This window comes from Lutjanus erythropterus, chromosome 9 (assembly GCF_056507025.1).
Source record: "Lutjanus erythropterus isolate fLutEry1 chromosome 9, fLutEry1.hap2, whole genome shotgun sequence".
Classification (NCBI taxonomy): domain Eukaryota; kingdom Metazoa; phylum Chordata; class Actinopteri; order Lutjaniformes; family Lutjanidae; genus Lutjanus; species Lutjanus erythropterus.
The window spans coordinates 40,192,809-40,256,443 of record NC_139325.1 but is presented as its reverse complement, the minus strand read 5'-3'; the positions used below and the strand labels follow the sequence as shown (position 1 = coordinate 40,256,443).

The 63,635-nt window shown below is 39.1% G+C and overlaps 4 protein-coding genes across 5 annotated transcripts; 3 read left to right on the top strand and 1 right to left on the bottom strand.

Annotated features, from left to right (window-relative positions):
• Positions 1 to 4,490: 4,490 nt before the first annotated feature.
• Positions 4,491 to 8,324, top strand: seraf (Schwann cell-specific EGF-like repeat autocrine factor). The gene is made up of 5 exons (XM_084727596.1): positions 4,491 to 4,864; positions 5,459 to 5,554; positions 6,488 to 6,592; positions 7,520 to 7,615; positions 7,988 to 8,324. The coding sequence occupies exons 1-5, from the start codon at positions 4,645 to 4,647 to the stop codon at positions 8,098 to 8,100; spliced, it is 630 nt and encodes a 209-aa protein (XP_084583722.1). The 5' UTR covers positions 4,491 to 4,644; the 3' UTR covers positions 8,101 to 8,324.
• A 31-nt stretch (positions 8,325 to 8,355) lies between these two features.
• vwde (von Willebrand factor D and EGF domains) lies at positions 8,356 to 43,600 on the bottom strand. The gene is made up of 31 exons (XM_084727597.1): positions 43,126 to 43,600; positions 38,453 to 38,643; positions 35,135 to 35,366; positions 33,813 to 33,887; positions 32,963 to 33,192; positions 32,289 to 32,378; positions 31,195 to 31,342; positions 30,805 to 31,019; positions 30,563 to 30,636; positions 30,086 to 30,359; positions 29,337 to 29,533; positions 28,114 to 29,000; positions 26,202 to 26,338; positions 24,476 to 24,640; positions 23,647 to 23,751; positions 21,235 to 21,349; positions 19,627 to 19,883; positions 18,014 to 18,233; positions 17,297 to 17,434; positions 16,349 to 16,564; positions 15,453 to 15,899; positions 14,064 to 14,159; positions 13,743 to 13,838; positions 13,540 to 13,635; positions 12,427 to 12,522; positions 12,026 to 12,121; positions 11,084 to 11,179; positions 10,879 to 10,974; positions 10,452 to 10,547; positions 10,102 to 10,199; positions 8,356 to 9,150 (listed from the first exon to the last, which is right to left on the bottom strand). The coding sequence occupies exons 1-31, from the start codon at positions 43,199 to 43,201 to the stop codon at positions 9,136 to 9,138; spliced, it is 5,370 nt and encodes a 1,789-aa protein (XP_084583723.1). The 5' UTR covers positions 43,202 to 43,600; the 3' UTR covers positions 8,356 to 9,135.
• A 10,973-nt stretch (positions 43,601 to 54,573) lies between these two features.
• Positions 54,574 to 56,436, top strand: c9h7orf78 (chromosome 9 C7orf78 homolog). The gene is made up of 4 exons (XM_084725788.1): positions 54,574 to 55,130; positions 55,371 to 55,455; positions 55,736 to 55,878; positions 56,204 to 56,436. Exons 1-4 carry the CDS (start codon positions 54,699 to 54,701, stop codon positions 56,306 to 56,308), a joined length of 765 nt encoding a protein of 254 aa, XP_084581914.1. The 5' UTR covers positions 54,574 to 54,698; the 3' UTR covers positions 56,309 to 56,436.
• Positions 56,437 to 58,587: 2,151 nt separating this feature from the next.
• Positions 58,588 to 62,423, top strand: arl4aa (ADP-ribosylation factor-like 4aa). 2 transcript variants are annotated; one of them, XM_084727595.1, is made up of 2 exons: positions 58,588 to 58,721; positions 60,965 to 62,423. In XM_084727595.1, exon 2 carries the CDS (start codon positions 61,063 to 61,065, stop codon positions 61,663 to 61,665), a length of 603 nt encoding a protein of 200 aa, XP_084583721.1. In that variant the 5' UTR covers positions 58,588 to 58,721; positions 60,965 to 61,062; the 3' UTR covers positions 61,666 to 62,423. The 2 variants fall into 2 exon arrangements, with proteins under 2 accessions (XP_084583721.1, XP_084583720.1); XM_084727594.1 differs by lacking the exon at positions 58,588 to 58,721 and adding an exon at positions 58,820 to 59,528.
• Positions 62,424 to 63,635: the final 1,212 nt, after the last annotated feature.

Sequence of the window (63,635 nt, the reverse complement as noted above, 5' to 3'; positions counted from 1 at the left end):
AAAGCCCAAGAAGTCTCCAGTGTATCATGGTATGTTCACATCTGTTGCACTCATTTAAACACCAGTTCACTTCCTCTCTCAGATCCAGGTCAGTGGTTTGGACCAGAGCTTCACTGGAATATATGTAGCCCCCCAAAAAAGCCCCTACATATACACAGACAGTAAGGACTATCAGTTTTCCCTTTGTCTAAGCTTACGCTATGAGATGACAGTGTTCTTTTAATTTGATCAAGGATATATTGTACAGGCTATGTGTTAAGAAATATGCAAAACGAAATTATATTGCAGTGATTATTTCAAGTGATGTTTGTTTTTTATATTTCGTAGTTATCTTTTACTGTAATCTTTAAATATAGGGCTGATAAAAAAAATGTGATTATTAAATGTTGAAATCATCAAGTGACATTTGTTAGACACATTTTTCCTTTATCAAAAATAAATAAATAAATAAAATTAATAATAAAAAAATAAAAATTTTAAAATAAAATAAATAAATTCTACACAGATAAACAGTGAATGTATTTTGTGACCATATACTAAACTAATTAAACTCCACCACTCAATCTAAGGTTCACAATTTGTTCAGATCTATGACAAGTTGCAAAGTAGGACTATCTCAGGAGGCCAGGCAGTCTGGGAAATGATTATCACAGGGAGTTTCAAATCTTTGGCCCTCAGCCAAGACTGGATTCAACAATATTAAACAAACCAGCTCTTGAATCAGTAATGACTGTAGCTCAGTTCACAAACTGAATTGTCTGATTTTATAGCTACTTATCCAGAGTGACTGCATCTTTCTTATGGACAGGCAATAGTAGACACCAACTATATTAATGTCTGCACTCTCCGCAATATAATGGAACTAGATGGCACTCAGCTTGTGGTGCTCAAAGCCCCAAAAATACATTTGACAAACTCAAAAGCAATGTCTCTTTCCAGAGAGATAATCCACAGACCTTGTTGTGAGCAGTTTCACATAACTACTTTCTTTGTAGTAGACAGAATTTAGTTCTGTGGATTTTACAGCAGGGCGAAAGTAGTTCCAGTAGATCTATCATAGAGGGAAAATAATTCCTACAGGTAACTGCTCGCAACAAGGTCTGTGGATTATCTTGAATAAATGGGTCATGATTTGTTTGCAGCTTTAAGCACCACAAACCTCTGGAACACCACAACTATCTAAATGGAAAATTGGACTACAGGTAAGAGAAAAAGTATTTTGATTCTGGGATAAACTGTCCCTTTAAATTTAACCAGCGACTTTATAAATGGACAGTCTGTCTAACTACTTTACAAACCGCAAGCATACAGAACTTTGAATCAACTATCATTGTGGGTTATGACATGCTAACAGTTTAAGACTTATGGGTTTTTATCACATTTTAGAGCAGAAGCTATTTGAATCATACGGAAAGCTACTTTCCTGTTAGCTCTCAGTCAACAGGTTTCACTGTACAGAGGCCCAGTGGAGACAAGAGCCACATTTGATTTAGTTGTGTTATTGCCATTACAGCAGACTTTCCCCTCACCCCACAGTTCATTTAGGCCGAGCACTTCCTCTCACCAGGTAAAAGGAAATGGCTTTTCCACATGTGTTCTACATGAACTCAGCTTAAAACAGGGTCTGGCTTTCTGATAATTGAACACTGAACCTTTTTTTCTCCCTGTGACACTCAACTGGCTGTAGTCTGGGAGTGAACAACTTCATGATTACATTCAGGGTGGAAAATTAAGTTTTTAGAATCTACTATCTACTATGCATTGACATTAATGTTCCAATTCACGAGCCACTTGTTAGTCATTCTTTATTTTGTGTCTGATATCTACCAGCTGTTTTCATATTTTACCATCATTTGGCTGGTGCAAACTTGCCACGCTGTTTACATTATGAACAATAAAAACATTTCAATCAGATAAGTAAAAGACTCAGTGATTATTTGAGGGTCAGTTCAACCAAATTCCAAAACTAATTTGACATCTATTAAAACTTTGGGCTCTTCATTAGAGATTCTACAGGGATTCATTGGCAGCATATGGCAGAAACATAACATAATATTTAGTGATGCACAATGATATCAGTACTTCATCAGTATCTGCCGATTAAGACTTTAAAATGAAATATCATTTTGGCCTGTAATGAACATTTCTACCTATATGACAGGCTGAAGATATGAGTATGTGTGTGGCAGAGGATAATAAAATTGCTATTTGAAATGATTGCTCAGTGTCTGTCATGCAAGGAGGAGCCAAATCACATTCCCTCCAACACAACAGTTTTAATTGGACATCTTGAGAGCCACCATCCGCATCATTATGGCAAATTTGTGAAGAACAAAGAGAAACAGGCACTGGTGGAAAAAAAAAAAAACTCTTAGCAGCAGTTCTTCTTCCCTCTGTCAGAGGTGGGTGATTTTATTTATTTTTCATATAGTTTCCTTATTATGCCCAGTGAATGTGTACATTCTGAAAAGCATTGTATTTATGTCTGCATCTGCCAGTGTGCCATCACAATGAGACTAGGCCTAATAATATGCTAATTCCACTACAGGAGAGACTTAATGTTTCCTGGAAATAAGTAAAAATATGTGCCTATATCTTGGCACTCTGCCAAAAAGAGTTGGGAGGATTTGGCATCTGCATGAGTCAAATATCATGCATCCCTATTAAAATCATCTTGTCTTACTGCCAGTGTCTGATATACATTTAACATGTTGTTCCAGCTCTTCATAGACGTTTTTTACATTAAATAGTAGGATAAACACAGGTTTTACAAATGATACTGAGTAAGGTTACGCTCCATTCAGATCAAACACAGTGAGAGTGCTGCTGGTGTACATGTTGGCTCACTGACCTTAAGTAGCATCATTGGTATGACCTGTGTCTTCATGTCAGTGTGGCTACTGGAGGTCTACTGGAGTTATATGGTGAGAAGTACAATATAATATCAATAAACCCAAGACTCCATGATTTTATGGCTGCACCCTTAACGTTACATTCCTTATGCCTGATATTTGACAGCATTACATCTAATGTTGAAAAAACTTTGAGGAGATCTCCATTACAGTTTATTAAGTCTGACTTCAAAAAGTGAGTTTGTAATGACTGACCAGCAGTGTGGTTGGCTCTGAACAATCCCACTTGATGTTCAGGTAGGGTCAAGTTTAACGTTAGTTAGCTAATGTTACTTTAACATACACCAGATTAACAAGAGCTCGTCATTTACAGGAATAGTCAACCCAAAATTGACAATTCAGTCATTATCTATCGATGGTCGGCTTTAGTTTTTTAGATGACAAAACACTGCTTTCACAGGAAAAGAGCGCTGCAGAATTACCCATACAATTAAAGTGAATTGTGACCTGTTTTTAAACATAAAAAAACATTTTTAAAAAAACAACAACAACAAAAAAAACACAAAATGCCTTCATACTGCTTCTCTTGTATAAACCAAGTCTCCTAAAGCCCCAACATGCCAAGTTGACTTGAAAGATCCACATTCACATGCACACCGTCAGAAGTGGGTATGTGGTGTGACGGTGCAGACAAATGGCATGTCAGGGCTTTGAAAGAGATTACACCAGACAAGCAGTATGGAGGGATTTCATGTTTCTTGTTTTTGGCTGCTTTTACCAGTTAAAAACTAGTTGCTATTTGCTTAAAGTGTTTGGGAGATTCTGCAACACTGTTTTCCTGTGAAACTCCAGCACTGTTTTGTGGACTTGAAAAAAACTAAACCTGCCCATCAATCAGCATGAGAGTGGACAGATAATGACTGAATTTTCATTTTTGGGTGAACTATCCCAGTAATATAAATATGGCTGTCGCAGAAAACAGTGTATTGATAAGAAATATTCAAACTCAAGGTGGCATTTTTATAACTGCACCAATTTACACTCCTTCCATATTTTGAGGCATTACATCTAGCAATACCGGAGAAAAACTTTATCACTTTATTTACTATGGCAATTTTTAAAAAAGTTGAGCGACTTTAACAAGGTTTGACCACAAAGAGTGAGTTTGTACTTTCATTTCCTAGTTGGACAATCCCGCTTCTTGTTCAGGCAAAGTCGATGAAGATAACCGCTAACGCTGACGATAAAAATGACACAGTTTAAAATTACACAATGGTGTTTAACCTCGGATTAACAACTCTATTGTGGCTTTGCGTCATGTTTTGTCTAACTAGCTAACTATGCCTTACGTTAGCTAGCGTAGCTAGTTAGGTTAACACTCCGAACCAAGAAAAAACTGTCGGTATCGTTAGCTAACGTTAACTAAGTGAACGTTGCTAGCTAATGTTAGCTAACGCTGGCTAGCCGTTGAACCGTTGAGCTGAGAAAATAGCTTTGATAAAAGTTGTTTAACTAACTAATAAGTCTAGCTAGGTTAATTCACGTCCAGTTAATGTTTCTGTGTGAATGTGTGCCCACTTTTAAAACTTACCACACACGACCCGACTCTCTATCATCATCCAGCCCCCACACCAGGACACTCCCCCCCGGCACTAACCTGCTGTTTTTTCCTCGAGCGCAGCAGCGGGGGCGACGTGGAGAAGTCTCGCTGCTTGTTGGGACTTTCTCCTCCAACTCCGTCCACCGCCTGTCTGCTCTTTCCTCCCTTCTCCAGTTGACAGACAACACAAACATGGGTTTAGCTGGTCTCGGTTCAGCGGTGCTCCTGACCTGCATGGTGGCTCTAGTCGGTGTTTGCTCCGCGGGTTCGGACGCGCCTCGGGGAGTCGCGGTCGGGTTCGTTTTCGACCCCAAAGCGAAGTGCGAGCCGCCGTGCGAACACGCAGGAATCTGCATCCGCAACAACACATGCTTCTGCTCCAGGGGCTACGAGGGAGAGACCTGCCAGTATGGTGATGTTACAATCCTTTTTGTTTTCTACGTTTCATTTAATGCATTTAAAAATGGGAAAAGTTTTCCTCCATTTGAAAAGTGCAAATTAACCTGTTTTAACCTTTTTTAACCATTTTAACCATTTTAACCTGTCAGTACAACACACAGAACACTTTAATATATATTTCACCCCTCATAGAAGAACCAACACTTGAAGAGATTAGTAGTTATGGTCCTGTTAACACAGATGCATTTACCTGTGCCAAAACACACAACTTAAAATGCAAACAGAAAAAAACAATTCCCCATTGAAGCAGGTTTAATGCAACTTTAATCAGTTTAATGTTGGAATTATTTAACTTTAAAAACTTGTCAGTTCACTTGTCAATCTGTTTATGGGAAAACTATCTGTATTATAAAACAAAAATTATAGTTTACTAAACAATGACCATATATTCCTCATCATAATAACTTAGTTTGACACTAAATCTTGCAATATAATAATAGGAGTAATAATAAGAGTAAAACTCTTAACATGAAGATTACAAAAACTTTGAACCAGGCTAAGGCTGTTAACAGTGATGCCAAATATGTGTGTTCTTGTGTGAATGCAGCCAACTGTTATCCCAAATGTAAGAATGGAGGAGAGTGTCTTCGCCCTGGAAAATGCAGATGTCCTCCTGGATTTGGAGGAAGATATTGTCACAAAGGTAAGCAGGTTTGTCTGCAGTGAGTTTTAAATAAAATATCTGGTTGGTCCAACAGTTATTGGGAACTTGGTGTCTTCCAGGGATTCCAAATTGCTCACGTCTGTTGCAAAGAGCCATCCCCTTTTAAGACTGGAAACTCGTCTTCATGCATTTACTCTGAATCTATAACATGGTAACTTTGTGTGCTGTCTTTTCTTTATTCCGTGTGATACAGTAGAACTTTACGCCCATACATTCCAACACACAGCTGCTCCTCTTCTACCAGACATGCACAAGATTCCTTCTAATGTCTGGCTGCAAAGTAGATCAGCTAGATTTTTCCCAGGAGAAAAACTGCAGTAAAATGCCTCAAGTGGCTCAATCTTCATATGCGGTTACCACAAATGAACCTGTAGGTTAGATTTTCAGCACCAGGGCTGTGGCTACTACTGAGGAAGCTGAGGTCATATCCTCTTTTTTTTTCTGTGAATTTGGTTGATTTGGTGAAAGTTGCTGTCCACACAGAGTGACCTAGATTAATTTAAAAAGTTATTTATTAGCATTAACATTGATAACCGGTCCAGTAAGGCAATATGTTCGTAGTTTAAGGGAATGTGCTGATGCAGCGTCCATGTTGTTTCCACATTATGCCTTAAAAACTTATGAGCACACCATAGTCTGACCTTTCTAGGAGCACATGAATGCAGCATTATTTTAAGGGGCCCAGAATGTTGGGAGGCACTGATTTAAACAAACTGTGCAGGGTGATACCATTTACAGAAATTGCTTAACACTTAAGTTAACAAATAAAAAGTGGGGGTTTATTTGTGTCTAGTTAAAACAATTTAAAGGGCGGTTGCCTTGGAGATTTGGGAATCACAAAACACTTGAGGACAGGACAGGTAAAACTATCACCGCTGCTGATTGGTGTGATCTGTGTCTGTGTTTTGGCAGTGACGTGTGATGGGGGCTGCTGGAACGGAGGGGAGTGCATCGCTGTCAACGGAGTGGCCAAGTGTATCTGCCCCTCGAGCTGGACGGGCTCAAAATGCCAAGAGGGTCTGTTTATAGCCGTTTCTAATTGCCCTATTAACACCACAGGTCAAAGTCACCAAATGGAGCCGTTCCCTCAGCTGGAGCTAGACATCAGCAGTAACCTACTAAAACATTTAAACTGATTTTCCTGTTCCAAGTTGCTGTCATGATAGGAAGCAACCATCAGTCTGTCCCCGCAGCATTTCATCTTAAGTAGTGGCTATGAATTACATTTACATTTACAGCTTGTGAAGGATAATAGAGACATTCTTGGCAGTAAATTGCAGTTCAAGATGCACTTAGCAAAATATTCTCAATCTTAAATTGGAGTTAGATGAGAAGATCGTCAACATGCTCATGTCTGTACGTTAAATATGAAGCTACAGCTAGCAGCTGGTTAGCTTAATGCAACATAAAAATTGGGAAATGTGCTTATTCACTTTCCTGCCTAGACTTAGATGCAGAGATCCATGCCTTTCTAACGTCTGTACGCTAAATATAAAGCTACTGCCAGTTAGGTTAGCTTGGCATAAAACCTGGAAGCAGTTGAGAACAGTAGTCCAGCATATAAACCCTTATTAAACCACACCTTGTCTTTACCCTTGCAGTTTTGTACAGCTTAAAAAAGATATGGGCGATAAACATGTTAATAAGTGAGCTTAGGAGGTTCTGGTAGGTGGACTTTGTTGCCTTCGGACAGAACCAGGCTAACTGCATCTGTTTCCAGTCTTTATGCTAAGCTAAGCTAGCCAGCTGCAGGCTGCAGCTTTATATTTTGCAAGCAGATATGAGAGAGGTATTGATATTACCAAGCTTCTTGCAAGAAAGCAAAACTATATTCTCCGAAATATCAACCCTTTCTTTAGCTTGTTTAGATTTAGTTATAAATTAAGCTCAGATCTGCTTCCTGACATGCTGAGAATGTCTCTGTATGGTTTGTTCCCTGTGCAGCGATCTGTCCTCAAGGCTGCAGGAACGGAGGAATCTGTGTGGCTCCAGGAATCTGCAGCTGTCCAGAAGGATGGCTGGGTGGTGCCTGCCATACTGGTGAGTTAAGACCAAACACTTCAGTACACATCAGTGCACAGTTTCTTTTGTTTCTCTTCTTCCTGTCTTGCTCCTTCAAATTCTGTTCAGTGTGTTCAGTTTTGTTTGTGTGTAACCCTGGATCCCAGTAAACGGTCTACATCTTCCTGTCACATCGGTCTGCCAAACAGCCGAGAATGATATAAATCGTAGGTTTCTGCTAAAGGAAAGTTTTCAGCTCAGTGTTTTTCCAGATGTGACAAAAACCCAGACATAGAAGCAGTTAGTGTTAAGATTTACAAGCTCTTCACAGTCATTTACTTGTTTCTCAGATTTTACAAATGATTTAAACACTTTTGTTTTGCTGTTTCTTTTGTCTGTTTTGTCTCTTAGCTGTGTGCACTCAGTCCTGCCTGAATGGAGGGAAGTGTATTTCTCCTGACAAATGCCGCTGCCGCCCCCCTTTCTTTGGCCCTCGCTGTGAGGAGAGGAAAAAGTCCCACTAGTGTGACCCTACTGGGGTCAAAGGTCAATGAGGCCCAATAAGGGACTTTATGCTGAGGAGCACAATTCCTTTTTTTTTTTTTTTAAACTGAAGCGTTGGTAGTTTTTACATTTTTTATCATATGATGTGTGATTCCTTTTTAAAGAAACACCTGTTTAATGTTCTCATTTGACTATGTACTGTACTGTAATTTGTGTAATTAAATAAATAAATGAGTGAATTGCAGACATTCTGGAAGCTCATTCAATCAAAAGCATAGAAATAGTATATTTTCTTTATTTTGTCAGATGTAAGTCGTACCACAGTGTAACATGGTGTTGATTTTTTTTTTTTTTTTTAGAAAACAAACCCTATATATATCTCCAACAGGTGGTCACATTAGTAACAGTGTAAATGGATAACAGTCCATAACTTAAAGAGGCCCAATCAATATATTAATGAAAGCAATAAAGATAAAATAAACAAATGCAATTGTTGTTAAACTTTAACATATTCATATGAATGTTTTCAGTCTAGTGATGTGAACCCTCTAAATTAGGCTAATTAATAAAGCAATCTTCATTTATGGTCTCATAACTAAGAAACAAACAGTGCACATCAGTCTGGTAAAACTTAAAGAAGGGTATAATTTGGCTAAATTATGGAAAAGCCCAAAACTTAAGGCTTGCTGGTAATTATCTACAGCTTCTGAATGAATCATAATTGAAACTGATTCATTTGTCATTTACTTATTTTACATAAAACTGTGCAGCAACACTCACATATCTGTGTAAAGTCTCAGTAAGCACTGCTGATGCATTTAACAGATGTGGAGCCTTGAGGTAGTGATATACAGGGACATAAAGACAAGTGCAATACATCAAGTCCCTCTGTTAACCTTCAAACGTGCACAGAGCCTCACATTCAAAACACGCTCCAAAATCCACCAACACACACTCACACACACACACTCATACACTCACAACAATTTACGGTGCTGTCTTCTTGCTTTGTGCATTTTGTAGCTTCTTTCATCCCATTTCTCTTTTCTTTTCCATCATGCTTGTGATGCCTGTGAAGGTAAAGACATAATTCATTAAAACTAGATTTCATGGCATCGTTCAGTATGTCTGAGGAGGTGGACGCCTTCTGTAGGCATCACAGTATCATCAGTGTATTTTAGTAGCATTGAAAGTTGTATTCAAATCACAGAGCTTAGCATCTTTTTCTTTCAAGATAAATACCCGGCGGTCATTTAACACCACTTACTGCTGTTATTTCCAGACTCCATAAAGACTCTACTACCTGAATGGAAAAATATCCCATCTGCTGCACCAGGGTGTCGACATGATCCACAAATTACATGTAAAACTTTTTAAAGCCACAGTTTGATTCAATTTTAAGGCAAACTTTGCAATAACACTAAACATTAACCATGAGAAAGTAGGCATACTCTTCTGAGTAAATACATATATCGTCAGTTCAAAATAACAAGTAAGGCAAAATTATAACTGGTTGAGTTAAAGAACATTTGTCCAGATTATTGTCCTTACTGATTTTAACCAAAATAATATTACAGGAGTGTAAATGACTGTCACCATAGAAACTGTGAATTCTACCTTAATACAGCCTCAGACTCTGGCTGTAAAACAAGTTTTGTGATGATCTGTTTCATAGTTCATACATGGATTTTAAATAGGTTTAAGCTACAGTCTGTTGTCATAAAGAATCTACTTGCTTGAGGTGAACTTTAATACCATAAGGCCTTTAATAGTAAATTAGTAAAGACAGAAAGACCGACCGTCATGCCGGTTTTTGAAACATTGCCAGGTACTTATCTTCAAAGAAACAGGTAACTATCGCCATCACTCAAATGTAACGCTCAGAGGCACAAACTGGAGCTTGGCGAGACCCAGAGGGAATACAACCTTCAACCCTGGAGTTATTAGTGCTGTTTAATACTTTTCCCACTGAGCTCCACAGACACATGTACTGTAGTATGAAGTGTGACTCCAGTGCTGACCTTTATTGCGCAGGTGAGGCCCTTGTAGCCTTTCCGACAGTGGCAGTAGTCAGGAAGGACACACCTCCCTCCGTTCAAACACCGCTGTTTACACACCGCTGAGGAGGGAATCAGTATTACAGGATTTTTTACACATTTTAAGAGTAAATATAAAAATAATAATTAATTCAAAAATAAACCAAATTAATATGTCCTGTTAAAATATATTTGTCATGTATATTTATTCTGACAAGCAACTGTAAAATAGTTAAAATAAAGTTCAGGTAGAACGGGACGTAACTTCACTCCTGTACTCTCCTGTATGTCCTGGTCTCTATATTACTGGGCTGTTTTATCAGGAATAAACTCACGTGTTTGACACTGGAGACCTTCCCAGCCGGCGGGACAGTGGCAGGTGTTTGGTCCCAAACACTCGCCGCCATTCTTACATTTTTGTAGACAGACAGCTACAGTGAGAACAGAGAGGGAGGTGTGAACACAGTCTACAGCAGCTGGCAGCAAAATCTGCCACACTACACCAAAGTAGTTTGCACATTTTAAAAACAAGAAATAACTTTACATTATTTATAAAGCTTAGATATGCATTAAATACTGTATTTTTATTAATTAACGTAGCAAAAAATATAAGCTTGACGTGACAACTTAAAATGACAGCAGGAAACATTTCAAAGGCTTCAAATCTCAAAAATCATGTCCGGTGATAACAGCAGTGACCTAAATTGTCGACTCAATGACTACTTGGGATGAAGAAGGTAAAAATAATAAAAAGTCACTCACGTATGCTGCACCTCTTCCCTCTCCATCCTGACGCACACGAGCATGTGTTGGGTCCCACACACTTTCCTTTGTTCATGCACATTGGCTCACATACACCTACAGCACATTTGTGTCCACATTTATTACATTACCATGTTTTTTGAACTGTGAGTTGCCAGTAGCAAGAATTGCTGCGTTCAAATATGCAGTCAGTAATTTTACTTACTCTTTTGACACCTTTTCCCTGTGTAGCCTTCAGGGCAGGAGCACACGTTGTTCCTCATACACTGACCTCCGTTCTTACAAGGAGGACTGCACACAGCTGAGCAAGAGAACAATATTAAACTTTGAGGACATCAGGAGCACATGGCCAAAAGGAATATAAATCAGACTTGTAAACACTGACCCAAATATTGACATAATCTCCAACCTCTCATGCATAATTATATATGCACAGAAAGGTGAAAAAGCATCACAAGTCTCCTCTCCTACACAGTGAGCTGTTGCATTAAGTTGTATTATCCCGTCGAATTAAGTAGGAAGGAAGCACCTTAGTGAGGTCTGTGAGGCTGACCCTGAACTCTGACCTGTTTGTGCTGAGAGGAAGTTAAGTATGTCTGCCTGCAGGAATCAGTGAGTAATCACTGTATAATTAGCAGAATAAACCCCTCAGGTCTGCAACCTAACTGAATCTTTTTAAAAACATAAGTATGCCGATATCTTTGTACTGGAAGTGCTCATAGTTCTGGCAATTTTCATTCTTTTATTCTACCATAAGAACTAATGAAATTCTTTTTAGCAGTTTGATGACCCACATTTAATAAATGTAAAAGAAAATGATGATCTTCAGGGTGTAAGTAATTAAACAGAGAGGGACTGACTAAGAGAGATAAAACTCCAGTACAGGATTTATTGTGTTTTTGCAGCTTTGATTAGAAAGTGACCTCAATCATATCAAACACAGACTGATAATATTATACTTTAAATAAAATTTCAGTCCAGTATCAGCAAACCAATATATCTCTTTACCCCTGACTGTTACTGTATTGAAGAGCGTCATCATGTAAGCGAACACTGCAAAGATCCTTCTTTGCATTTCCAAGAAACTGAAAAGGAAGTAGAACAGCAGCGTAGTGAAATGCATGATAAGTCTTCATCTCAGTCTCACCGATTTGACACTGAGAGCCATAGAAGCCGCTGGGACAGGCACAGATGTTTGGTTTAATGCAGGTTCCTCCATTTAAACAGACGGGGTTACACAGAGCTGTGGAGGACACAAGAACACACATTTAGATTAAACATTTTAAATATTTTTCTTCCAAGCTTTCTTTTGAATCTTCAGTATATGGCAGAAAACGCCTCATATGTTTTGCTCTCTGATTTAAGATTTACAGAACTGTCATGGCGACTGTGACAGTTTTAAGGGCTCCAATGCAAGTTGTGTCTTAAGATCCAATACTGTGCTATCCAACACTTTAGATGTGTGTTACATGTGAAGAACACATTTCAGTAAAAACACTTCGTAGCTGCAGCCTGAATGCACACTTGAACACAGGTGTTAAGTTGTACCTGAGTTACATGTTGGTCCGTACCAGCCAGGTTTGCATTTGCAGACATCAGGGGAAACACATTCGCCTCCATTTTCACAGTGCCTGTTACACACCACTGAAATAAAAGATAAGTAATCGATGCAGTTTGATTCATGCACATTTCTAAATGTGTGTTGTGTGCCAGCTACAGAAACTCTGACTTCATGAACAGAAAAATCCAAAGAAAACAGCTGATCTCTGAAACAATATAGCGGTTACCTCTGACACCCACAGTGTAGTGTGTAGTTGAGCAAGTGACACATTTACTACAAGTACAAAGAAAAAGTATGTGATTTTGAATGCAGGGTTAGAGTACTGATGCTCCTGTTGTGTGTAGGTGTAGCACAAGCAGCATATTGCTGATATTCTGCTTGTGCTACACCTCATATGTGTCACAGCCCTTTTTAAACCAAATGTGTGGACAATGCAGCAAAACAATTATCTTAAACATTTAGATGTTGTTCGTGACCAGTCATGATCATGTGTTTCAAAAAGCCCCCTAAACAAGCGAGAAGTGAAACTAACAGGAGCACAGTCCTGCAATCAACTGCAAAGAATCTGACATTAAATAAAAAATATTTGGACTTGTTATATCTTCATTTGTTCATCTGAGCATGTAAACACTCCCAAATCAAAGAAACATTTTAACATTTTGCTCATTAAATTTCTTGCCAGGAGGTAGATGAGAAGACTGATACCACTCTTGTGTGTGTGTTCGCTAAAAATAAAGCTACAGCAGCAGTAATTAGCTTATCTTAGCATAAATACAGGAAGCAGGGTAAACAGTTAGCCTGGTTCTGTCCAAAGGTAAAAAATGTGGTAACCAGCACACACTTGAGCAGATAAAACAAACAAGATAAAATATGCTCATTAGTGATATCCTTTTTTTTCATCTAAGTCTCAGTAAGAAAGTGAATTAACGTATTTCCAAAGAAAATGTGTCAAACTTTTCCTTTAAAAATCAGAACTCTAACTTTACCTTTATGAGTCAACACAAGAACAAAATAGTTGTTTACAGACTGCCACATCAACACGAATGATTAACAAATCACAAAATGTTTCCTCCAGTCAAAGTACTTAAGTAACATCTCACTGATTTCACATCTGGGTCCCACGTAGCCGTAGGGGCAGGTACACAGGTTTCTGGCCAGACAGGTGCCTCCGTGTTGACAGGGCGGCTCGCAGCTCGCTACACACCGACACAGGGTTGTAAACAACACAAGGACACTCATCAGTATTCTGTGAGCAGAGTGTGTGTCAGCATGTTAGACAGGTGTGAATATGAGCTCAGCTTACCTTCTTCACAGGTGGGCCCACTGTAGCCCGCAGGGCATTCACACACATTAGGTTCCACACACTTCCCCTGGTTCTTGCAGTCGGGTCGACACACGGCTGAGAGGGAAGAAAAGCAGCAACGAAATCAGACGCTGAGATAAATGAGCCAAATCCTCAGAGCTGCTTTAACAGTAATGTGTCACGACAGCGAACATAAGACTGCAAGGTTTCCTTTCTTGAAACTGCGCCAGTTAAAGAGCTTTAAACAAGATTGATTTGATGAATGTGTTTCCAACACCAATATAAACAAGTCACGCTCGATGAAAATACTCTCCCTCTCACCAATATGACAGTTGTACCCGGTGTAGCCTTCCTTGCAGGTGCAGGTGTTGGGCAGAGAGCACTCCATGTTCCTCCCACACTGATACCTGCACACAGCTGAAATCAGATCACAACTTTACTTAAAGAAATAATGACACTCCAAGAAGAAGAGAGAAATTTATCCTGCAATAAAAACACCTTTGGGTATTTTTAACTGTTGATCAAACTAATATGCAGATTGAGAGAATAATTTCAGGACGGGGGAACCTGATGAATGGGACTTTGTCATTATTCTTTCAGATTTTAAAGCTACACTATGTAACTTTTGCTCAGCAGTGGCCACTGTGGCTACAAATCACAGTTATAAAATAATGATAACACAGGTTGTCAGTTAAGTTACTGAACTGACTTAGTAATGTTAGTTACACAATATATCTCATGTTTGTGTCCAGGGTGTAAGATTTAGGGGTATCTATTGAAAGAATATGAAAGAAATTGAATATTATATTCATGAGTATGTTTTCCTTAGTGTGAAATCATCTGAAAATAAGAATCTTCTAAGAATCTACAGGTGGCATAAGTCTGCTTTCATGTCTGCCGCCATGTTGCACTCTAGATATGACCTTTTTGCCTCATCTCACTCTTCCCTTCCAAGTATGTGGGAGAAATCTGCAGAGCCTGTGGAATTTGCAAAAAATGCAAAAGTCTGTATCTACAGTAGGTGTTTAATTTGTCCATTCTGGGCTACTGTAGAAACATGGTGGCAAAACATGGCAGCCTCTAGAGAAGAGGACCAGCTCCATCTGTAGATAAAAATGCCTCATTCTAAGGTAAGAAAAACACATCCAAACTCTCCCTTCTTTCAAAAGTTGTTGAAATACCTGAGAAACCTGGTTATCTTAGAGTGAGCCTTATTTTCTGGATATCACTAGTTGTGTTCTCTTTTGTTTTGTTAAAACTGTGCTTTGAAATTGTCAAAACACCATATTATTAATATGGCGAGTTGGCACTGGTAAGTGTTAAGAGACCTGGGAACAATCTTGATTAAAACAGTCTCACCTAAAATTAAAATTATGTAGACAAAGGTGATGGGATTTGCATATAATTTACATAAAAGTGACAGAATCACAGGCACAAAGAGGTTTTTATTTTTGTGTCTCACTAATGGGCACCTTACCGACCTTTAACACAATGAAAGATTGGCTTAATACTCCAATTCTGCACAACTGGGACCAAACAGTATGTATTCTTTTCAAAAACATTCAGGCCTGAGTGCACATGCAGGTAATACAGCACGAGTAGTTTAGTTCTCATGGTTTGCACTGTCTTTTTGTTCTGTATCAAATATCAGCAAGTCAACATCTCTAATTCCAAAGCATTAACTATCCTCACAAAGCTGTTTAGCTGTACCTTTACATGTGACTCCATCTCCAGTGTAACCGTATGGGCAGCGTCCACACCTGAAGGACCCAGAGATGGTGGGCTCACAGGGAACACCGGGGAAGCAGGGAGAGTCAGCACAGGTCACATGGTGAGGAACTGACCCCCATCTGACCCCGGTGGTGAGGTCTGGGTTCAGTTCGACCAAGCTGGGCTGAGCTCTGTGGACAGTGGGGGCAAACACTCTGGATGCAGTTTGATTCTGCGGTGTTGCTGTGGTCTTCCTGTCAGTGGAAGAAACTCTCCTGATACTGGAGATGGTGGCCTCAGGTCTCGTCCTCCTGTCAGGGGGTCGTCTGGGTGAGACAGGAGACGATGAGGAGGAGGAAGAGGAGAAGGTGGGAGTCATTTCCCTGCTGGAATTTGATCTGCTGATATGAATATGACCATCTGCTCCGCTGGCGACCGTCCCCTGACCTGTAAAATACTGGAAGTTAGAGGATATGACTTAAAAAACTAACACAAATACAGCCTTTATTTGTCAACATTAAAACATATAACTGTGACATGACGACAAGGAATAAAATCCTGAGTTAGGTAATTTAAAAAAATAACAATAATTATTGAAAGCTTTAATGTAATTATGATTCCTCTTACTTCATTGCTTCACATGAAAGCAATAAAATTTGATTTTAGAGACCCCTGCAGACAAAAGCAGTAGTGTTTCCACCATCATAACCACAAAATATAATGTCGAAAATAAAATTATTGAAAGAAAAATTCTCCTCCTGCTTCTTTTTAACTAGCTGTAACTTAGTAAAATGTAAACCCAGGTTCTGATTTCACAGAGAAGGGCTTTTCTGTGAGGGTAAAGCCTACTGTTCACAAATCAAAACCATAAAGCATCAGTCACCAGTATCAGTCACCTATTGTTGTGCATGTTCGGCCGTTTCCATGGAGACCAGGAGGACAGGGTCCACAGACGAAGCCCGCTGAGACATGGATGCTCTCGAAACACTGAACCCCCGGGTGACACGGCCGTCTGGAGCACGGTGACGGGCCCGAGGGTTTGGGCCTCAGCGAAACCTGCGGTATTCTTGCAGACGTGGTCACTGCTTCTTTAACCTGAGAGTCTTGGTTACCTTGGAAACAAAAGAGATAAACTGACCCTCAACTGGACAACAAACATTTTCTTATTTGTGTAAGATTGCATGTAGACAGATGTACATTTAGAAATGAGAGGATATGGCATAAAGGTGAACGACAGGTGCCTTTGAAGGTGAATTAGCATTAGATTAGCATTATGTAAACAATGATTCTGGTGATATATTTTTCTTATCGTCAACAAAACCAATGAAAATACTAAAATCTACAATGAAATGATCCTGCTTATAAGCATTATCTGTGTCCAAAGCATAATGCAGCTTTTCCTCCATGCTATAGAGCTCCATTATTGTCAAAAAACCATTAAAAACATGTCAGTTCCTTACCATAATTACACACACTGTAGTTTGTTTGAATTTAATCCTGCATATACTGCTGTCACTGCTATCTTACATCCTCACTGGAGAATCAAATGACTAAATCCATAGCAGAAAGTAGCCCCTCAAAAATACACTATTTTCTACTCTTTGAAAGACATTTGCTAAAATCTCTGATACCCAACTGTTTCAGGAAGTTACTGAGCCTTTTGTAAAAATGAAACTACATATTAGTGACCTGTTTTCAAAGATTAATGTCTTCAGGAGGAAACAATGGCTGCTGAACTAATGCATTGTTGTTTTAGGGGAAAAATAGACTAGAGAATATCATAAATCTTCTTTAAATAAAGAAACTATCCATTTTCAAAACAAAATATGAGGTAGAGGACTTACGTGCACAGTTCCTCCCATCGCCGCTGTATCCTTGCGGACAGACTCCACAGATGAAGGAGCCCAGCGTGTTGTTACACCTGACTCCAGGGAAACAAGGCTGAGAGACGCACTCATCTATATCCTCTCTACATGTACGGCCTGAAAGCACATCAAACACCAAACAATATACTATGGAACACAGAGTGTGCAGTAAAGACACCTATATATAAGCTTCTGTCTTAGTTTATACAGTAGGTGTTGATGTCATAGATCTGAGGATGCAGTGATTCTAAAGCTGCTAATCTAGAGTATTTATTTGGAAGTTAAAGAAGTGCTGATTGCACTTCTTGTTATGATTTCTAACTGTGGCTACCCATACAGTATTACACCTTCGTAAAAGCAGAATCTAGCAGACACATCTTTGCATTTCTCAGCATTGTATTTGGTGACCAAAATGTAATAAAACAGTAGGAATCATGGCTACAACTTCAAAAATAAGACAGTTAAATAAAATTCTCTAAAAGGTGCCAGCCTTGCAGGAAATCTTACATTAACCTCTGCAGAAGAATGTTTTTGTCATTCTATCAATAAAGGTCAGTAAAGGTCACTGATCACTTGATACCCCTTCAAAGTTCAGCCCTGCACACAAGGAATCCACTAGTAAATCAAAACTCTCCTAAACCTTTTGTTCTGTGTCTTTATGCTTGGAAGGAACCGGTTCTCTGTGTTGATCTCTACCTGTCATTCCAGGTGGGCAGATACAGGAGAAGGAGTTGGGGCCGTCAATGCAGCGGCCCAGTCTGCAGGGGTTCGGCTTGCAGTCATCGATGTTCACTTCACACCTTTCACCTTTAAATCCATCGAGGCACACGCACAGATATTCCCCGCTGCCTGCAGGGAGGTTGACGTTGGTCACACAGGAAGCTCCATTCAGACATTCACAGGAGCGAACAGACACCTGCAGGAAAGGGAAAAGATCTGTCTCATACACACAGCTTTAACAGTTTCATAATCTGAAAACAGATGGTGTATTTCATGTGTCCGGCTTTAGGTGATCTTCAGACTTTCTTTGTTCTAAAATGACCCTTTGAGGAGGAGGTATATGATCAGAGTTACACTTGTAAGAAAACAAAAGAAACAGAAATAAAGTGAGTGGGCAGCAAGACTTGTTGCCTAGTGACTGAAATCAAACTCTGGATAAATATATTGCATACAACAAAGAAGAAAAGTTGTAAGTAAGCAAAAAAAAGAACAAATACACACATAAGCAAACAAGCACACATTGGTAAATATTCAAAATGCACTTTAAAGCCAGCGAGATTGAAGTACATAGTCTTGGAACATCAGTTTCAGAATCAGATTATTGCTACCACGCCTAAATTTGGACTAACAACTTCTGTATACAGACCTAAGGCAAAAGAGTATATTATATATTTTTATTATTGCTAGATATATAATAGAGCTCAAACCTGCTAAAGAGTTAATATTGTTTCTCTTGCTGTGTACTACATAAAAACATAGTTAATACAGGAGAAATCAAAGTCATGTACCACTTTACAGTAAACAGAAAATGATACAAGATGTGCACGATGATGCACATCAATCAAACTGTGACTTTAGAACGGCCAAATTAACTTATCGGGGAGAGGATGAGAGAGATAAATCCTTAATTTCTGTTTTCTGAGAGGTCCCTGGAGCTGTCTCACCACCATCTGCAATTCAATCAGCTGTGAGCAGCTCTTTTATTTCCTGTGTGCATTGCATTGCACTGTAAGACAACAACTCAAAACTAATTAAATCAAGCAGATTTAGTATAGTATTCTGACATCTTTGTGTCTTACTTTCATCTCCGTTTCAGTATAAACACACAACAAACACAAAACCTGCTTAGAACTATTCTGCATTATGGAGCTGTGATGCAGAAAGTGGCCGTGAGAAGAGAACTACATGTCATTAGCGCCCTCTAGTGGGACAAAGCAACAAGGAATCTTTTGGAAATTAAATCTTGTGAAAATGACTGACACTCCCCCCTCCCTCAATATGCACTGCTGAGTTGATGCTGAACAAGTAATTAAGGCCTACAGCTGCAGTAAAGCAGCTCACACTGTTTAACCTATCCTGAGTTAATTAAACACACAAAAGGTGTTTTAGTGTTTTCTTTAATTACACAAATATAAAAGTAAATAAACAGACCAAGTGAACAAAGTCTTCAGCCAGCACATTTTAAAAACCCAGAAACAGAAGATAAAATATCAACTGAAATATTAAAACAGTTAATTAGATTAAATTGTAATTTAAGGACTGATTAGGTCACAACATGACACACAAAAGGACAACAAGCTCAGGATTACCTGAATGGATCCACTGGTCTCAACGTTACAGTCGTCTGAAACAGTAAATTGAAAAGTGTTTGTGTCTGTAGTTTCAGCCGTGGCCTTCCACATCAGCAGGCCGGCCGGAGACAGAGATGCACCTTCAGGACCTGATTCCAGGGTGAAGAGCACCGCCGAGCCCTCAGGATCCTGAGCTTGTAGCTGGTAGATGAAATTCTCTCCCTGGAAGGACCTGAGACGAAACGGCATCGACTGGAGCATCGGAGGCTCGTTCTCTGATGGAAAGTAGGGAATAAGTAAAACACTGAATAAACCTACAAGTGAGTCATTATGAGGTGAGTGACAGACTGAACATAAAGGTGGGAATCAGAGAAGCCTTTAAGGTCTAAAACTGCCCAACCGCAAATTTATGTCTTTTTCATGCAGATGATGTGAAAAAAAATTTGATTTGTTCCTCCAAAATCAACTAAATATTAATGTTTGTAGTAAAACATTACCTACACCACACAGTAATTATAGCTGTACTGCTGCATTTTTATTATATTTTAATCTTATTTTTCTTATCATAACTTAAGTATATATTTTTGGTATGTGTGCTGTTTCTAGTTTTAATAGAAAGCCTTTTGGGGAGCATTTTTTCCTTTATTCAAAAGGACCTGTAGCGAGTTAAAAGGAAATTGCATAGCTACATTTCCAGTGCATAGTATGGCTTGTTCTTATTTGGTTTTCCATTGTGGATCGTACCTGGGATCTGGTGGTTATTTGGTTTCAAGTGAGCAGAGCTGATACTAAATCATAGGAAAGCAGTGCAGCACACTGATTGATCAAAGTTACGTAGTGTAGGGAAAGTGTGATTGAGTGAAAGAGAGCAAGTGGGAGAAAGTGACAGAGAGAAGTGAAGTTATCAGTTATCATATCAGCCAGAGACCAAAGTAAATCTTCTCCCAACTGCTGGAATAATGTTGTCAAAATGACGATCAGCTCTACCTGTGTTGAGTCGTTTCTATGTGCAGTGAAAAAGAAAGTACCTGGTAACAAAAGTGAGTAAAGTATAAATATATTACCAATTTTTTAACTGAAAAACATCAATATCAGTCTCAAAAATCCAATATTGATCAGGCTCTACTGTTAACAATAATTTTATAAATAATTAATTAAAAACATGCATGAACAAATGGTCTTAGGTTTTGAGTAGATGGAATCAGCCTAATCAATAATCCACTCTGTGTCCTCCTGTCATTATTGTTCAGATCAGTGATTTAACTTCAGTAAGGTCGATGCTAATATTCTGTCATTTCTTCTAAACGGAGCACGGCACCGTTTGACCTACTTTAAGTTGAAGAAGCAAAGTTGGTCAGAAAATGTAACAATGAGGTAAGCTGTCCTCATATCAGCGCCGGGGGACTGAAGCAACTTCAATGGCTCCAATCTGCACAGAGCTGCTGACAAATTATCAAAACAGCCCCGAGCAACTACCACACAACTCAGTGATGGCTATCCAACCTCAGCTCCACTGAGGAACTGACACATTTAGAACTTTTTACTTCCTGTTCAGACTTCTTCTGATAATACGAACGAGTGCTGAGACAAACCAGATGAGAAACAATGACGTTTCAATGTACATACTCTCCGCTATGGACCAGGTGTGTTTGGACGAGTCCGGGCGACATGTGAGGCAAGGGCTGCTGGGATTGGATTCCCCTTCACTGTAACATAGGCCATCAATGTTGCAGGTTTTCTCCTGGGAAGCAAAGAAAATATTAACAAGAAAACCATCATGTTGAACGTTCATTTCTCTTCGAAACAAACTGCCCTCCATATCTTAAAACAGACAGTTTGGTGGCCATTTGCCAAAGAATTCAAGCCTGATCTACCTCAGTCAGCTACACAGGTTTATGTAAAGCATGCAGCAGTAGAACAAGGCCAGTTTTGTTGAAACAGACCAACAAAAAGAACCTGTACATCTGGTTTGAGGACAACAAACTTAATTGTTTCACATGTTTGAGGAAATTATAACTTTTCAATTAACACACAGTTGTTAATGCAGTCTATCAAATCTGACCAATAAAAACCAATACAGAGAATTTAATGTAATAACTGATTTCTGATTTGGCATTTTTTCATGCATTTGAGTCACATGTCCCGTAACAAAACCCCATTTTTCTGTTGGATGTTATTTCTCCAAACAGCCAAAAACACTGACGGTGTAAGAGAACATTTCTCTAAAGCCCAGTCAAACTGGTATTTCTCCAGGGCACGTATGCTATTTTTCAGCAATTTTCTGCTTGAAACTAATGTTTACATTCAGTAAAGTGTGGGCTCTGAAGTGACAGTGTGAGCTGTGAGATGTGAACAGCTGCAGCTGCTGGCAAAGGCAACATAAGAGTACAAGCTACAAGGTAGATTTATTTGTCATTTTACAAAACAGGGCTGTATAACAAGATTAAGTTGTATTGCCCTTTTTGATACCCACAAAACAAATGTTATAGAAGTCACAGAAATAAAAATAAAACAAAGTATTTTGCATGGAGGAGTGGTGAGGATGAATTAAGCAGCCTGCTGGGAAGAAGCTGCTCTGCAGTCTGATGGTACAGCAGTGGATACTTCTGTATCTCTTGAACAAGCTGTGGTTGGGGTGGGTATTGTCTTTTAGTATGCTTTGGTTTCTGCACAGACCCCTCACCATTATCACTTAGTAGATGGGTACCAATTATTGCTTGCACAATGTACAATATGCCTGTACAATGCAAGAGCGCAGAATGGCCAGGGGAATAAAATACAGAAATAAACAATTAAAAAATCCAGAAGAACCAGAAACACAAAAGGACTATTAAAAGAAACAAAACGGCAATGAATATTTCAGGGTGGATGGAAGCAAAAGTTTAAGTGGCATAGAGTAGAATATGACACATCTATGGATGTAATGTACTGCGGTGTATATAGAGAGATGGTGGGTAAGAAGGTAATGTTTTTATTGCACAAATCACTGACACAGGGGAAACGCTGGGAGGGAGGGAGGGAGGGAGGGAGGGAGGGAGGGAGCAAGAGAGTGAGTATAAAAAGATAGACTGTGAACTTGTGAACTGAATTACTCTGTAAACATATCTGCCATGTGTTTACAAAGAACTTGAGCTTTTATGATAAATAATTCTAGAAAATATACAACGATTCTGCGTATTTTGACAAGTGGGTTATAGAAGGATGTATGTTTTATAGGTTTGTAATAGAAAGTGAGGAGGCAGCTGTGAACTAAGAAACTGAGAGAATATATGTACATATGTTTATATGTTTACAATGAATTTTCAATATAAATGAGTAATTACATACATTATTTATTATTTATTTATTTATAATTATACACAAAATTACATTTGAGCCACCAAAAATTTAGGGTTTTTAAAAACATTATTATCTATCCCTGCAAAACAGAGAAAAAAAACCCTTAAGGGAAATTGTGATGGAAGTTTTGACTATTTTTGTCAGTTTTTACAATTAGTCAAAATGACTAATTGTAGAAATAAGTTACAATAACTTATAATGAAAATAATCATCTTTTTTTTCGCAATGCTACGTTGATATGTTTCTGTGCATTCAAGTGGATTTAAATATAGATCTTAATGCTCGTAAGAGTAAGATTAGTGGCTGATTCTTACCAACATCGTAATTGCTGTATAATGTACAAAGGCATTTATTTTTAGTAGATTATATATCTGTGGTGATACAACAGCAGATGTGTTTCATCTACAGTCTCTTAACATAATTGGCACAGATCCGTTCCGCAGTGCCACCTGAGCTAGAACTGGCACTGGTTCTGAGCTGAGTTAAATCTACATATCAGCGCTTTAAACACTGCTTCACCATGCACAAATGGAAGTTGAGCTTTAAAACCTGATATGAGTTTTGGGGCAGAGAATGTGGGTGATGATGTGAGAGTTGAAAGATGAAGGAAAGCATGCTGAGAGGGAAATTTATCTTTGGAGCTATTTCTAATTTTTGATCCATGTATTAAATTAATATCCCTGTCAAGAGATGTCTTACCCTCAGGGTGCAGAGGACTTCGGTGTCGAGGCTGCAGATCTGGCAGGCGCCATCATACAGTGTCAGTATTTTGGCGTTACTGTAGCTGTAGCCATCATTGGACACCTGCCATCAACAGAAGCTTGATTACTGTGGATCACTGGGAAAAAGGCATTAAACAAATAAACTGAACAAACTGTAGTCACTCACATTGGATCATTTTCAACTACTCACATATTTGAATGCAGTGCCTTGTTCAATGTAAGAATAATGTAATTCCACCTTGAGGCAGACTAGAACAAGAATCTAAATTGCAGGTACTGTGATGCTGGGAAAGTCCTCCTCAGTGATAAATGTTCCCATGTTTACCAAATCTAACTGCTGTGAAAAGTATTCCCACACTTTACTTTGTTTTGTGCACTTGGCAGCTGAGCAAACTAATCAATTTGCACAGTTTCACACTGTTGAGTCCACTTTCCTCCTAAACCATGTCGAAGCTGAAGAAAACCTCCAGCTGAACTCTGTGGACAATTTTCCACGACTGCAGCCAGCAAATAAAAACAAGCAAACTTTCACATCTGTCTGCTTTTCATCACTGCAGTGCAGATTGACTGTATAATCTCATATTGGGAGATTCTGAGATAATGAAATATCTTGAAAAATAAGAAGTTTCAAGTTAATCCCTGAGAGTGTCTTTTCTCTGTTCAGAGAGAAAAAAGGAATATAAGATGAAAGATAAAAACCTGAGTGAAGGAGACTAGTATGGAGGATGAAATCAATGGATTCTGATTTTTTTTCACAGCAGCTTCACCAGGTGAGCATTGCAGGAATGTTTGGAGACTTGACTAACTTTGATCTGCCAGCGGGCCAGTGGTCTGTTTGTCGCTGTTTCCAGATCCAGGTCTGCAGGAGCCCGGCTGTCCTCCAGGGGGAGCTGGCACTCTAGAGCCGTCACATCCAGAAAGATGGCCAGGACAAACTGGGGCTCGTCCAGAACCCACTCCCCATCCACAAACTTGACAAGAGACACAGAGGGAGAGAGGGAGGAAGCCATGAGTGGTAGGAGGTGCAAAAGTGAGAGTGATATTAGAGAACAGGGAAGGACAGAGAAAAAAGTAAAGCATCAAAACAGAAAGAGAGACAAAACAGATGAAAATTCAGATGTCTGTTAGATAAACGTATAAAAATTATACATCTGACTGAATCTATTACAAGCTGACACTGGTCAGCTTTATTCTGTCCCAAACAGTGAATTGAGAAAGAGGCATGTTGGCTGTAAGATTTATATTTGACACAAGAAGTTAATGAGAGTCCCACTGTAGATACCTATTCTATAAAATTTGATTTATAGCTCAGTGTTATATGTCACCAGGGGTGAAAGTAGATTTATGTTTCTGGTACTATTACCCCTAGTACTATTGTTCTCCTGCTGCCCCCAGCTTCATGCATCTCTGAACACAGGGATATCATGTGTTGTGTTGCCTTGTCAAAACCTTAAAAATCAAAATCCTAACAATATATTTTTGTTTTAAATTAGAATAAAATCCCAACTAATTTAATCTACAACAGTCGAACGGTTTACAAGTTTCTGTCTTGAATTTTCGGAACATCTGGCAGATAAATGAAAAAAAGGTGATAATGAGTAAAATGTCTCAAAATGTCTCTTGCAACAGTGAAGAAAATTTCCAAGCATTTTGTTGGTTTAGTTGTGCGAACAATAAATCAAACGCACCCCTCCAGGCTCTGTGTATGTAAGTAAAGATGTGGCTGTTGTTTCAACCATGGAAGTGGCATGGCTTGTTTGACCTGCTGTTCATGTTGTTGGAATAAAACATCGTGAAACATTATGACATTTTTGTTTTCCATTTTACTTTAGAGACAACTGTCTCCCAAACCTCCACAGAGCTAAATATCAAACAGGAAGCTGTAGCTGAAGTTGATAGCCAGCAGTAACTAACCAGTTTTGGTGCTGGGCACAAACACACTGGAATAATTCAGAAGCAATTTATCAGAACAAAAAGGAAATGATTGCCATGCCGTTGCCTTGTTGAAGTTTTTGCCATTCACTGTGACAGAGAACAGCAGTTTGGGTTAGATGTGTGTTCGTGAAAAGAAGATAACTGAGCCTTTCCCCATCCGCTTCACAAACTTAAAGGATAAAACACAAGCTGACCGACTGCAGTTCTGGTATTGTTCACATGGTATCTCTGAGCTCCCATAGTGTAGTTAAATCTTTGAGGGGCACATCAGTTACAACACATTACGCTTTAACCCTGTGACCCACAATTATAAATCCACCTTAATTCTAATTTACGCAACAGCAGAGGTCATAAAAAACACAGTTGACATTTTGCTATAATGATTGCTTTAACAGTACTAAATACATAAAAGAATAAATTAAGTCTCAGAAATAACCTTAACATAGTCCTGTGATAAGGAACAGTGCCATCGGAGTTGCACAAAGACATGGGAGTTTATTGTTTCTCCTCTTTGTAACTAAACTTGATTCTTAACCATTAAACCCATTGTGTGAACAAGGAGGAAGAAAGAGAACAAGAAGCAGAAAAACAAAGTACCTTTTCTTTAACAAACTCACACTTGAGCTCGTAGGAGTCCTTGAAGCCTTGACCGTAGACTTGGACGGTGGAGCAGTCTCCCTGTCGGACGTCACACAGACCCTCCTTCTCCAGCTCAGTGATCTCTGGGATCTGGTCTTCACAACATCAACAACAGAAAGTGCAGATAAGCATTGACTGTTAGACCTGAGAATATATTGCACATCAAAGTCTTAAGTCTGTCATCATAGAGGTCCTGTAAAAAGATGCGTGCAAGTAACTGCTAAATGTATTACAATTAGGTTGTGTAGATAAGTGTAGATAAAGGTATAAAGATACCTTTGACAAAAGGAAGTTTTAACTCAATGAACCTAAAGAAACAGCTGGATTTAAGTTTTGTCATACAGTCATCCAGCCAGCTGGAAAATCTGGCAAAATGACAAACAATAATTTTAAAATGAGATATAAGTGAATAAGAAGAATCTTCCTTCTGAAGCAAAAAAAATGTCATGGAGGAAATTATCAACTAAAATGGGACCTACTGAATGTGTTAAAATAGCACTAGCAAGAACATGAACAATGCATTTCATTTTGCTGTTTTCAGGGCATAAAAAGCTCTGATAAACCCAGTCTACACTACCTGCCCAGTACCAAATCACAGACAGACAGAGTTATTGACTGACTGGTGAATACAGTTGAACATTTAGCAGCTAAAGAGCCAGATACATTTCCCTCAGGAGGAGTGAGAGCAAAAAGGACAGTGAGTATTGGACTTTAATTCACTGGGTGGACCGAAACATCACTCATGAATGCTAATGTTGCTCTGTGTCTGCTGAAAATGTAAATAAGGAATTGCTTGCTGAAATTTCTGCCTTAAGAACTTTAAAAGACCATTTTGTGTCAATGTTGTGCTACCAGCTGGCTTTGCTGCCCCATGGCAAGCAGAAAAGAGATAATTAATGCAGCTTTAATGACCACAACTTCCTGTAAAGGGTAAATGTATTTGCATGTGTGCCTCCCTTGTACTTATTGTACTTGTACATATTTTGTAGGGAGCAAGTTGCAGACTTTTTTGTGACCTGATTGAAAACAACTAATAAACCAACAAAATTCATCAGAATGCAGTTTTAGAGAAACAGACATCTATACTCTATAGATATATGCTATAACCACAGTCACCTTTTTTCAAACAGCTGTGTTATGTCATTCAAAGACTAAAGCCCAATACAGTAGATGCTGGATTTTTGAGACAGATTCTAATATTTGTGATTTAAAAAAAATCTGACAGCAATATAACACGAAGAAAGTTTTGATAAGGTATTCCTTAATTTTTTGATTTTGTTTTTAAGAAATTGAGACATTTTACAATTGGGACCTCATGTGATTTAGAAACTATCCTGTCCCCATCTGAGTTTCGTGCAGTGCATCTGCACAGGAAAAGCACTCAAATTTACTGACATTATCCCCTGAATGTGATGTTAAAGCTCTGTGTAATGTCTGCTTCCTAAACAACGAGAGCAATGGTTGCTAAGAAGCAAAAAAGGGATTGGACATGCAAAGAGATTAGCCTCCTGAATTTGCACCCAAAATGCTGTCAAATCTTTTATAATTGCCAACGCAGCCTCCATAATTCTCGACTAGAAAGAGGCAGTAAAAAAAGGTGCAAAAACCTCGAGAAAAAAAAAATACTACCCAAAATCAGTGAGATGCTGATGTGCACGACAGTAGTATCACATGACTACTGTGGTTGGTGATATATGGTAGGAAGTTTGCTTTGAAATTTATTTTTACTTTACAAATTAGGGACATGGCAGATTCACATGGGACTAAGATCAGCGCTGACTTCCACAATTACTAGAGGTCCCTTGGTAATACTTGTCCTGTTACGACTCAAGACTTGTGTGTCTGTGTCAGTGTATGTTTAGTATATTACCAGACAGCATGCTGCAGTCATATGACCCAAATCCTGGGTAGCAGACACAACCCCAGTCTGAGCACTGGCCGTTCCAGTTGCAACGATTGGGACACTTTAGGACAGCCAGAATATCCTGGTACTGTTCTTCTCTCCTCCTCTCCTCCATCAGCCTCCTCTCACACTCATTTTCCAGCAGTGGTATTGTTGCATTCAGCCATGACAGCTCATCTTTCAGCTGCAGGTCAGTAACACACATAGACACCACATGGGTGATTATTGACTCCTCTAACAGACGCCTGCAACCTAACGCTATGCTTGAGTTTGCCACAGCCTGCTGGCACTGAGTCCTGGCCTGCTGCTCAGTCAGTCCTGAAGGTGTGGGCCACGTTAGGAGAGAGTCTGATAGAACTGCTGCTTCGTGATCCTCTGGGAAAAAGTAGGTGAAGCCCTCTAGATCAGCCTGGCTGAGGCTCTGGTGCGGAGGGTTAGAAATGTATCGGTGGGTCTGCCGCCTGCTCCTGCGTTGCTGATGCTGAGCTGAGGTTGAAGATCCATCCCTAGAGGCTCTCAAAGGGAAGCCTCTTCCACGCGGCTGAGGATCATCACCTCGATCCTGGGCGTTTTGGTTCGCATGTCCTGGAGGAAGTAGCTGTCTTTCATTTCCTTCACCTTTAAGTAGCTCCACTGAGCTGATGTACTCAGCTGTGACGTCCAGAGTGGGGATGACACCAGGGAGATGCACGTTGCCATGATGAGAGCAGGTGGAGTCAGAGGAGATGACTGGTTGAGATCGGGCTCTGGGAGATGTGAGGCGGGGCTCTGTCTGACAGTTACAGTACTTGCGGGGGCTCAGTGTACTCAGATGGGATGGCACAGTGTCAAACAGGCTGTTACCTGGGGGGAGTCTGACAGAGGAGAGGAGAAGATGTCAGTGAAGAGGCGACAGGGTTTGACACATTAACGTGACAGGGAGCCTTGGGCTCCTGTAGTCAATATTGTGGTTGCAGTCTAATTTCCTGGAGAAATTTACAAATAATCAAATTGCATTTATCCAACAGACACAAAGTGAACCTCTGTGACCCCTGACATCTGTGGCGCTGGTGATTGTGTGGATGAGATTGATGCAGCTGTTCAAGTTATAACTATTTGCAGGAATAACAGCTCTTAAATTAACATGTCTGATCAATGTAAAATATAATATCAACTGCCAGATCCGTCACTCTAAAAACACTGACACTGACCTCCATTCAGAGACAAAAGCATGCACGTCCTCCAGTGTGGTGCCCCCTGCTGAGTGGAAGTCATTGTCTGACTGTCCGTCATAGGTCCCACACAGGCCCTCAGTGTGGCCCCGGTCTGAACTGGGGGCTCTCAGTGTCAGACTCATTCCCCAGTCAGAAACATCTGCACGAACAAACGCTCCTGATGAGAAGGTCATCTGTGAACAGTCAAAGAGTCAGAACCATTACATGAAGAGAGAGAGCGGAGAGCAGGTTATCTTTAACTACAAGCAGCCAACAAGGAAGTCTTAGGCCTTTATGGGCAAATTTCTAGACCTTTTTCAATAACAGGCTGTGTTTACCGAGCAGGTCTGGCAAAGCATGAATCAGGAAGCCTCTGTAGTGTCTTTCTAAAAATATTTAAGTGAAATTGTAATTGCGATATGCAATACGATTACTGGAAATGATCAGTTTTGCATTACATTTTTCATGTTCATGGAAATGAAAGCTATTAAAATTGAGATGATGTGATATTTATTAAGGTCTGTACCAAACAAGCATGTTTTCTTTCATCTGGAGAACATGATTTTTAGTCCAGGTCTCTATGTAGCACTGGAGTATCTCATTAATTGTGCAGTCCTGTCATCTATTGTTACCTGCTCTAAATAAAGTTATGATTCAGGACCTGAGAGTTATGTGTAGAGTATAATTAAATTCATACAGTTTTAGAAATCAGATTTTTGAAGTATGTCTGCCTTGTTCTCACTCACCGTGACTTTGCGTCCCTGGTAGGACTCTGTGATGCGAATGCCGCTCTTGCTCAAGTCTCTGTTCTTCACAGACAGGTGAGGCTTGGTTTCACCCATTTCTCCACTGCACATGTCAAAAGAGATAACGTCGCCGCCGTCCCTCACCACGAAGCCACACACACAGGAGGCAGCGTGCACCAGGCTGCCACACTCCCACTGACGAACGTGGACCTCAAACGGCCAAAAACTGCTCTTGTAGAGAATAAACGTCCCTATTTGGTAGTTCTCATAGCGCCTGTAAATAAAAAAAGAAAAATGAAAGAGTGTCCTTTTACAGATCACTGGACATTTGCTATTAAAATTATAGTGCAAAAACAGAAAATCTACATGTTTCCACATATAATTACATCTGTTAGAATGCAATTTGATATACTGTAGTTTATGACAGCCTATATATATATAAACTTTCCTGAATAACTGATTAAAAGACTGAAGTACCTGCCATCAAATGTGATCATGTGAGGATCAGTGAAGGAATAGCAGTAGGCTGAGGGGACATCCTTCACTGTTATCTGAAACGAGAGATGAATTTAATTCCTTTTTACAAACAAAATACTCAGGAATGCCTGATCACACTCCAGGAACATACAGTTAAGAAGGGTCACGTCATAAAAACAGTTTGAAACAAGCAAAAATCAGAAGAAGAAACTATTAAACAGACGACAGCCTCATCTGTTTACCTCAACAGGTTCTGGTGAGTATCCATTCCACAGAAAATTCTTTGTGACAATAGATTTTACAGAGATCTGAGTTGTCCTGTTGCCATCTTTGACAAAGTCGGTGACGGGGCTGAAGTGGATCAGAGCTCTGCTACAGACCTCGTCCCTACAGGGGCCCCGGGACAGGTCCACCACACAGGAGGACAGAGACAGATCTGCACCCAATAAACCCTCATCTGTAACACAACAAGTAAAGAGGTTTATTTTCCTAATGATAAAACAAAAAAATAAAAAGACTACGCAGCTAAGATTAACACCACCAGTGGACTTAAAATTTTCATTTTCATTGTAAAGTGCATATAAACTATATACAGTAGCTACAGTTAGCTACTGCTGCTTTTGTTTCCTCACCTTTACCGCTTGTTCTTAGGTGCAGAGACAGAGTGCACTGTTCTGTAGAGGAGGGGGACTCTTTCAGACATGGGACAGGAACTGTGCTCTCAATCACCAACTCGTACAGCCTCCCATCTTCAGATACACTGCTCACTGCTGGTCTTAGCTGCACAAAACAGTTATAAACAGTTAGAAAACTGGTCAGGCCTTGTTACACAGCGTTTGCCCCATGCTGAGGCTGTGAGTCATCTACAGCAGCCGTGGACTTGACTCCTGCCATGGCCTTTTGCTGCGTGTCATTCCCACACTCTCTCTTCCCCTTTCCTGTTTCCTATTTCTTAAAAAAAGAAAAATGGTCAGGACTTTCTTGGGCGTCATCGAACTGGCATGAAAAAATATATATATACTGCACTGTGAGTAGCATTTATTTGGGAGAGTCAAGTAAATCTGTGGTTGTCAAATGTTTTGTCCCTTGTGACCAAGCAACTGAGTCTAAATCAGTCTTATGGACCAGAAATAATCCTGACTTTGTTCTGTTTTGTGTTACACAACATCTCTGCAGCCAGGTGGCCGATTTCCCATGGACCAACACTGAGTCATGGCCTGCTAATTAAATACAAAAATAAATAAATCACTGAGTGAGATACTGCAGATTACAACTTTTACAATTGATTAAGCACGATTTTGAAAACAGGGCTAGTTTAGTCAAAACACTACACACATTTCGCACAACCACACACAAGTGGCAGAACACTTGAATGTCAGGTTTCACCAATTGAGTATTATTTTTAATTTTAGTATGTAAGCAGTTGTAAAGAAATTGTAACAGCAGGGCAAATAGTGAGCTAAGCAGCTGCAAGTTTAGTGTGTGGTACTGCTTCTGGTGCATTTTTTTCTGTCACCATGGACAAAAAAAATGGAAGAAAATTTGGGAATTTTCACATCATTTTTCACTTTTTGCTCTGTGTAAGTATACATGCACCCACATCCCCTCTGAAATATGATAAAAACCTACATATAGAACCACACAGACATGCATGCAAAAACCCTGCTAGACAACTAAATCATAACAGACTATATAATAAATTAAATTTCATATTACTGTAACATACCCTAATCCCTGCAAAGAACTCCTGACTCTCCACTGAAGCACCGCGGACGTCGGGTGAGTCCAAGAAGAAACTGGAGCTGGAGCAGTAAATCTGAGAGAAGGAGAGGGAGATATAGGTTGTCTCTTTAAAAAAATCGGCGTTGTAAAGAAAGACAGAGGGAGAGAGTAGAAATACCCACACAGCGGATAAATGGAAAAAAAATCCCTGATGTATAAAAGGTTTTATAGTTAAAGCCAGGTCACAAACTTGACCCCTGCACAGTAAAACAAAACGATATGTTGACAGATTTCAATAATAGTCTCAGTCGCTGTTGGCTGAAAATCCAAGAGCTGAAAGTCTTTATTTATACTGCAAGTCTTATTTTCAGAATAGGAAATCGATTGGTGTAGGAACGCTCCACTGACAGGAAACAACAAAAAACTGAATTGAAATTAGCTTAGAAGGTTTTTTGATCTGTTTGTCCACTTTTCTTTCCAGACATTTGTATCTGCTGCTTGTCTTCACTACGGGTTTTTGGACAATTTTCTCCCACCTGTCTAAAAAGTTTTGTCTTGGTTCATCTGTTTTTTTTTTAAATGTGAGGATATCTCTCATCAGTCCTGAGCTAAAATGCAGCTCTGAATGTAAGATTCTCCTGTTTTGGACAAAGTGCAACATTGTGACCCATGTCAGACCTTGTCCCCCAGACGGAGGTTGAAGCCGTCCAGCTCGATGAAGGCGGAGGTCTGGATGGTGGTCTCCTGTTTAAGCTCCTCCCTTCTGCCCTCAGGTGAGAGGCGGGACCAGGCCACCACGTAACCCAGGGAGCTGTTGGAGCTGCTCCCAAAGCTGCACTTCAGGTAGACGGTGTTTCCTGTCACCTCTGAGACGATCACTGGAACAGATGGAGTGGGAGGCTGCTTTGCTGACGGGAGAGAATCAGAAAGAGATGAGTCCACCTACACGTTATTTTTTTACATTTGAAAACTGGTCACCATTCACTTCCATTGTTTGGGAGATTCTACACCACTGTTTTCCTGTGAAACTCCAGCAGTGTTTTATGGACTAACAAATAAACCTGACCCTCAATCAGCATGCAGGTGAGTTGATAATGACAGAATGTTCATTTTTGGGTGAACTATCCCTTTAACATAGTCAGAACTAACAAATGCAGCAAATGATTATGCAGAAGATCGTAACTTAAGCTGAGGAACTCTATAAGGAATTCTAATATTTAAAACAAATTAATGAAGATGTTCAGTTATATTTCATCTATCTCTAACTAAACCTCACTCTTTCTTTTCCACCTCTGCCAGCTTCCTAAAACCTGCCTCGGTGTAATTCACGACTGGCTGAGGGCCGTCACCATGGAGACGAGACCCAGCGGACACCGGGACACATGCTCAGCTCATTAAGAGGAGCGGTGAGGGGGCCGACGGTGCATTCCTGACCGCATGGCAACTCCCTGACCTCCTGATTGTTTTGGTGTTTGACCTAACATGAGGAGACAAGCGTAAGCCATAAACACAGCAGCAGGAACCTCACTTTTACATGTTCCATCGACGTTCACCTCATCAGGGCCGCAGGTCAGCGACGCCGTGGGTAAAGTGTCCAACATTTCTGTTAGACAGACAGGAGAGCAATAACGGCATTCAATTATAAATCAACATTAATTAACATAACAGATTATACCACTCAGAGAAGAGACTTTGTGAGATTGGTATTAACAAACACTTCAACATACACTTTGTTTCTAGGCTCTTAACTTCACTGTCGCAGTTTTACTCAAAAGATCGACATTTTGACATATTCTCTTCACCAGGATGTCTAACCCTGCCTGCCTGGGTACTATGATATGTTCACATGATGTAATACATGCTCATGTTCACATGAAGCACACCCTCCATTGGTTATAGCTGATAAACAATGAACAAGGAAAACGTTGATGGGCTGGAGGGCGTCTGTTTGAGTCATTTAACAGGACACCTCAAACACTGTTCTGATCAACAGTTCATGTGTTTTTAAATCAGTGCAAAGGGTATCTTAACTGTAGGTAACTAAAAAACAGATTTGCTTTCTGCTGTATTACTATTTAACTCTTAAGAGGTGAAACAAAACCTGGATGAAATTGGCAACAAACAAATTTAAGAAAAAACAGATGACAATTTGAATTCAGATGGCCACGCTATAAGCTTTAGGTAACTAAAAAACAGATTTGCTTTCTGCTGTATTACTATTTAACTCTATAAGCTTGATACTATACTCCGAAGAGCCCTAATATAGAAAATAATGGACTTGACAGACTTTGCTCTACCTCGTCTGTTTTATTATTCTCTGTGTGGATGCGCTGTAAGAGCTTCTAACATTTACAGTGCAGCTTTTTAACAGTAAAATTCAAGCACTTTCAAGGTACCTAAACCTAAAATTTCCAGACTCTCGTGACATCCAAATTGTTATGAAAATGCAGCTGCAAATTCCTTTATAGCCAAAGCAATCAATGCATACTGTCACTTTGCTTATTGTACCAGTTGTTCACTTTAACATGTTTTAATCACGATTATTTAATGCTAGATAATTTTCGACAAACAAATATGATGACAGGATTGCGTCATTTCAAATATTGGCTTGCAAGAATAATCTTGCACAGTAAACACTGGATTATGTTCAAAATCAAGCAATTTTCAAGGAGTATATTTCAATTCAGACACATTCATAACCTTGAAAACACAACTGAAAAAAATTAAGACATTGTACAAACTATATTTATTGCAAAATGCGTAAATTGAGCTGCTTGTCTTATTTTTCCATTTATATGATATAATCACATGAGGATTATTATAAACATGGATCTTTCTGTTCTAACATACCCTGTGCGCAGTATCCCATGCATCCCTGCGTAGGCTGGAGCAGGTAAACGTTGAAGTCTCCACAGTTGCGGACAGTAACCGGGATGCGGAACATGCAGCAGTCTTTGCTGCTGGTCGGGAAGAACTGCCAGGCAGCGCAGGCCGTCAGCTGCCTGACCTCCAGAGGCCCCGGCAGGGACTCATCCTCACCCAGAGACAGCCAGACAGGAGCCTGGGTCCCACAGTGGTTCACCTGGATGTTTGGAAAGAGACAGAAGGGAGACCGTTCAAACAGTTTGGTGACAGGGCACACGTTTTGACTGTTAAAGTTTAAAAAATGACAGATTAATGAAAGCTTTTATATTCCTATTGTTATTAATAAAAATATGATTGTTCTTTCACAAAAACAAATTCCTTTGAGGAAAAGAAGTGGTATGTTTTTTTGTTTTGTTTTTTCAGAAACATTTCTTTTAGGAATTGGGTACTGTGGGCAACATGCTGCCATGATGACCGATAAAAGAAATGTATACATGTATAACAAAGACACTCGCTGGAGACTCATGAGAATTTCTTGTGCATCTAACTAGGGATGATCACAATTAATTGATGATCAATTAATCAGTCGTTAAGAGTTTAATCAATGTTTGATTGAGAAAAATTTCATTGATCTACTATTGAATAAAGATCTGAAATATATCCAAGATTATTTTTATAAACGTGCTTTGCGAGGTATCTAATATTCAAGTATATGTGTGTAATATATAGGCCTTTATGTCTATATATGTTCAACTGGTTGATTTATCTTTAAATTTACCAAGGAAAGTGCTTACAATTTGCAAATCTAGACTTAATAAACTTGGCCAATTAAAAACTCAGAAAATGTCACTAAAAGAAAATGAACCCATTATTTTACTGAAACAAACTCGAAAAAAGAACTAACAATAGAAAACACACAAAAACAAAGCCCAATTAGCCCCAGACGAGATGCCACCAAAGTACACAACTTCTATTTGCTAATATGGCATGAATTTGAATATGTGAAAAATATGGATATGTATTTGACAGAGCTACAGTTTGCCGCAGTTAATTCCCGTTTGAAAAAATCTCTGGCCTGACAAATCTTGCCATTTATCCGCCATCATCATAAAGACATCGCCTTATTATGTAACACATGTTCACAGCGATCCTCTCTTCCTTCCTCCGCCCACTCCTGTGGCTATCCATCACCCGGGGAGAGCAGCGATGCCCTGGGAAGGCAGAGGGAGGCTGACACTTCAGATGGATCCTGCAGGCTCCTCACAGCAGGCCGCCCGCAGGAAATGAGACACATTCCAGCTCTCCTTGCACTCTCCTTCATAAATATGTACATGAACACACACACTGATAACTGTGTGTGTTCCCACAAGTGTATAGGCATTCATGCTTGCACACAAGCATCTTATTTTTTGACCCAAAAAACAAACACTCAGGTGAGGACAGGGAGGCCACCTCCACATGAGGTCACAGATGAGGTCACAGATGAGGTCACGAGAGATTTCAAAGACTGATGTATTGATTTTTGTAATTAAACAAACTAAATCTAAACCTCTAAGTGATGATCCTGGACCTCACCACATGCTCCTGAAAAAAAGACAAAACAAAAGATTGATGTGAAAAATTTAAAACTCCCTAAATGTGGGGGTCATGAGAATTTTATGACCCTCAGCTAAGCTCACAGTGGGCACATGGATATGAAACACTGGAATATCTAAAGTCAGACTCGACTGACAAGGAATTTTTGGACATTAACTGCAAAATTATAGTATAGAGAGTTTACAAAGATTTTTTTCTTTGCAAACTGATGAAATCTCCCTCCAAACCATTAGTAAGGAAATTGTTTGCCGTGTCTTAACATAAATTTTGCCTTTTGTGGATGGACAATGATCACAACATCCAGCCAAGGAGGGTAATAATAGTTGATTCAGGATGCTGCAGCTGAGGAGCTGAAGTAGAAGTTGAACTTTTAGCTCAAAGTTTGGCAGTTTGGAGTCCTTGATAGGAAACATTCACTGAATCTATACATGTAAAGGAATTAGGGGTGTAAGAAAATATCAGTGTACTTGAGGTTCATGATATTATGTTTTGTGACACTATTGATTCTCAAAAACACTGTATTGTGATATCATGATACATGCAAAGATTCGTGGCAGTGGTTCATTTTGTCTTGTGTCTAAACCCCTGAGCCCTAGATAGCAGAGCTGTTATCTATCTTCAATTTACTGATTATATAAAAAAGTAAACTTTTAACTCAGATGTTATGCATATGGTGGTGTGTTCTTTAAACAATGATAGTTTCCCAAAATTGGTTTAAAAAAAAAAAGCAATATATCACAACATATTGAATCATAACCCCTGAATCACCAAATTCTTGCCAATACGCATACCTAGAAGGAATAGTTTGATATTTGCTGTCACATTCACATTTTAATTTTTGTCAAAAGTTGGATCACAAGATCAAGATGCTACAAGTAACACACAAAGGGCCAGTCATTAAACAGACAAAACCAAAGCACGCTCCCTTCCTAGCTCATGAACATCCTATCATATCCCTTGGTGCTACGAGTGACATACAAACAGCTAATCATTTAACAGGAGTGTAAAAAAATGAGTACAGATAGACAGGAAATTGTGAATAAAAAAGGTCAGCTTGCTGGTATGGCAGCCTTTTGTTGTTTTTTCTTTTTTAAGCCGAACAGCCATGATGATGATATTGTTGAGGGACATTGGAGAGAGTCTGGAGCAGAACTGCTCCTAATTCGCATCGACAGGAGCCCGCTGTGGTGGAGGAGCTGGAAAGACTTGCTGGTATGAGGGACGTCTGCTTAGCCTGCTGCCACTGCAACCCCAAGATAAATGAAAGAAATGGATGGACGGACAGACGAACCGTAATCAGAACATCATTGTGTGTAAACTGCAGGAATACCGTCCCGACCAAGACGACAAACTTATTTAATCACATTAGCTGCTTCCATCCTTTGGTTGGGGTATGCAACATGTCAGTCACCACCTACACAATCAATAATTATCAATATTGACCAATAAAACTTCACTATCATGATAAACTTTTTAGCTATATCGCTCAGGCAAAATAGCTATCTGTGAAATAAAGTAGACATCACTGTCTGTAAATGGGCTGAAAAACATTGAAATGTTCCTCGAAGGCACACAAGCCAAAGAATGGATGTTTTAAATATTCCTGATAATTTCATATACTGCATGACAGAAATATACCACGGACGTAGTCAGATTTCAATGATAAATCCTCCAGTCTGTGTCCTTTTACAAAAAGAGATCATTTACCTCCACACATTGGGTGGGCATGCTCGCCGGCTTGTCAAAAATCTGAAACTGGTACCAGCCTGGAGTGAGGGAGTGGTCGCAGATGAAGTCCTGCAGGGCTGACTGCTGCAGCCAGCTGGAGCTGAAGGTGGTGCTGCGGTAGGGGTTCTGGAGGATGGAGTGGCCGCCCGGCGCACACTCTGGAGGGAGAACTGCAAGTGCAGCCAGAGAGACACCATAAGCACTGGACTTACACCAAGACTGTCAATATGATCAGATATATGGAAGACTTGCTGGAGGCCAAATAGTGAATTGTGGATGTCCACTGTCCAGCTGGTCTGGTTTCAAGATTTCAAATTGAATTTCAAAGCTGATGAAAAGATATGCTCTTGTAAAGTGTTGAGTTTGCACACAGACAGCAGAGCGAGCTTGATTTGATCATTATGGCTATGAATACATTTACTGAATAAGACAAAACTATTAGAAATTATTCTGCGTAGAAAAATCTGCCTTGTTGCATCAAATAAAATATGATGTGAATACAAGTAGAGCCAAGTGTGTAACTCATTTCAGGATATAACATTTATACATTTTTGACACATCAACTTTTCAGCTGAGGGAAACAGGAGCCAGTTTCACTTGAGAACCAGTTTCAAATTGTCTTCATCAGAATTGTATGTCTCAGAGCTTATCTATTCCTTTTATCAATGGTGGCATGTTTTTGACAGTTGCATATTGCAAAACAATGACATCAAAGTCATGTGCCTCAACAAGACAAATTAACAGGCATGGTTGATCGTTTCAAGGCTCAATAACATGTTGCAACAAGAAGGAGTCATGGCAGAGGTTTTTTTCTACTCTGTTTCTACATTGTGATAATTAAAACAGTTGCACTGATGCTGAAGACCTGTGAAAGTCTTCTCAATTCTCATCCCTGTGTCAACTTTGATAAGGGTGTATGATATATAGTGAAGACATACTCACATCTCTTACTTGTGTAAAAGTAGTATAATCATTGATGCATTATTATATATAAGCATCACTAATGTTGCAGCTGGTAAAAGTGGAGCTAATTTCATCTATACTCGGTAAGTACCTAAAACTGATGCCATCATACACATTGGTGAAGACAGAAAAATAAAGTTACTCCAAACACAGAAATGCAAATTTGCTGTTTCAAGCTTTTGAAAATGCTGCAGAGAACAGTCACGCTGGAAAGATTATTTAATGGGACCACCAGGCCCAGGTGCCTCCAGGCCAGAGCCTTTGTTGAATGTCACTGTCAAATGTATAGATGTCCTGAGCAAAGCCATGTTGGAGCGAGGGGCCCACTGTCCATTTACACTGGTGACAGTGAAGTAAACAAAGGAAAGAAATGGGATGAAACTTGATGCTAAAGACCAGATGGAATTTCTGGCACAATTTCACCTACTTAAAAAATATAATGAATGCACATTTATCATGAGGGCAACGCATTTTAGCTTTTGGTTGTCTAACAAAAACCCTCATCGCACGTGACGTTCAACAAAATTGGATGATGTTCCCCCACAAAAACAACTGCAATCATCTCCTTCCATGAGCCTCCTCCTGACTCAACCAGAAGAACATTCAAGACAACGGTGTCTTAGAGAAAGATACAAACCTCCACCACATTTTATGTGATAGAGAAACTTTTAGCAGGTCCCGGCTGGATCTCAAAACCGCGGATAGTTGACAACAGGTCAGCTCCTTTTAGAGAGACAACTGTCCTGATACAAAACAGTGACAGCATAGTAATTTCATAATGTCAAAACCAAATTGAATTCCCATTAGGTCACAGGCAGGTCTGTAATGTGCAATTTACAGGTTTCGACTAGAACAAATTACTCACCTCCTCTCCCTATCAAATAAGTTGCTAAGATCTTCACCAGACACCAGCATGAGGAATTCGGTTTCAGAGAACAACCTCTCTGATAATGATGAAGACCTGAGCTGGAGCCAAACCTAACAGCATGATTATTAATGGATTTTCCCAGCAGGATGTGACTGCTGATGTCCATATGATCCATTTTAAGATATGGTTTCACATGAGCTGTAACAAAAAGGGAGGAAGCACTTGGTATTCATCGGTTTGTGGTAAAGAGCTGCTGGTCCATTTGAGGTTAAATGTGAATTTAAAGCAGGAGGACACCTATTTATTTGGATCATTACAAAATAAATCTTGTGTGTATTTCAGAGAAGTGAAATCTAAACAAAAGACATCCTCTTTAAATCTTTTCTGAGAGGAAGGAAGCCCTAAAACTGCTACAGGGAAAGGTTAGGAGGTTAATGGTTAAAGGCAGACTCTTAAACACACAGTTTGAGTACTTTGTCATCATTAGAACAACCAATAAGATAAAAGTGTAGATGTGTGCATAAATCTTTTAGCCAGGAGGATGTCAAGGCACCCTCTGGACATGATTCTACAGTGTTTCGTTGTGAGCACATGAGCCACTTCCATGTGTGAAACTGAGAATGGACAGAACCAGTGAGAGAGAATCAAGAGTTTAAGATGAAATCAAATTAGCTGCTGGGCCCCCTCAACTATCCCGATTCAAGAGATCACCACCTCAGATCAGACACGTCTCACTGCCATTTAATCTCTGCATCCACCAACTGTCTTTGACAATATCTAGAGATTTTCACGAACACATCTCCTGGATTTCTTCAGCTGCTGGAGTTTGCTTAGTCTGCTAGGCAATTCAAGTTTCTCTGAGCAGCAAAATGAGTTTGTTTGCTTGAACAGAACTTCAACACAGCAGAGATTTTGACTTGTCACGTAAAGCACAGGTGTAACTGATATATCGTTGATGGTCCTGTTCTGTATGCATCAGTAAGCCATGATGCCAGTGTGTCTACATGTGCAGTACACAGATGATTCGCAGCTATTATTAATATCACCGATTCCACCTGTAGTTTTCGTCAATGGAAGAGATATAAAAACGAGACCCACTGAGAGACACACTAAACCCAAGACATCACAGACTGGCTGTACTGAGATTTCTGGGAAATGGAGGCTCAATTTCAGGGAATTGTTGAGTATATTTTAATACTTTTTTGGAGATGACTCAGACATCCCATTTACACCTGGTATTAAAATGTAATCAATATCCGGATACGTGGTCCAGATATTTTTTACGGATTGCATTTACACCTACTTAAAATCCAAACATAATTCAAGCTAAACTACCTCCAGATGTGGCCAGGCAGATCTGATCAAATTCAAATCAAGAAGCATTTGCACCTTGCATGAACATGCATTTTTCCTTATCTGGATAACGTATCCATATACAGATCACATTTTAACTCCAGGTGTAAATGGGGTGACAGAGTACCAAAGACTTTAAATGCGTGGCTCATGTGATCACAACAAAACACTTTAGAGTCACATCCAGAGGTTATCAGCTTTGCTAGTCTGTAAGAAGTCCTTGTTTTATCTTTTTGGCTTTTCTAATGTTCGAGACCTCCTTTAACCTTTGACCTTCTGACCTTTCTTTTCTCTGCAGAAGTTTTAGGACTTCAATCCACTTCCAAAAAGTTGTATATCTTTCATTTAGGTTTTATTTTTGTGAAATACACTCTTTCACTTGAATGATCCAAATAAACAACTGCCCTTCTGCTTTAAATTCACATTGATAGTGATAGTTGAAAGTGGCACAAAGTGACACACTGACCTGTTTTAAGACCTGTCCACCTCCAGCTCAGATTTGTTCAGTCATTCAGTTAGGTCTGGTGTTGGTAGTGGAAGAACATGACACATTAGCTTGTTTCCAGACCTCTGGAAAGCTGCCCACATCTTAGATTTTTTATTCAAGTGAAATCATGTGAGAAAAATGGCAGTTCAGTCTATGAGGCAAGTGGCACACATTATGGCCACCAAGGGTGGGAAATGAGGGAAGGATATTGTTTTGAAAATCAAGGTCTGGAAGTGGAAACAGGTGACTAAGGAGGTCAGAGGTCTTGAGGTGTGACCACTGACGTTAAAATAAGACCATAAAAGCAGATAAACGCAAAAATGAGAGAGACAGAACAAGACCCAAGCTGTAACCAAGAGGTAGCGGCTTCTGCTTCTGTGCACTGCAGCAAAGTTTTCTGTCCCTGACCTGAGAGGTCAAGTGAAAGGTGATAGCATGACTGAGTCTGCCACAGCGGTGACAGGCGGACGAGCCGCTGAAGGAGACGACAGGAGCTGTCAAAGCTGCCAATAGACATCCTTCATTCTCAACACCTGGTCGCTTCAGTCCTCATCAGCTGTACTGGAACTCTGAGTCCACGTCCTGTCTGCCTGTCAGTGAGCTGCCCAGGAGCCAAAGGCCCACAGTGGTGAAAAAAGGGTGAATTACTCTCTCCGTTTTCCATGACAGTATAATACATGGCACTCTGACCATGAGACTTGGAGGTATGTGGCCTTGGATGACTGTTACATGATGGATGAGATGGTTTCAGCTTCTTTTTGGCAGAGGGACAAAAACTACCACAGGAATCACAGAACATGGAGCTCCCGGAGCGAATAACTTATTTTTCATCCTGTTTTTGGTTTGTAAATTGTCATTTTTCTTACTGATGAAAACAACATCTTCACCTGAGAGTAGTTTAAAAAGACGTTTGTCCATTTATTGTGAGAAAACAAATGGGCATGTAACTCCTGTTACAGTCAAAGTCAGAGTTTTTCTTACCTGTTTGAGCGTGCATCGCGCTAGGAAGTATTAACACGAGGCACGGAAGAAGTTTCCAAACTGTTTCAAGTCTCATCGTCCTGCAGCGGCCAGCGCGCGAGTCCCCAACCAAACAGCGCGAGCACTGGCACCGTTTTAACGAAAAGTCCTCTCGTGTCTGCTCGGAGCGACACACGCGCAGTTTCCGTTATCCGACCCAAAGCAAGAGAAGCAGGAGGAGATCCGTGCAGGAGGTGCGTCAGGTTTGTTGCAGTCGGTCGTGGTTGGAGGACCTGAGGCTGCCTGCTGATCGGAGACGGCGGACTGCAGCGGCTGACCACAGACTGCTGCGGGCTGCCTGCAGCATCACAGTGTTAGGAGGGGCATCAGCGGTACACCTTCTCATGACCCAGACCTCCACACATCTGCACACAGCTGCCACTGAGCTCCAGGAGAGTTAACACTAGACAGGACGTAAGATCCAGCTCTTATTCTGAAAGGTCAAAATGTTTCATCACAATAGGGCTGAAACTAACAAATATTTACATTCTTGATTAATCAGATTTTCTCAAGGAATCTCTCGAACATTAAAATAAATAAATAAATAAAAAATAGGAGTTTACTTTTTTTAGTGACAATATAACATTGGTGATTTTGTTTGCTCTCACCTGCGTTTATGTAAAAACAAACTATTTTACACAAAGGTCATATGTAACAATAACCCTGTAACTAATGATTTTTTTTTTTTCATAACTGATTAATCAGGCAATTATTTTCGTGATTAACCAATTAATCGTAACAAAATATCACAAAAGGTAAAAAAAAAAAAAAAAAAAAAAAAAAGTTTCACAAAGTGTCTTCAAATTTCTTGTTTTGTCCAAACAACAGTCCAAAACCCAAATATTTTTGATTTTAGATAAGACAAATAACAAGGGAATGTTCTGCATTTTCCTTGAAAAATTGCTGAAATGATAACTTCATTATCGAAATACTTGTCAAACAATTTTTGGTCAGTTGGCTAATTGAACAATCAGTTAGTATTTCAGCTTTACCCAACAGGCTACTAAACAACAACAAAGCAAATTTGAGATCTTAGAATTTAAAGGTCCAGAGTGGAAGATTTACGAGGATTTATTAGCAGAAAATATCAGAAATGGAATATAACATTCATAAGTATGTTTTCATTACTGTCACTTTGTTACCTTAGAATGTGCTGATTACATACACAGGGGGTGCAGATCCTCTTCTGTGGAGGCCAGCATGTTGCTACAGCAGCCTAAAATGGACAAACTGCACACTGGCTCTAGATAGAGTATTTCTATAGGTTCTCTTACACACTTCAAAGGGGAGGGTGAAGTGAGTTGTTTGCAATCTGCAAGCTCATCACTATATGCGACTAAATCCCACATACTGGTCCTTAAATTTGAATACCATCAAAAGTCAAATGAAAAAGTCAAACTGCATCTAAAACTGAACTGTAAAGCTCTAATTTAATGATTGTCTATATGCACAGAGACAAATCATTATGAAGCATCATAAACCTAAATAACTTTATTACTTCTGATTTCTCTATCACCTTTACGATCCAAACATTAAAGATATCCACAAAATTCTACACATCTTCATCATTCTGATTACACTGGTGCTCTGTCATTCAGAGAAAATTAAAATAAATTACACAAGTGGATTTATGCCTGTAAAACTGTCTGCACCATAAAATTAGTTTTCTCAGTTTCTAAAGGGGGAAAGGCAGACTGATGGTCTAATCATGAAAGTTCACTTCTGGCCAGTCAGTGATATTTCATTAGTCACCACTCCAAACCACTAAAACAGATGTCCCACATGCCACATTTTTCAGGGAAACGGCCTCAGCCAAAGAGTGGGATTTTGGATAAGCCAGATATCACATTCACATCTTTTCCAAACTGCTCATTTCCATTCTCACGCTTTAACTGCAGCCGTGCTACTCAGATATAGAGTTTCACTGGCAGGAGCTGAGGAGCTGGAGCTGATTGTTCTGTCAAAGATGTGGAACTGATCTCTCTATAAGAGGGAGCAAAAAATGGAGGAGTTGATGGCTCAATTCTAATTGTTAAAAAAAAATAAATTGTAAACTGATTCTGGAGGTATTTTGAAAAACGTAAGCTTTATTTTGCAAAGGCTAGTTCATTCAGGGCTGGAGAGCAGAAGAAGCAGGGAATAAAATGTGTGTTATTTTGCACAGTTTTATGGTACAAGGATGAGATCCTCCACTTATTAACAGGAATTCAGATTTTATTTCTAATGGGTTGCATGTCACAACAATTTAGGGCTACAGCCAGATGTGACTCAAGTCGCAAATTTGATGACTTTAGACTCTTCCCAAAAAAACTTGCCACTCACCTTGGACTTGAACTTGTACCTTCACCTGGCCTTGAGCCTTTTGACTTGAAAATACTTAATATCTTCCTTCAAGCCCAAAGATTAAAAAGTGTTATTTGAAAAGTGTTTCACAAATTTCATTCATTACCTGAATGAACTAACATAAACACTATTCATTGTCAGCAAGACAGCAAATCATTTCCCACATCCATTTGGTTTGAACCAATCTGACAGCATTCAGTCAATTTGCCAAAGAGAACATTGTTACTGAGTAATTTCATTTGTGTGCAAAAACTTTGTAGTAGTCATCAAAAAATTAACTGCAGTATGCAAAATGTGCATATCGAAAATTACAGATGGAGACACAACAACCTCCAACTTCGTTTGACGTTTGAATTTGCACAAAGACTGGTTCAGTGAGGCTAGCCTCCGGTGGTATAAAGGTATTATGGTATAGAAGGGTATAAAATAATCCCAATGGCATGGTTTTCAATACCATTCCAAATACAGATGCTCCTTTTTCCATTAAACTGACAGGGGGATGCTACATCATAGTGTGCAGCTGACACCACCAGGGGGTAGTCTCTGAACAAAACAGTATAGCTGAGCTGAGAAACAGGGCCTCACTATTAAAAGAGAAGAAAAATACATCTGCCCCTGTTTGGGAGTAGTTTGAATTTGGTCCTGATGATAGAGCTAAGCAAACAAGAACTGCAGAGTCCTAACTGCTCAGAGTAGTAGTGAAGTTCTCCACCTGGCAGTAGATGTACAGCAACTGCACTGTAAAGGTACAGTTTAGGTTTGAGTTTGTCAGAGAATGAAGGCTGCAGCTTCTCAAGCCTAAAGAAAAGCTCTGTGCTTTGTTTCCCAGCTCTGGAAATAGTGCTGCTGTGATGATCAGCTCAAGGGAGTGCAACAATACAGTTAAGTTTTACACAATACTGCCATAATACCATGTACCCAAGCAAAATGTCAGGAAGGTATGAAGGGTTAAAGAAAATGGATATCTCCCAAGCCTAGTTGAGGCTTTGTTGTTAAAATGACATAACTTTTGGTGAAGGGTGCATTAAAATTTGTTTTGAACTCATAACTCAAAGTTTAGGACTTAGGACTCAATTTAGGACTTGGGACTAGAATGCAAAGACTTGAGACTTACATGTGACTTTCAACTCTGACATCTTCAAATGTCTAGTTTTGTGCGACCGAAAGTCCATATTTAGTTTACAAAAAGCAGGAAATAGTCACATGTCAGAATCTGCTGTTAGCAAATGTGGCATTTTGCTTGAAAAGTGACTAAAATTTCTGTTGACTGACTAATTGATGGTTCATATACCTAACTATGAGCTGTTTGAGCTGATTTTGCTTATTCCCAAAGGGAATTAACTTTGGAGTTTGAAGTGAAGTAGAGACTCTGCTGTAGTGTAGTGTATTTTTTTAAACTCAGATGATAATTTTGCCAACTATCAGCAGGAGTAGTATTTTTGAAATAAAGTGGACAGTTTAAATAAACTGTGAAGTTTCAATAAAGTCAGTAAAACATTATTCTGTGATTAATGATGAATAAACCTTCAGACGATTATTTCTGCAGGCCTGGAGAGAACCAATGGGAGACTGACAGCTGTGCAGGTCGTAGACTGCTCCTGTCTTCTCCCAGTGCAACATAGAGGTGCCTGACTGTCTTGTTGGGACACTCATCTGTTTTACTCCCAAGTGGAGAAGGGATATAACCCCTCCCTCATAAATCTCCTGGACCATCAACCTGCTAAGAGCCTGGAATAGCCATCAGGTAAAAACCTACTTTCTTCCCGCCTTGTCTTACACAATCAGCAACTAAATCTCAATCGGCCTCTGGATGGAAAACACGAATCTATGTCAAGAGAACAAACATATATGAAGGGTATTATTTTGTAGGGTTCAAGTTCAATCCAGGGAGAAAAACAAGTGGTAAACAAATGGGGATAATCCCATGGTTTAATACACACAAGCTAATTTTGTGTAATTTTCTCTCATTATAATCAGCTTTGCAGACACGGGAGACATGGCAGCACTGCAGAGTCCCCTGGGAAATGTGATATCAGCTAAATGATGCAGGGAATGCAAACTGTATATAATTACCCTAATCTGACAGGGAAACTGATTGTACAACTTAAAAGACGTCAAGTATACATAAGAAGAACACAAGCAGAGCAGGAAAGCACAGGAAATGATTCAAACACAGATAAATAAGTCCTAAACTCTGGTCCAAAACCATATTCTGAAGAGCCACAACATTCAGAGTTTTACCTCTTTGTTTTCCTCACCTTTGTTTCTCTCCATCACCTGCATAAAAAAAAAACAAAAAAAAAAAAACATCAGTTGAAATGAATAATTCAGCACCTGTACAAGACTAAATCACAGCTCTGATTTACAGCCCACCTGAGGCTGCTCATATTCAGTAAAGGGTGAAAGTGCTTATTTAGTAAACAAGCACGTTGGGATGATGGTGCTTCCCTACTGCCTTTGTCGGGCCCCTGTGGAGAAGATTTGGGCAACACCATGTAATGATTCCTCAGCTTGTGTCTTGGCTAACACGTGCATGAGGTGGTGAAAGAAGTGCTTAAAATGCCACTGAGAGTTCATCTTAATCATTCAACTGGTAGAGGTGGAGAAAGTTGAAAACAAATTACAGTGATCTGGGTTCAACTTAAGTAAAACTGGTACCACACAAGACAGGACAGGACAAGTAACAGTCCTGCCTTGTACATTTAACTCAATCAGTAATTGTCAGTAAAATGAACATCAAGATAAAATGACCATTGAAGTAAATTAAATAAAAAACTACTCACTGTGTGGACTAATACAGTTAGTTTTGCTGTTAGGATTTACATGCTTTCAGATAAGCTTTTTCAATCTTCTTGTTTTTGGGGTATTTGATGTCTTTATCAGATAGAGCACAGCAGAGAGCTGGCAGGAAATGAGTGGAAATGACATGCAACAAGGGTCCCTGGCCAGACTTAACATGTTAAATCCCCTGACCACCAGGACGCTCTGTTTCCAGATCAGTTGAAGAAGGACAGACATAAAGAAGGAAAGACAAAAAGTAAGACAGTAGGTCTCTGGCTCTTCTCAGGTACTGTGATGCTTTGAGCTAAATTGTAATGGCACACTACACATGATCATAACAAGCTGGTGTTTAGCAGGTATAAAGTTTACCATGTTCAACATCTTAATTTAGCATTCATGCTAACATTGTCTTATTATCAACAAAAACAAACACAACATTAATGAACATTTCCAACTTGTGCTTTTTCACAAAATAATGTTTTCTCATGATGAACTTGAATCACACATTTGATTCATTAAAACAAACATTAAAGGAGTGTTGTACGTCTGGAGCTGTTGTGGCTGTTGTGGGAACAAAAGTGGGCGTGTCATATTCTACAGGCTGTTGTGCATTTTGCAATGCCCTTTGTTGGTGACATCAGATAACGTCAGTGATTATAAAGGTTCTTGTCAGAGCTGGTGGGAACGTGGGTTCACTAGATAGCACTAAGCTTCCATGAATACTGAACAGGGACAGTTTAAGAAGAGAAGGAAGTGAGATATGAAAAACGTATCTCGTGCTTTGAATGTTAAATCCAATTTTTCAAGGTGTTTCAGATTTTCTGATACCTGAGTTGCTTTACTTTAGAAATCTGGAGAGAAAAACACATCCGAATTGCTGAGTGTGGCTTTGTTTTGTAATTGGTCCATGCTACAGAAGGAACTGCTTTGTGTTTAGTTACAAATGTGACCTCAGAGCCGCTGGGTCATGACACAAGCTATTCCTGCTTACACCCCCGACATCAAGCCTCCCATCACATACCCCAACCCAGACCGACAGCTCAACACTCTGCAACAACAATGCAAACAATGTCTATACAGCCTCTGATCCAGTAACAGACTAAATCCCCAAATCCTGTCAGAGTCAAACATAACTGAAGACTGTGACAACAGTCATAGAAAAAGTTATAGATGAGCTTACCATGAAATTTGAGTCTTAAAAGTTACACTCAAACTCATAGTTCACCTCTTTTTAACTGACATTAAACAACTACACAGGCAAAAACACATTTACTCATTTATCTGTGGTACAAATAGAGCTGCATCACAAAGACCAACATCCATTGTCAATGGACATAAGTTTTCTTGTTAATTTGTTTGTCAAATTTTCTTAAACTTGGTGTCAAAAATTATACCACTGTATGTTTAATGTCTGTCTGTTTTAGTTCAAATGAAACCTTAGAGGGGGACCATTTTACTCTCAATATCTTCAAATTTACTATGTTGTTTTTGAATAGAAATATAAAGTATTTCTCTGTAACACTGACTATTCAAAAAATGTAGATTAACAACCAAGGTTAATTTAAATAACATCCTTAGGTATTGTAGATATTATATATATTTATTAAACATTAAGCTGTCAAAAAAAATAAGCTAATCTGCTTAATCAGGACTGTGTGAGTGAAGTTTGAGCCGATCTACGTAAAAATAACATGACTTTAGTCTTTGAAATTTTGTGCAGTGCATATACCAAAGTCCAATTTTGCATGCATGTGGTATGCCAATTTGTTAATAAAAAAAAATCCCTGGCAACATAGTATAAAGAGAGAGTCCACATATGGAGGAGGTGGGTTGGATGGATGGGTCAAACAAACACAGGACTTTCACCTAGGAGGTTAGGGTTTAAGTCCAGCATGAAACCAAAAGTCAGCGCTATTTTAAGTTTCAAGTTACATACCATTGCACATGTGACTTACTTCACTTATGTCATGTGACTTACATATCATAACAGATGTAATTTAACCCAAACCATGGCCTTTTCCTTAACCTATCCACATAGTTTTGTTGCCTAAACCTAACTGAACTGCAACCAGATAATAGAGAAAATATGTTTTCAGTGCCTTTAAATCCCATCAAAAGTTGTGTTTTCATCAAATTGGGCTACTTTTCAACTTTCATTTTCAACCAAAATTATGTTATAGATGTCCTATATGATGATTTGTGTTATTCTTGTTTCATAATGTTTACATCAGTGTTTTTCTGCTGACGTTATTTTCCAGTGCAGGGGGCAATGAAACTCTCTGGAAATGAGGAATTGCCTAGGGAACCTGAAGTGGAAGTGGGTGTTAAAGTGCAAATGTAAAAAAAAAGAAAATGTCACTTTATCATGAAGCAACACATCAAAGTAACAAATGTCAGCGTTTTGATTCATCAGTATGACATTTTATGATTTATCATGTCATTGATTTACAGTATACCCCTCCTCTGTCTGAGCCGAAATGTAAGAAAAGAAAAAAGGGAAGAAAGGGCCTTTGATCTGAAAATCTCTGAAATCCGCTCTTGCCTCAGTGACAGTGTTCAAACAACAGTAAAAACAGATGGAGGTCCTGACACACATTCAGACATGGGAAAGGAATATAAGAAAGTCCAAAAACGAGACTAGTGGTTTCCTCACTTCAGTCTCTGATACTCTGTTTCACCTTGTTTCTATTTCCTCCAGCAGTTACGCAGCCACAGCTTACAAGTGTTACAGCATGATTTATCTGTGGTACTATTTCTCTTAGTGTTCAAACAACAATGCAATTAGGCTCCATAATGTTGTCAGAGTGACACGGAGACGTCTCAGAGGCCACTGAAAGGCAGGGTTAACCTCAGCATCTCAGGCTGTCACGTCTGACAAAAGGCTCCTGTAATTGTTTCAGCTGAGCCAATGATTGCACGGTGGCTGTAAATGTCAAAGGGTACAATGGTCGGAGTTTTTCAGACACAGAGCTGAGGGGCCAGGGGTCGAGAGGAGCCTCTGAAGGTGGCAGTTCCTGGTTTAACAGGGGCAGTGAGGTCAGCTCCTTCACAGGCGCTGTTTGGTCTCAGCTCGGGTTTCCTGTTGCCTTTGCCCCCTTGTGTCAGCTGCTGTTCAAGTCGGTACGAACAAAGTAACTACTGCAACAACTGTCTGGAAAAACTCTGCTGCATAAAGATCAGTGTTTACACAAGGGGAGCTCCTCTGCTTACTGTCTGGCTCTTGTTAATCACAGCTATGACCTCTGATATGACTGATTTTCTACTGTTGACCTCTCATAACACATTTGGACCAATACAGTGACTGAAAGAATGATTCTTTAAGGGCTGGTATGATAATTTATGTAACAGGTTTTGCCTTTAGTCTAAAAAGAGTAAGAAAAATATGAGCAGCTCATTTATAGAGTCAAAAAAAAATCTGAGCATTATAGTGCATTATTGGGCACAGTGTGGCAACTGACTTAGTGCTTCAGCAACCAACAACTTGTATGCCACGAGTTTTACTCAATATGACATTAATGTAGTGAACACTAAATTCTATTTATATTCCGAACTTGACCATATATGTGTGCTGCTACATGTCTTTTCATCTGTTGTTCTGCCCTGTCTTCTTAGAATTATATTTATGTATAAACTTTATTTAAAGCAGTATTGATTGTTTTTGGGCCACTTGGGACAGATTCAAAATACCCACATTCTAAAGATAATATGGCAGATGTGGAAGCAAGCAGTTGCCTATTCCTTTTGGCACTGTTTTGGTCTCCAACAACTCCTGAGGAAAATATCCTTAGCAGCTAAATGCTCCACTATATTCACCAGCTAGATGCTAACTTTGTCTGCTGTTTGGTGCTGGACATGTAGTGTTCAGTGGGTTTATCAGAGCCTTTTTGCTGAAACCACAGCAGGCTGGAAAACCAAAACTGAAAGATGCTAAACTACTCTGCAGATCTGAAAGGAGATTTGGTTGATGTGGGTTTGTCACGATGAGCGACCCCTTTCAAGTTACACATATTAATTTGAACCATTGCTAATATAAAAAGTGCAGCTTTAAACTTGATGATTATGGATAAGGGCCTTCTTTTTGAGTGTGTTGAGTGTCACAGTCTTCCTTTTTGCTCAAAACTCCTTTCCAGAGTAGGTTCCTGACTTTTGTTGGAGGTTTAGTCAGTAAAAACGGTTATGTAGTGATGGTAGACATTAAACAGACTTTTTTCCAGGGCAATTGCAGCCTAAATCTGGAAAAACCATCATCTCTGCATGCCAAGTCCTGGTCTGCACTGGACACTCCGTACATATTGTGAGCACTCATGTAAAAATATATAAAAGTACATCCTCAAACTGCTCTGTATGAAGACTGCCCTGAGATAACCTCTGTTATGATTTGGCTCTGTATACATAAAATTGACTTGATGTGGGTAAAGTACAAGGGGCAGTTTATGTCATTCAGTGCATTCAAATTCATTCAAAGTCATGTATCCACCCTCCAACCTGTATTCCTCCCGGTCTACATGACAATCTGTTCACTGAATCCTACTTTCTTTACCATATTCTACCCTCTCTGTCTCAACTTAACAACCACAGCACAGAAAAGGAAATCACTGAGGAGTGAACTGTTTTTGTTAAGAGGATTTAAGAAGCACTTCACACCATAACTATTATGTCCTGTTCAATGACTGCCACTGACTGAATGATATGCTGCCATCTAGTGATATCATCCTGATATTACAAAATCTAAACATATCTGTAACGTGTGAGGACATAAAAAAGATTTAAAGTGGTAGAAAAAACTAAGCAGGACTGCATTTACTCAAGAATTGTTCTTAAGTTGAGTATATTTAAATTTATGTTACTTCACACTCCACTACTTTATACCCATATTTATTTAACAGCTATAATTATTACTCAGGTTAGGATTTTACATAAGAAACATATTTAGATTAGAAACTGGGGTTCCTTCTCATGTTTCAAATGTTGTTTGCAGCTCCACCAAAGACTTTCCCTCTAAACTTCTGAGACCCAAAGAGGTAAAATTATCTATTATTTAACAAAAAGGGCAAAATTAAAGAAAAGTCTAAAAAGATGATTGGATATCAGAGTTTTGTTTTGTCTTTCCAACCCCATTAATCACCTCGTGACCTGTCAGATTTATCTTGTGATTATTTGGAGGAGACATGACATTTAAGTTGGGAATCACTGGATCAAACCAGCTCATTGTAGTACAAGTATTGTTGCAACAATTTCTCAGTGACATGTGGTCGGCTGCCCACTTCTGATTAAAGGCCATTAATATTTTTTTTATTATAGAAATATAAGGACATAGACAAGTCCAAACAAGTCGACTCTGATTTAAAACAATAGATGATGTGTTGAGCCATTCTCAAACCATGAAAGGCTGATTTTTTAATATTAAAGCCACTATTGATGTTTTTCATCACAGTGCAGTCATATCATTTACTTTACAGCTCAAAAACATGTTTAAGTGTGCCTTATATTAAGGCATTGTATGTCTTATATTAAATTTGGGACTGGTCATTCGTGTCTTGCACTGGACTGTAATTTTTCTTCTCCTGTTTAATCCCCCTTATTCTATTTAAGCTCATTTTTATTTTCTATTTTATTTCACTCTTTTTAAATCCCACTTGTCTTTTTATACAGTAAAGTGTTTATTTTCTATCTTTTCTGTCTTTTATGTCTTAGGTAAAGCATTTTGAATTGCTCTTGTGCTATACAAATAAACTTGCATTGTCTTGCCTCTGTGTAAACTTAACCATAAAAATCAAGTCTTAAACCTGAAGACTTGATTTTTGTCCTCATAGAAGATGACTTATGTCAGTGCAACTTTGTAAACAAGATTCCTATTTTGACTCCGCAAAGTCTGAAAACATGTACGATTTTCTTTTGATTCTAAGAACTTCAACAAAGTTGAGTCTCCAAAATACCATATTTGTAAATGTGAAACTGATTGTATGGATTTTTTTTCCTCACAACAGAAAGACTAAAGATTATAAATGCACACAGATTATCTGTAATTGAATATGACATTCAACACTAAGTCTATGGGCTGGTACTGTAGAAAGTTTTCAGAATGCCATGATTTCTTCTACTCAGAGGGCACTTTGTTTGCACTGTTGCTAAGTTCCTCTTTGTCCTGAATGTCCTACTGAGCTCTGCCTACTTAATTGTTTTTGTTAAAAAGGCGAAAGCTGCTTGTTACCAAGCAGCAGTTTTTATTAGTTGTGTCTGTAATCAGCTCTTGTTCCACTGTCTGCTACTTTCTCCTGGGTCTTTCTGACATAACAGCAAACAGTACAAGAAGTTCAACCTCAAACGTTGTGGATTTAAACTTGTGAGCTTCTAGATGTGACAGGTCATGAGAAGGAAATTCAAGGTAAGCAGATACCTTGCTTGTCAAAATGGCTCCATATAATTTGCTGGATCCACTGTCCTCCATGGTCAGCTTTGAAGAAAAAATCAGATTCTCTGCGAGTCAGCATCTCTGTTTTGCAAGAAGCAAACGGTTCACAATCCCCGAGACTGAGAGCCAAAGCGACGTGTGGGGCATCAAGCCACCAGATTTTTCTGTGAAACTGTACAGATCTCTGTCAGTTCCTCAAAAGAAAGAAAGAAAGACACTTTTAGCTGTAGCCCAACCCAGTGAAACAAAGAGGAAGACTGGAATATTATTACCAAAGGTTTTACATGAGAGTTACCAGAGGGAAGACCCTCCAAAGTTTGTAACATCATACAGGTCTCCTGATGCTCTGGAATCTGAACTAATGTTTGTTAAGACTGGGAAGTTCCCTTCTGGGCCTTACAAGAACCCCAAACCACATAACTTCAGACCGGTAAGTATCAAAATATGCTTTGTACTTCTTCTGCATGTTAGTCATTTGTGTCTTAAAAACAAAATGGTGATAAACACAGACTGAATACAAGCAAGGCAAGTAGGATCATACTCATTTTACCTTTGAGTGCAGAATAATTCTCTGTAGTTTGTAATGTTTGATTTGACCACAAGATGGCGATAAACACAAAAATAAAACAAAAATTTAATTTACCTTTTTCGTTTTTATCACTGACTTCAGCTTGATGAGGAACTTCCAGACATCGTTACCACATATGAGAGAGATCCTGGTAACCTGAAGTTAAAATTAAAGCACATGGACATCAGTAAGCAGATGAACTTCCTCTCTTGACTTTTCTTTAATTCTCTGAGTTAATTTTGACTAAAACTTGTCTTAAAATTCATATTCTGATTCCTTCTGTTTTGTATCTGGACTGTGACACAAAATGCATTTATTTCAATTAATAGTAGTGGCAGTGTCTTAACTGAAAAGAGTAAAGGTCTGCAATTGTTGACTTGTTTAAGGAGGGTGGAACGCATCTCATTCTGTCAAAAATCAATTTCTCTAATGAATGACTGAATGCATGACTACATTTTCTTTTCCAGTTTGGTCCACTCGACCCGAGTCAGGCTCAAGTTCAAAGGACACCAAGATGAGGATGGACACCTATAAACCTGCAGAGCCTAAATGGGATGTGAAGCTCATACTCCCTCAGCTGCCCTGGCCTCCAAAATCAGCTTCCTACACTGTCAGTGGCGGTTTGGCATCATATCTACATAGAGAACCACTTATTTCTTTAGCTTATTATTTCCATTCTGTGCAACTTTTTACTACTACATTTAGTTTTTACACCATTATATTTATCTAACAGTTATAGTTGCTTTAAGATTAAGATTTTACATTCAAAAACTTAGGAGTTTGTAACATATAATGCATTATTATTGATAAACTACCCTCCAGAAGTGGTTTAAGTTTGGGTCCACCTCAATCAACTATTATCCACAAACGTTTAGACATGTTGCTGTTAAAACTATTTCAATATATTGAACTGACATTGAATGTCTGTTTCACAGAGACACAGACGAAGAAGAGTAGCGCACAGCGCATTCTTGGACCGTGTGGAAGAGAAACTCTTGAGAACATGGAAAAATACCAAATGTGCAACTGTGAAAAATTAAATCATTGGAATATGTGTTAAATAAGCATACAAGCCTAACAAACAGAATGATGTAAAGCAAAATACACACACAACAACATGAAGATTTAGGAAAGAAATAAGTCAGTTACAATAAACTTTTAAAGAACATGTTTGTGGTGTTTTAGTCAATTTACTATGACTTACAGTATATAATGTTGTTTTTTTTTATGTGTTTTTACTTACTGGAAGCTACAAGATTTGTATTAGTTTCAATGCAGTTTAAATAGAATACATATGGACATTATAGTATTGCTGTTACTGTTGAGTTCTGACACACAGCTGAGGGTACAAAATGAACTGAAAAGGACTCAATTTTTATAGCTTTAAGTTTATGACAGAAGAGATGCAGTGACTATGGTGTCACAGAGGTCATCGCACCACATTATGAAGCTCACTGGTCCACTGACAGCTGCTCATTTGGTCCTCCAAGAATTATAAACACGTGAAGCCTGCACATGTTTGAAGCATATCTGAAAGAGCTGAACATATGTGTTTAATGAGTCATCTGTGACTCTGAGCATAACTCGCAGACTAAATATAAAATGAAGAGTATCAGTCACTGCATTAAACCCGTGACCCACAGGCTGCCATGTGTTTTTCTAAGCTCATTGCAGCATGGCTAATAAATATTGTCTTCACTAGTGTCATTGTTCTTTACAATGCTGTGCAAAAGTCTTTCATCCAAATCTGTCTAATAAATCCTCTATAAAGGAAGCTATAAGAATTTAGCACAGGACTGTGTAAACAATTGGAAATTGTTTTAAATGACATTAACAGTGCAGGTTTTAGCCTTTTCAATACTTTTCAATAAATGTAATTCACTTTATCAGCTACATAGCATGTGTACTACTAAGCAAGGATAATATGCCAGGTACCAGATTAAAGAAAGAGGGAATCAATTAATGGATGGATAGAGGAAAATAATAAAGTTGAAAATGGTCTGGTGAGTAACCACCTGGTGAGGTTTTGTGGTAATTTTATTGTATCATTGTCTGTGTTTTGTGCTGTTTGTCATGTATTTTTTGTGGAGTTTTATGTATTCAAGAGCCCATCAAAGGGCATGCTTTGCAAACTACCTTAAGCTATAAATGCTGATAAAATAAATATTAAATAATTTTGTCACTGTTGTATTGTTAGGGGTGCGCAGTAATGAGTTACAAGTAATACACAGTTGTTGTTTTTTAAGGAACAAGTACTTTTCATGTTCCTTTTATAGTGTACTTTTACTCTTTAGTGCTACTACTTTTACTGTTATGTGAGCAATTTTTAAGGGAGAAATTGCACTTTTACTTTAGTATAGATCTTCAGTAGGGAGACATGGGAAAATTATAACGGGCGTTTATGACAAATTCCTCCAGTGAGAAATGAGTATGAGGACGGCAGGATCAACTCACCTCAGAAGAAATTTTCAACAAAAGACAAATTTTGAGGTATGAGTGTTACTTTTTTGATGTGCAGTTTAAGTTATTGGTTAAAAATGAACATCAGTGTGCTAATATAGATGTGGCTAGCTAAGATTTTATCATGGCTGCTAGACCAAGGGCAATTGTTATACTGTGTTCCAATTACCAATTAAAAACAGACAGATTTTTCCTATGAATTCATATGACACCTGACATCTGCAAGAATTTGATCCATAAACAAAAACCATTATTATATACTAAACCAGTAATATGGTTACTTTGAGGTGTAATATACAGTGGATTAATATGGCTAATTTTTCCTTATTTTTTCATTATGTAAACACTGACTTCTTGCATTGAATTTACTATTATCTTCTTGCCCTTATTAGTAAAACTACATCAATCGTAATGTTATTTAGTGGCATGTATATGTCTCTTATATCAAAAGATGACAACTGTATTTCCAATACTATGCGAGTTATAAAGGAAAATGTAAAAACAAGTTACAATAGCTCCCTGTCTCCCCTACTCTGCACACCAGTGCTTTAACTCGGGGCAATGAAAAGGATGTGACTACTTCTTCCACCACTGGCCTATGTTTTGTGTTATATCCCCTGACTCTGCGTGAAAATAAACAAAATCAAACAAATGATTGCGACCTAAAAAAGCTAAGAAAGACAGGTTATATAAGCCAGTCATTAGAGGGCCAGTTACTGTTTGTTATCCTTCATGCATGATGGGCTGTTAGTCAGCGTGGTGCTTTTCCTGCCCCCCTGACCAATCATTTCAAACAAAAACACGAGCACGAATGGGGCGGTGCTGTTCCTGCGCGCGCACACACACACACACACAAACACAAACACACAGACACACACACACACACACTCACCACTGATGTACACACACCCACCGTGTCTGTGTATCTCTCCCCTCACATACACAAACGGACAGAACGGGGAAAATGCGCTGACTCGCCGAACTGAATCAAAGGTGAGTTTGAATTTTACCCTCAATGGTTACTAGTGTTTGCTAACGGCTGCTAGCTTAACCGCGACCGTTTCTACACGATCTGAATGTCTGTTTATGGTTTAATAATGTGGGCTACAAAATACCGTGGATGATAACGAGGACTCAGAGTGGAGACTAGCTGGCCAAGGTTGTATTTTGGGTTCTTTAAGTATATTATATGCTAAAAAAAAAATCCTGTATCTGCAACTCGGTGGCACGTTAAACTATTGAAAGCCATTGAAATGCAAAAAGTACATTTTCTGGACAGTTTAAAACATTTAAATATACAACTTTTAATTGAAATGTACCTTTGTTGCCTCTCCAGTCGTTTTTTTATAAAGACAATCAGCTTCAAACAAATAGACTGCAACCTGTGTGCGGCTCAATAACGTTAAAATATTGATGTCAAAAGTGAAGATGGTGTGACAGACAGACGGAGCAACAGGTGATCCTGATTCCCGGGCAGTCGCGCGATTGACAGCAGTGTTAGCCAATCAGCTGACAGAGAACGGAGTGCATGCACCAATCGCGCGCGCCCGCAGTGTTGGTGTGGGCGTTGATCCAGACTGACAGCAGTGTCATCAGCGGTAGATCCACACTGGGACACGGAGGACAGACAGGGAGGGTGTCTCTGTTTCTGGGGAAGGATTTTTCTGTCGTCGTCGCCAACATACCAGGTGGAAATACACCGTGAGCTGAATATCTTAGCAGTGTAGAAGCTTGAGAGGACCGCGTCTGTGCTCAAAGAGGATTTAGATTTAATGTTTTCTCTACAGATGGATCAGACTGGTAGGTAGCTGGACATACAAATGCATGTATTCACCTGCCGTGTACAGTCTTGTCAGTCTTCTTTAATTTTAGTGCAATCTCATCATGTGCAGATAAAATACAGAGTCACTGGAAACTAAACTCTGTTTTTAATCCAATTGAGGATGTAATACTATACTAATATTACAGTAAATCAGCAAAACTAGCAAACAGGCCCCTATAGGAATGTCACAGTGATACCATATGATGATTAAATTAACTTAGCACAATAAGGTGGCTGCTAATTCCTTATTGTGTGACTTTACGGGTATAATGAAGTAAATGAAAGTAATTTTCTGTCCCTTACTTAAGATACCATACATGCCTTGTTACAGCTGAATAATATATTAATATAATGATGACACTGATATCAAATTAGATGTAGTGTGTTCCTCAGAAGTCTTTTCCTGGTCATAAAGGGTGTTTTATAGTAAGTGATGTACAATTGTGGACTTTGACTGAGTGAAATGAAATATTTACACCCCCATCATGTGTTTTGGTCATCCTTAGGGCTAGAACTAAAATGTCAGAAAATTGTTAAAAATGTTGATCGTTGTTTCGCATAAGAAAAGATGTCCTCAAATGTCTTGTTTGAGACAGTTTATTGTCACAGAGGAGTAAAGAAACAGCAAATATTCACATTTGAGAAGCTACAATCAGACTTTGTGTATTTTCTCCACAAAAACGACAGTTGATTGATCAAAATAGTAGATTAATTTAATAGTTGGCAGCTAAATCGATCAATCGTTTTATCGAATTTTCAGAATTTAATTGCATGTGAAAATCTTTTGATAGAGCCAGACAACAACCCTAAATAGTACTACATTTTAATCTTAACATATTCAGTCAAAAATACCTATATTTATTATTGCATGTTGATGTAATGGTATTTCACTGGTCACTTGCCATCGCAGATCATGTGGTGCAACACCTACTGTTGCATTACACATAATGATTTGATCCATTGTTATTATGAAAAATGCAGCTTTAACGTGACACCACATAACTTTGGGAGGTGAACATAACACTATCTTTGTCTTAGAGATGAAAAGTTTCATGAGAAATAAATGCACCCTTGCTCACAGGGTTTTGCTGCTGCAGCCTTACTAGGTTTGGTATGAGCTTATTGTGGCTTATATTAGCAAACTTTAGACAGATATTGTTATGTAACTCTTACCAAGTTTGTTGACTTTATGACTCCCCTGTACTTGTATGGCTGGTTTGCTTGTTTTAGCTTGCACAGATCACCATGATGATGTCTTTAAAGCAAAGACTCAACAGAATCTGGGGGAAGTTTAATGTGCCATCATCCTGTAAACGCTACTTGTGGCCACAGTGGCTCTTCAGTCAAAGTGACATAGTGCGACTGCTTCTGTAAGCCTGTTTTTCACCCACAGTAACATGCAGTATGCTTTCAGGTAATTGCTGCAGTCACTTTGGAATACCAGCTTTGAGGATTATTGCTGGGCAATTGGCTCAAAACTGACAAATCACCAATCCTTCCTCATGAGGAAAGATGGGGAACGGATTGTCAGAGCAGCCTAGCTTCCTCTCAAGCATCCCGTTCTTCCAGTCGTTCCACATCGCCATCCTTGGGCTGGACTCCGCAGGGAAGACCACGGTTCTGTACAGGCTGCAGTTCAATGAGTTTGTGAACACGGTGCCCACCAAAGGTTTCAATGCAGAGAAGGTCAAACTGTCTCTGGGCGGCCACAGGACTGGGACGTTCCACTTCTGGGATGTAGGTGGCCAGGAGAAGCTTCGGCCCCTGTGGAAGTCATACACGCGATGCACGGACGGCATCATATTCGTGGTGGACTCTGTGGACGCAGAGCGCATGGAGGAGGCCAAAACGGAGCTCCATAAAATCGCCAAGACCTCTGAAAACCAGGGGGTGCCCTTGCTGGTGGTAGCCAACAAACAGGACTTGAGGCACTCTTTGGGACTTGCTGAGATTGAGAAATTGTTGGCGTTGAAAGAACTGGGCCCTGCGACTCCCTGGCACCTGCAGCCAGCCTGCGCTATCATAGGAGACGGACTCAGGGAGGGCCTCGAGAGGCTCCATGACATGATCCTTAAAAGGAGGAAGGTGCTCCGGCAGCAGAGGAAAAAGAGATAAACTTGTTGTGAAAAAGACTTGTCTGCTGTTATATGTGAAGGAAACAAAGGATATTCTACTGGGTGGATACAGGCAGCCACTGCAGGTCCAGATTCAACATACTGAGTTTTATCAGTCCAGACTTGAGATTTAGGATTCCCGGTGTTGTGATGATGCTGTTGATCAGGAAGTGACACATAAAGGAATTACAGTATGAAGATGAGAAAGTTTCAGACATGTGTGGGCATGATATAAGGAGTTTAAATGGATTAAAAAGCGCAGAGGGTTTGGGGTCTGGAAGGGTGGTAGAAGTAAAGGATGCTGTATGTTTCATGAATGGCTGACGGCTGTTCCAAACAATACTACCAAAAATAATTTAAGAAAAGGCTTTGACTAGTTGAAGAGTTGTTTGGTAAATGATTGAACTTTGCTACACCAAGAGGGGCAATGAAATACACATCACTTTTATTTGACTGTTTTCTATGTTGTTATATCTTGTTAATTTTTTACACTGGACTTTGTTGAACAAAAGTATTATCATGCTTTATCGCATTATTATAGATTTGTTTGCTGGCTTATATCGCTCATTTTTTTCAAAGCACTTTAGATTATCACTTCTTACGAAGTTTACAGTTTTTAAATAGAAGAAATTGTGTTGGATTTTACAGAAATGTTTGGGCAAAATAAAACAGATGCTACTGTAGTTGGTCTACTTTGGCCACATTGTCATTAGACAGGTTATGCATAATGTTTTGCTTAATAAAACATATATAGAGCAATGTTGCAGTGTTATGGAGAGTATTATTATGTTCCCTTTGTCATTCAAGAGCTTGTATTTAAAAAGCAGGTACATGATTGTAACCTTCAGTTCGTTTGGGTGATGGCAAGCTTGAACTTTGAAGCTTGTTTGAATCCGTGGTAGGGGATGATTATTGAAACATGAAATATGTGAAAACACTTGTCATTGTGCCTTTTAGCAAGACACTAAGTTACTAGTTGACCCAGTGGAGCTGCTGAATAGCTGACATTACGGGGCAAATTGATCTGTCACATGTTAATGTGATGTAAATGGTGTCTGAAAAACAAAATACATGCTCAATCTAACTTCTCTCTATCACTATTTTGAAAAATCCGCAATTTTATTTCAGCTCTGTTCACAAGGAAATTAGGTTGTCAAAAGTATTGATACTTAAATGCTTTTTCAATACCGCTTGATGAAAATGATACCGTAAAGATCTGAAGGTATCAGAGCAAATTATCTGAGTGCTCAATTAATTTCAGTCTTTAATGTCCTGCCTGAAGTTCTGCTTGAAGCATAGCAAAAACCAGACGGTGTTCAGTAACAGACAGTACTCAGACAGAAGGCTGTGTATCAGCAACAATCTGGTGAGACGATACGTATCACAATACAGGGGTTACAATTAAAGATACTGCGTTATATTGTGATACGTAAGCAAGATGATATATGGCTATTTTTTAAATCTAATTTTGGGAAAACTGTCAGTGTATAAAGAACAAACCACATTATGCTTAACATTTGAGTTAAAAAAAAAACTTTATTATGCAATCAAAACAGAGAAGATAGGCAACAGCACTGCAAAGTCCAAGATAACTTCCTGCCACAGCCCAAAGATATTCAGTGTACTTTCTTAAATCAGAAAATATTCACATTAGATTAATAATCAATTGATTGTTGCAGCTCTAAATTTATGCTATTATGTGTGCCAAGGATTTTTGCTTTTATTTTTTTGGTGTGGTATTGAAAAAAGTATCAAGTGTAGTTTTTTTTGTACTCATGTTGAACTTTAAAGTTCTGGTATCATGACTACCCAATAGCAGAAATACAGAATATATCATGTAACCTTAATCCCTGATTATTCTTAGGAGCTGCTTTTGAAACATAATATTTATTCATGTAAGAAAAGCCTTTCTGCCATGGTGGCATGTGAGGTGAAATTTTTGCCACAGCCAACAATTATCCTGTATTTGGC

Excerpts from the sequence above, each read along its gene's own strand:
- c9h7orf78 (XM_084725788.1), top strand. The coding sequence starts at position 54,699 with ATGGCTCCATATAATTTGCTGGATCCACTGTCCTCCATGGTCAGCTTT. Across the intron at positions 55,456-55,735 it reads ATTAAAGCACATGGACATCA|TTTGGTCCACTCGACCCGAG; the intron begins GTAAGCAGATGA and ends TTTCTTTTCCAG. Across the intron at positions 55,879-56,203 it reads CAAAATCAGCTTCCTACACT|AGACACAGACGAAGAAGAGT; the intron begins GTCAGTGGCGGT and ends TCTGTTTCACAG.
- vwde (XM_084727597.1), bottom strand. The coding sequence starts at position 43,201 with ATGAGACTTGAAACAGTTTGGAAACTTCTTCCGTGCCTCGTGTTAATA. Across the intron at positions 35,367-38,452 it reads TGCCCACCCAATGTGTGGAG|GTGAACCACTGTGGGACCCA; the intron begins GTAAATGATCTC and ends CCAAACATCCAG. Across the intron at positions 17,435-18,013 it reads CTGCCCACCTGGAATGACAG|GCCGTACATGTAGAGAGGAT; the intron begins GTAGAGATCAAC and ends ATGTGCTTTCAG.
- arl4aa (XM_084727595.1), top strand. The coding sequence starts at position 61,063 with ATGGGGAACGGATTGTCAGAGCAGCCTAGCTTCCTCTCAAGCATCCCG.
- seraf (XM_084727596.1), top strand. The coding sequence starts at position 4,645 with ATGGGTTTAGCTGGTCTCGGTTCAGCGGTGCTCCTGACCTGCATGGTG. Across the intron at positions 4,865-5,458 it reads GGGAGAGACCTGCCAGTATG|CCAACTGTTATCCCAAATGT; the intron begins GTGATGTTACAA and ends GTGTGAATGCAG. Across the intron at positions 6,593-7,519 it reads GGGCTCAAAATGCCAAGAGG|CGATCTGTCCTCAAGGCTGC; the intron begins GTCTGTTTATAG and ends TTCCCTGTGCAG.